Source organism: Oryza sativa, chromosome 3 (assembly GCF_034140825.1).
Source record: "Oryza sativa Japonica Group chromosome 3, ASM3414082v1".
In the NCBI taxonomy this organism is placed as follows: Eukaryota; Viridiplantae; Streptophyta; class Magnoliopsida; order Poales; family Poaceae; genus Oryza; species Oryza sativa.
Genome location: NC_089037.1, coordinates 29818576 through 29889398, shown reverse-complemented (window position 1 = coordinate 29889398; position 70823 = coordinate 29818576). Strand labels below are relative to the sequence as shown.

At 43.0% G+C, this 70823-nt stretch overlaps 6 protein-coding genes and 1 long non-coding RNA gene across 11 annotated transcripts; 4 read left to right on the top strand and 3 right to left on the bottom strand.

The window, feature by feature from the left end:
- Window positions 1-4205: 4205 nt before the first annotated feature.
- Window positions 4206-8369, bottom strand: LOC136355559 (uncharacterized). Of its 2 annotated transcripts, none has more exons than XR_010739828.1 (3): window positions 8225-8369; window positions 8050-8147; window positions 4206-4659 (listed from the first exon to the last, which is right to left on the bottom strand). It is a non-coding gene; the product is annotated as an uncharacterized lncRNA (long non-coding RNA). The 2 variants fall into 2 exon arrangements; XR_010739827.1 differs by lacking the exon at window positions 4206-4659 and adding an exon at window positions 4891-5019.
- A 4560-nt stretch (window positions 8370-12929) lies between these two features.
- On the top strand, window positions 12930-15174 carry LOC107277345 (uncharacterized). Its single transcript, XM_066308985.1, has 4 exons — window positions 12930-13062; window positions 13136-13321; window positions 14511-14663; window positions 14751-15174. Exons 2-3 carry the CDS (start codon window positions 13172-13174, stop codon window positions 14595-14597), a joined length of 237 nt encoding a protein of 78 aa, XP_066165082.1. The 5' UTR covers window positions 12930-13062; window positions 13136-13171; the 3' UTR covers window positions 14598-14663; window positions 14751-15174.
- A 4226-nt stretch (window positions 15175-19400) lies between these two features.
- On the top strand, window positions 19401-22758 carry LOC4333910 (PHD finger protein MALE MEIOCYTE DEATH 1). The gene is given in 4 exon segments (XM_015773643.3): window positions 19401-19893; window positions 20526-20772; window positions 21053-22424; window positions 22426-22758. Coding segments are annotated over 4 exon segments (2178 nt in total). The 5' UTR covers window positions 19401-19427; the 3' UTR covers window positions 22519-22758.
- An 8160-nt stretch (window positions 22759-30918) lies between these two features.
- LOC9270836 (uncharacterized) lies at window positions 30919-33743 on the bottom strand. The gene is made up of 5 exons (XM_015774790.3): window positions 33538-33743; window positions 33127-33253; window positions 32610-33040; window positions 31939-32099; window positions 30919-31304 (listed from the first exon to the last, which is right to left on the bottom strand). Exons 1-5 carry the CDS (start codon window positions 33596-33598, stop codon window positions 31236-31238), a joined length of 849 nt encoding a protein of 282 aa, XP_015630276.1. The 5' UTR covers window positions 33599-33743; the 3' UTR covers window positions 30919-31235.
- Window positions 33744-36006: 2263 nt separating this feature from the next.
- LOC4333909 (vacuolar sorting protein 39) lies at window positions 36007-46658 on the top strand. 4 transcript variants are annotated; one of them, XR_010740046.1, is made up of 14 exons: window positions 36007-36572; window positions 37653-37864; window positions 38096-38227; window positions 38299-38442; window positions 39262-39374; window positions 39866-40286; window positions 41948-42274; window positions 42739-42960; window positions 43165-43407; window positions 43668-44093; window positions 44424-44522; window positions 45252-45468; window positions 45763-45859; window positions 46188-46658. XR_010740046.1 is itself a non-coding variant. In XM_026023817.2 (13 exons), exons 1-12 carry the CDS (start codon window positions 36161-36163, stop codon window positions 45450-45452), a joined length of 2952 nt encoding a protein of 983 aa, XP_025879602.1. In that variant the 5' UTR covers window positions 36007-36160; the 3' UTR covers window positions 45453-45468; window positions 46188-46658. The 4 variants fall into 4 exon arrangements, 2 of the variants coding, with proteins under 2 accessions (XP_025879602.1, XP_015631423.1); XR_010740045.1 differs by having other exon boundaries at window positions 41945-42274; XM_026023817.2 differs by lacking the exon at window positions 45763-45859.
- A 211-nt stretch (window positions 46659-46869) lies between these two features.
- On the bottom strand, window positions 46870-52234 carry LOC4333908 (protein POLLEN DEFECTIVE IN GUIDANCE 1). Its single transcript, XM_015775938.3, has 11 exons — window positions 51527-52234; window positions 50820-50971; window positions 49976-50079; window positions 49545-49633; window positions 49381-49454; window positions 49156-49306; window positions 48841-49008; window positions 48375-48472; window positions 48164-48286; window positions 47553-47621; window positions 46870-47460 (listed from the first exon to the last, which is right to left on the bottom strand). Exons 1-11 carry the CDS (start codon window positions 52080-52082, stop codon window positions 47260-47262), a joined length of 1785 nt encoding a protein of 594 aa, XP_015631424.1. The 5' UTR covers window positions 52083-52234; the 3' UTR covers window positions 46870-47259.
- Window positions 52235-66592: 14358 nt separating this feature from the next.
- Window positions 66593-67777, top strand: LOC107280335 (uncharacterized). Its single transcript, XM_015774149.1, has one exon. It carries the CDS (start codon window positions 66593-66595, stop codon window positions 67775-67777), a length of 1185 nt encoding a protein of 394 aa, XP_015629635.1.
- The last annotated feature ends 3046 nt before the right edge of the window (window positions 67778-70823 follow it).

Below are 70823 nucleotides of genomic sequence, written 5' to 3'. Positions count from 1 at the left end.
CTGCTCCCGCGGCGTGCGTGTGGTGTGGTGCGGTGGAGCGTGAGGACGGAAAGGGACCAAGCAAACCGATCAGCGTCCAGGCCTGGCCGGAGTCGCGACTCTCGTCCGCCGTCCGAACGCTAGCTGTTTGCTCGCTGTCACACAGCCGGGCAAAAACATCGCGTGCCGCTGCCACGGTGTCGCCTTGCTCCTTTCCACATGATATATACTAAAAGTATGGCAACTATTTCCACTTTGTATTATGTTGAAATCTGCTCATGGTTGGATGCAAAGGTTTGACTCGATCTGATCCATGTACTGATTTCTACCGCGGGGATTAGTAGCCATAGTAATTAAGAACTGTGTAGGATTATGTCGATAAGGGCTGGACCGAACCGGTTTGTGCTTGGCTAATTGGCTTGGCGATAATTGCGCCGGCCGGAAAAGTGGGTTATCTTGCTAGCTAAAGTAGGAGTACTCCAGCTCGCATTGCATGCGTGACCACTGCGTAGAATGGATGCCCATAGCTGGTCCGGGACTAGCTAGAAGAGAGGCCTCGATCCAGTAGGGCCCCTATGCCTCCAAGTGGATCGAAATATGGTATGGAATGTTCCTCACCTTCTTGGGACTAGTTGACCTGCTAGCTGTTTCTAATTCTAGGTACGTTCTTATCCATTGATGATTTTTCAGGGAAGTAATTAACTTGTCTTACGAAATTAAGGATGGAAAATAGGATGGCCGATGGAGCTAGCTACTAATATAGCACATGATGTTTGTTGTTCAGGGTTTGCGTGGTAATTTGTTTTCTTGTACCTTAGACATGATGAACACATACGTCATAACGTCACTCTGTTTCGTCAGTATCACTATAAGCCGTAATACTTATTAGCGTAAAAGAACAATATACATGGTGAAAAATAAACCACAATAAACAAGTTCTTAAAATAGTTTTAAAATTTAAATTTTAGCTACGGAGCATAAGCTAGAGTAATCTCCTCCTAACAGCTCGATAAATGGAACAGGAAGGTCCAGGTTTCAGTGGACGCCATGGGGATAACTTCAGGGCTTCAGGCCCAATGCTACGTACGTTCGCCAGGGAAATTCTTCACATCCAAACAATGTTGCCATGGCACTGGCACCACTCTGCATCTGAAAAGGAAAAAGTTCACTGCAGGTCCCTCATCTTGTCGTCGAGTTTCAAAATAGTCTCAAAACCGGAATACCAAATATATCGCATCCCTAATCCTTCAAAACCATGTCACATTGAATCCTAAGACAAAATTGAGAGCGGTTTTCACGGCCGTGGCGACTGATCAGCGTGGGACCCACATCTCATAAGAAAATCATCACCGCCCCTCTCTTCCCTCCGCTCCCGACGCGGCGCCCGTGTCCGCGCCCACCTCCACGGTGCTCGCCTCCGCCTCCGTCTCTGCGCCCGCCGCCACAGCGTCTACCTCCAACTCTGTGCGGGCATGCCTACTGCCGGGAAGCTCGCCTCCCCCTTTGTGTGGGCACGCCCATTGCCGCGGCGCTAGTCCCCGTCTCTGAGTCCATCGCTGTGACACCCGCCTCCGTCTCTACATCCACCACCTCGATGTGCGCATCCGCCTCTGCGCCCACCGCCGCGGTGGTAGAGCGGTCCAGATGCGGTGCCGCGGCGATCGATCGACTTTCCTCCGGTGATGTTGCCATATAGGTAATAGATGCTGGGGCCAGCGACCACCACGGCGATGATGTCGGGGGCGAGGGATGCCGAGGCCAGAGAGGAAGGCGAGGACGGCATCAGGATTCTAGAGCGGACCTAAGGTGGGAGAGCTTCTCCAAAATCTTGGCTGCTTGGGCTCAAGTAAGGCCGTAGGTGATGACGAGGTACTCCTCGAAAATGAAGGGTTTGGAGGAGACAAGCACGGTGGCGTAGGGGAGGCGGCAAAGAGAGAAGGACCTAGAAATTTCCACCAAGGAAGGATGCGCCGTTGGAGGTGAATCATGGCGACGGCGATGTAAGGATAGTGATCAAGTGAAATTGCTGGCCGCCGCGGTCGTTGGCAGTATGGAGGCCAGGAGAGGCACCGGCCGTGTAGCCACGTGTCAGACGGCCTCCATGTAGCCGGTGCCTCTCATGTTCAGCCGCTGCTCGTCACCGGCTACATGGAGGCCAGGAGAGACATGTAGAAAGAGGGGGAGAGAGGTAGAATAAGATATAGCCACTGACACGTGGGTCTCATGCTGACTTAGCCGTCATGTCAGCCAAAACTGCTCTCAATACTGTCCTGGGACTTAATGTGGTCCGGTTTTAAAAGATTAGGATTGCATTATATCTGGTATTCTGGTTCAAGGATAATTTCGAAACTCGACGTCAAGATGAGGGACTTTATGTGAACTTTTTCCCATCAGAAAAAGTTACGTGTACATGGGCTGGGCTCATGAGATAACTGGGCCTAATCCTCTTAGTCAGGACGGTTATCTTGTCTAGGAATTCCTCTTGTCTACGGGCTGGGTTCTATGCATCGAAGCGATGTCAATGCAGCGTGTCGGCCCTGAACGTTTTCAGCGGCAGCCCAGGTTTCACCGTGCTAGGCGGTTGAGCCGTTTTCCCTCTTGTCGGAATAAGTTCACTTGGTGATCCTCAAAAGTGATCGAAATCTAATATATGACTTTCAATTATAAAACTGGATATCTGGACCTTCAAACTTTTAAAACTGGTGCAATTTGACTCCTTGATGGTTTTGGAGGGCGGTTTCGCTGACGTGGCGGTATTGACCGGGTCTCCTTTACACGTGACATTGACGTGGCGTTTAGGTGGCATTTAGAATAAAAAATATGTGTGGGATCCATTTGTCATTGACACAGAAAACAAATTATGGGACCCATGTGTCCCTTGTCTCTCTCCCCTCCCTCTAGTTCCTTCTCCCTCCTCGCCACTCCCGCTTTCTCTCTCCCGTGGCAGGCAGCGAGGGCCGGAGCGGCGGCAGGCGGAGACGGCGGCGAGCGGCGGAGACGTGGGAGTGGCGGCGGCAGGCATTGGATCGGCGACGGCGGCCTCGGGAACCGCATCCTTGCTGCCGCGTCGGCCTTCCTCTACGCTGTGCTCACCGCCCGTGTCCTCCTCGTCGACACGAGCAATGAGATGGACGAGCTCTTCAGCGAGCCATTTCCCGGCACGGCGTGGCTGCTCCTGCGCGACTTCCCACTGGTGTTGATGCGAAAAACACACACTGGTCTGGAAGGTCTGCTTAACTTCAGTGCATGTCCAAAATCTTGTTTTTAGGTTCATGAGCGTGCCAGTTGATTTGATCCTGCAATCAACAAGAATAAAGACAAGAAAAACCGCGGTTAAATCCATAAACGATAGCCGATCGGCTAGTCGCCGATGATATATTATTTATCTTCAAGCCGATGTCATATTGAAATCGATCGGCAGTCATAAGTAAATAAGATAAGACTAAATCTACTCGATCGGCTGTAGATATTAACGACATATAATCTCTTCGTCGATGTATATTTAAACTAAGTAATTGGGATAGATCGGTCGCCATGCCGAGACGGTATAAATCACTTAAGTAGAAATATACAATAACATAAGTATTATAAACATTTATAGCATAGCCGATCAGATAGATCTAGCATGTATCGGCTAATACTCCGATACCACTCTATACCAGGATACTAAAACAAGCAGAATATATCAAACAAGAAGCCTAATATACCTTAATGCAGTAAGATCTTAATATAAAGGACAGATTTAGCATATCAATCAAGCATATGAAATACAAAATAGCTAAATCAGGTAGGATCGGCTGAAACCCCGATGCTATCTCCCTGATGATCATAAAACAAGCTGGATATCATAATTATAGATATTACTTAATAGATCGAACTCAACCGATGCAGCATTAGGCATAAAGATAAGTATAAGATCTAAGCAAGATGATGAAAATTTCTAAGAGATGGTAGATATACAATATAATCTAACTAATAACAAGATATAACTCTACCGATTGCTTCCTAACAGTAAGAATCAGCCGATGATAAGTTATATAGAGCAACTAACAAAGGTTACAAAGTGTATATGATAACAAGACGAATTACATAAACAAAATTAGAGTGTCATAAAGATAGAAGCACTAATCCTGAGAACGCAAGCCACCATGACAAGTTTACCTTTAGTTGAAGATCGAATCGATGCAGCTCAACCTAAAAGCAAGAACTCGTCGAAATAGAACGAAAGTAAAAAGGATGGCGATGCGTCAAAAGTGTATCGAACTGATGTTAGTTGATTACATGGATTCGGATCATATTTATACCCGAGATACAAAATATGTCCTTGCCGGACACGACTCTTATCTCTAACAAACTCCAAGATAACATAAGTCTTTGCGGTAGACTTTTGCCTAAACATATCTCTAAGGAAATTACATAATATCCTGATTAATAGATACAATTGTCTTATTCAGAGCTTTATCTCTATCGTGGCAATCCCTGTGAAGCACGTCAATCGATTTTAGAAACAGCCCCGAAGCCATCTTTGTTAGAATCGGCTATACCAACTCCATCGGCTGTATCGGCTGTCCTCTGTCCGATTCATCTTAGCCGATGCAACTGATGCCACCACCGCCGATGCATACTCTGTTCTTCGAATTCAGCCTGAGATGTGCCCGTCAATCCACTCGATGGCGGCGACTAGATATGTTACACATTCAGAAGACTTGACAAAAATAGCTAAAGATCTACAATATCTCAAATATTCTTAACTTAACTCATACTCATTCTCAAGGAAGTGCACTAGATTCACACTTTCATCTTAAGCATGAATATACATAGCAAGATACATTTAAAGCAAATAAAATTTAGATTACAACTACTAAATAGATACATGGGCCGACCGGCCAAATATAACTATATTAGAGAACAACGAAAGCTTAACTACCCAATCCTCAAGCACACCGACTAGAGGTTTACCCCATAAAATTCAAATCCTAGAAGAAATAGACGAAACCCACATCACTCAAATCTAACTAAGCCTATTCCTGCAAAACAAAACTAGACAACATATGACAAGACTCAGTACATTAATCAAATTAATATACTGGCAAGAAGCACTATCAAACCTACATATATGAAAACCTACATACATGAAAGCTCTAATTCAACGGAAGGCTATTTGTGGTCTCAATTTTCTTTCAGCATAAAGCAAGTTTTAGTTCACAATCCATTTGCAACATAATTTAAGCAAATCATTTAAGCAATATGTAAAGCATAATAATCATGGCATGATATCAACATAAATAGATAGACATCATTCCCTTACAACACAACGGTAAATAAGGCAATCATATAACATATACCAATCTCAACATCATCTCAAAACATTTAGTTTCAAAAGCATTTAGAAATCACACGATTATACCCATAGCACATCATCATGTCGCTCATGACCGTGAGCACGGCTAAACGATTAATTTAAAGAACTCTGCAGAGTTTGTACAGCTTTACCCACATGATATGAACACTCTAGTTTGTTTTGTGCTCACGACGCACCACGACACTCTACACGTTGAGTGCGGTCTAGAGGTCATAACGAAGCCTTTGTACTACTTAGAATCTAGCCTTGCACCAGCGCGATATGTGTTCCTCCATCCTAGGCATACTTGGAGATATGTCTAGAACCGTTAAGTGGCGGGCCCACGCCTTAAATTTAACGTCGTGGTGGCGGACACGATGGGAACCCACCACGTGGCACAATACCGTTGTATTGGACAGACTTAGTCACCTAAACTACCACGTCGAGGTAAATAGGAAGTTCCTGTAAATCATCGACTAATCCCTCAGGATTATCGACTAACTCATACACACCGGCCTACCAGAATGGCTAGTCCTAAATAGATTAATCAGCTTAGGCCATCCCATACTAGCACATGTGGATGTACGGTAAACATAATGGGTGGTATGATGTTCGGTCCTTAATCGACTCAGGCGAACACTCCCCCTATCGGTATGCAACTACTACCATATGCATACCACTTGCCGCCCAAGTATAAAATCACATTTTATTTCACAGATAATCATAGAATTACCCCTGAACATAATGTTTAAAAAGAGTTCCAAATAGTATATCAAGTGACTCATTGCCATGTTTTATTTATCACTAAGCAAGGCTAAGCATTTGCACTTTATAAAAGCATAGTATAGTCATATGAGCACAATCAAAGTACTCTTATTAATCCTAAGGTTCAAAACAGGAAGTGATTTTCAAAAGGGGAGTTATGCATCTTTTTAAGGGACATCTACAATTTATAGTTTGGAAGTACCGATAGTTATAAATACGCATGCAAATTTACAATCAAAACATTTAGCCCGAAAATATGGGATTCAATGTGTTCAAAGGAAGGGCAACACTTGCCTTGGTTGATATAACACCTTCTTGAGATCAGCTATAAGACCAATCACCTCACCGATAACGAATTCACCGTCTAAATGCCAAAATATGTAAAAAATCTAAAATGCTCTGAAATGCATGATTTTACTGGTGTGGTTAGGTGCTGGTCTAAGATGAATTTAGGTGAAAGAATTTATATTTTATCACTTTGCATTAGAGAGTTATAAATTTTCAAGGTTTAATTCTAGCACTAGATTAATTAAGCTCTAATAGCCCTTAGGTGCATTTTAGGTCCATGATTTATGAATTGTTGGCTTGCTGAAGTGAAGGGGATGTTCTCAGGTGTTCAACAAAATTGGTTTCACAATTTTTAGAATTGGGATGATTTTACTATGAATTTTACAAGCTAAGTGATTTATTATAGTAGTTGTTAACTATTTCAAATTTTAGACAAGTTTTGGGTACTGTGTCATATTTTATTTGATAAAAACTAAGTTCATGGTTCTTAGAATCTAGCAAACCTGAGATCACTTCATTTAGACTTGTATTAAATTTTATATGAATTCTAGAAGTTTCTATACCGTTCTTTAATATTAACTCATTATTCAAATTTTAGTGATGTTTCTAGATATGGTTTCTTCTACAGATTTATCTACAGAACAAATGCACATGATTTTATCAAACTAAAAATTTTTTAGTTTGCCTCATTTGGAGTTAAAATGAATTACTTATGGATTTTATAGTTTCTAGTTTACACTATACTAGTTATTTTACTAATTAAATAATTGGTGATGATTTTAATACAGAAAGTATCAAGTTTTAGTTCATTTAAATCAAGAGTATGGTTTTGTGAGAACACTGAAACTTTGTTCACTCCAAAATGAGTTAAAATGAAGTTTATATGAATTTTCTAAGTTGGAGATTGCTCTATGTTGATCATTTATTATGTGAATTATTAGAGCTATTTCTTCTACTATAAGTGCCAATTTTTATGTTTCTAAATTAAATTTCATAAGTTGGTGAGTTCACAGATATTTTATTCATATCAAATGAGCTAAAATGGATTTTACATGTATTTTACAAGTTTGATCATTTTTCTGTTGAACACATATTGGTTTGAGTATTTTTCTTATTATTTTCCAGATTTTAAAAGGATTGGGTCCACAGGTCAGTGAGAGAACTTTTGCAGAAAAGTCTCTGGAAATTCTAGGAATAAGTCCCGTAGTCCTTAGCACATGTTTAAATGAAATTTTATTAAGAGGGCTCCATGTTTTAGGTATTTATAATTAGATCCAGGTCCCACATGTCATTCTAAGTATTTTTACAGGATAAACCGTACAAGATTTTAAACTCATACTAATCAAATCCTTAGCATCTAATGAAGTGGGGCCCTTATGTCAGTGGGACAGTGGCAAGGAGAGGCAGAGCAGCGGCTGGCGCGGCAACCCGGCGAACTTGTCGCCGTCGCCGGCGGCGATTGGTGCTAGATCTCGCGAGGCGGTCAAAAGATAAAGTGTATAGTGGGAGATGATGAAGCTAAGGATGGTGTTCTCACGGGCTGCGGTGGTCGGTGTCAGAGATGGCGGCAGCGCGAGCGGCGGTGAGCTTCGGCATGCATGTGCATGTCGAGCTCCGGCTTGTTTCGGTGTGAAAGAGTGTATGCATGTGCTTCTACGGAGTGCCTGGGTGCTCACTTGAGGTCGTGTGTGCGCCGGCGGAGCTTGAACGACGACGGCAAGCCGAGGAACTCTCCGGCGGCGATGGATGGCGTCGGCTCGCTCCGGTCTTCGGGCTGCCAAGGAAAGGAGGGAGACAACTCAAAACCTATCTGAGGATGCCACACGTGCGAATAATTGCGCCGAAGCTCACCCGAGAGCGAGGAATCGAAGGAATAAGCCGGCAGCCGGAGATGAGGAAGGCGAGCTCGATCTTTAAGACGGCAGTGCATAGGCCTCGATCTTCTTGAGCGTCTTTCTCCCTGGACCTAGGCGACGTCGCTGGCGCAGTGGCTCGGCCAGAGATCCACCGGATGGATGGGAACGGCGATGCGACGCAAGGCGGCGCTCTGGACGCCGGGAGCGACGACGAGCTCGACGCAGGGTGTTCGACCTGTGCCATATTGAAACACAAGAACATGAATAGATCAGGCATAGGAAGATGATCGCAATCCAATCCTTGAGATGCGGCGAAGCCCACCAGAGAAGACATGCAATGGATCAAACACTGGCCACTGAGAAAGATGGGGTTTTCTAGGTTTCTCCGAGAGAGTTCTTAGTGTTTTGCTTAGTGGAACACGATGAGGGATGAGAGAAAATTACTATGGCGAAGTGATTCTTTTAATGGTGAAAGTTGAGGTGGCATGGTGAGAGCTAGGTGTCCATATGTGGTGTTGACACTATTTTGGAGAGAGGATTGAGTTTAGGGCTGAGATTCAGCTTGTACTTCAGCTAATCTAGTATGAGTGGCTGTCTAGTGGCCCCATATAGTGATTTCCTAGGAGAAGATGTGAGGTATGGTGAGGTTTTGGGTGAAAATTGTTTTTTAATTCTCCCTCTCTCTTTCTTTGTCTTTGACTAAAAGAAGGATAGATCAAAGGAGTATTTTAACTAAGGTGTTTAGCTGATGTGTAAATGATAAGTGAGTCCATGTAGATACATTCTAGGTCCATGTGAGAGGTAGAGTAGTAGTTTAGGTAGGAATTGATTTTCATCTTATCCTCTTACTTTTGAATTAACAAAAGATTAATTTGATGAGAGGTGATGAAAAGGGGTGTTGCTGTGGTGAGGATGACACATGGGTCCCACCATGGCTAGGTCCCATTTGTAAGAGAGATGTAGAAGAAGAGGCCTAAAAGCTCTAAATTTTTTAAGTGTTGAATTTATTCTAACATGTAGTTTTAATCCCTCTCCTTTCTACCATTTAATTTAGAATTTTGGGATACAAGGTTGCTGTAAGGTAGACAAGGATTTGATGGTTCAATGTGCCAAGTTCCAAGATTTAATTACTTTTTGAGTTACCATGGTAATTTAGTAAAGAGGCCTAAGTTACTATGTTGGCTGCAGTCTAAATATTGTTTAAGCAATTTGTGGCTCTCATTTTCTGTGGTTACATTTCGAATTTAATTAATCAATTACAGCAGGTGGTAGAGTACACTATAGTTAACATTTTGACCAAGTGGTTTAGCTAGATAAATGATGGTTAAATTTTGATAAAGGTGCAAAGTAGGCTAAATGATATGTTGTTTTTCAGATTTCTAGATGTGTTGTTGGAATTATTTGAGATACCATTTGATGTGATAAATTAAAAATAAAATTACTACAAACTCAGGATGTTATGTAATATTTATGAGAATTTTGGTGTAATTTATTGTTGCATTATTTTCTTTTAGGAGTTTCCTTTAGACATGACATGCATATGAAACCTATTATGAGATGCACCAAGAATATCCAAAAACAAACCTAAAATAATAAAATGCACATACAACCAAGTATATTTATTTCCATTTAGGTTTTGCTTATTTTAAATCTTATGTTTTCATTTGTTTTTCTTTTAGTTCAAATATTTTGCTTAGTGAAATGCAAAACCAAAAGAATTAAATTCCTATTTTATGGTTAAACCAACTTATTTGAATTGAGATTTGTTAACTCAAGATTTTATAAAATCTAATTTTAGATTAGCTCTAATCTTGTTTCAGCAAAACTTTGTGTTTTATCTTATTTACAGGATTTTAACTCTAAGCTCAACTATTATGCTCTCAAATGTCTTAGCTTTCAAAAAGTTTTAAATTTTTCTGGTATGTTACACACTCCTGCGTCTCCGCCGCTCGCCGCGCCACGCCCGCGCCTCCGCCGTTCGCCGCCGTCTCCGCGCGCCACCGATCCGACCCTCGCCGCCCGCCATAGGAGAGAAAGAGGGAGCGGTGAGGAGGGAGAAGGAACTGGAAGGAGGGAGAGAGAGAGAAGGGACACATGGGTCCCACAATTTGTTTTCTGTGTCAATGACAAATAGGTCCCACACTTATTTTTTAATTCTAAATGCCACCTAAACGTCACGTCAATGCCACGTGTAAAGGAGACCCGGTCAATACCGTCACGTCAGCGAAACCGCCCTCCAAAATCGTCAGTCAAATTACACCGGTTTTAAAAGTTTAGGGATCGAGATATCCGGTTTTGTGGTTTAAAGGTTATGGATTAGATTTCGATCACTTTTAAGGATCATCAAGTGAACTTATTCCCCCTCTTGTTCCCTTTGCCGGCCCAGCCAGCAAGGCCAGCGGCCCATCAAGCTAGGACAAGTGGGTTCGCGAGCGTTCGCTTGTCGCGAACGGGCTCCGAGCCTCCGACATTTCTCGCTTCTCGGCTGCATATGCATGCACGTGATTAGCATCTAGCAGCAATTAGCATTGCTTGTTTCAGCGCCCAGCAGGACAATTGCTCTTCGCGTTCTGGCCCAACATACTCTAACAAACACAAACCAGAGAGTGCTCTTGCATGCATGCGTGATTACAGTTTAAGGGTGTAAAAATTGGATATTCCGCTTGATTACTAGTAAATATTAAAAAAAATTATATTGAAATACATATAGAGAGAAAATATAATTATCTAGTATTTGGTATCAAAATTTTAATTATTCTCACACATTTTTTCTTAAATTATTAACACTTCTCTTTTCAAATAAAACCCTACTTAAAGTATTTATGTATGAATATAAATTGGTATTCAGAAAATTTATGCATAAATAAAAAATTCTATTGATAAACTTTATACATAACATATATCCATTCATAAAGTTTATGCATAATAAAAAAAATTTCATTCATAGACTTTATACATAAAATATTTCCATTCATAAATTTTATACATAAATAAAAATTTACATTCATAAACTTTGCACATAAAAAATTTTCATTCATAAACTTTATACAAAATTTAAAAATTTCCATTCATAAACTTTGTACATAAAAAAATTATATTTAGAAAGTTTCATAATACTACCAACTTTGTACAAGAATAAGAAATTTAAACCCTAAAATTATAAAAGGTTATCTTGACAATTTATGTACTCCCTCGATAAAAAAATCAATTCTAGCTATAAATCTGAACACACACGTGTCCAGATTTATAGTTAGAATTGTTTTTTTATAGAAGAGAGGATGTAGTTGAAAAAAATTTGGGAATAAAATTTGCAATCTACTACTGTTTGATGTAATTAACGATATAAAAAATAAATATACATCCTATCAATTTGGGATTAATATTTAAAGTTTCATAAATAAATGAGCTAATCAAGGGCACTGCCGCTAATGACACATGGTCACATGCACAGGAAAATCGCTACTACTTCGTTAGTGACATGGGCTAATCAAGGGCACTGCCACTAATCACGCATGCACAGGGGAGTTGGAACTGGACGTGTTCGTGGCTCGAAAGCAATAAGCCCGGCCCAGTGAAAAAAAAAAGGCCTCCGCCCACACAAAAACGGAAAGGGAACGGATCAGAAAAGGAAAGAAATCTGTCCCGCGACACGTTCGCCGTATCGAAAATCAACGAACGTTCGCTAACTAGCTATTTCGGTCGCGATGTCGTACGTGCCGTGCCCGTGCCACCCTGGTCGCGCTGGCTGACCCGCACGACGTTGCCGCGCGCACTGCCCGCCTCGCCGACCGGCCACCAATGCCAGGCTAGTGTGCCGCGCGCCTCCCGTGCGCCCCGCGCATCGTCCAGGCGGATCGGAACCCCTGCACTGCGACCAGCAGCACCGCGCCTCCGCTTGCGCCGCGAATCCCGTCCGGCTCGGTCCTGCACCGCACCAGCGCCCAACCTCATGCCACGCACCAGCGCCCAACCTCGCGCGGTCCGCAACGCTATATAAATCTCCAGCCCAGCTGCCTTCCTCTCCCTCTCCGTCTTGCCTCCCTCGTCCCGCAGAAACCTCTCGCGCGAAGGAGATGGCCGATACTACCTTGCGGCCATCCGGTGATGCGGCGAAGAAGATCGCTGACGCGCTGAGGAAAACGCGTGGGTGAGTTGCTGCTTAATCTCTCGCTTTCTCGCCTTCTCGATCGGTTTCTTCGCTTTCTCGACTTCTCTCGCCGCGGCGCTGTGTGTTCGTTCGTTCTTCTTCCAATCAGTTCATCCCCAAATCTAAGCGTGGTTTTCCCACTTCACAGGGTCTTCTCCAATGCGTATCGTACTGTCAGAATAAGAGTGAAAGGGACAAAGGTCGAGGAGATCCTCGATAAACTCGAGAAGCTGTTAAATCTCTACAAAATCGTTCACTCTGACACATCTGATAGTACTAGGACTCAGAATCGCGCTGGTCACCCCCGCCTTCCTGCCCGTCACCCAAGCGTCAGGCCCAAACTCGTCTTCGTCTTCAATGGACGAGCTCTGAAGCTTTGGATCGAGCGGTTGCGCCTGAAGTTAGCATCATACGCTACACCGTCCAAGAGGATGTTCCTGATCGTATCTGCAGGGGTCGCGGTTTCGGTATTTGCTCTGTATGCGGTGCATTGCAACTACAGGGGCAGGTTGGGTGGAGGTGGAGGTGGAGGGGGAGGGGGAGGAGGAGGCGATGTTGGTGGAGATGGAGGAGGGGGAGGAGATGGTAATGTCGGTGGAGGTGGAGGAGGTGGAGGGGGAGGAGGAGGCGGCGGAGGTGGAGGAGGAGGAGGCGATGGCGTCGCAAGGGACGATGACGCCCCAAAGGTTAGTTAACTTGGTGTCTGCTTTGCACGGTGAAATTGGATGTGTTGTTTAACATTTTGTTTGCACGGTGCAGGGTCTTAGGTTAATTCTTGTCGCCGCACCTTCTTCCATGCCGTGGCCGCGTTACCTCGCCGTGAAAAACTCTGGGGAAAAGCTCGTGCCTCGACAAGACGGAGGCGGCGGAGGGGGAGGCGACCAAGTCAAGATCGACAAGCTCCGCACCGCCGCCGGCGAGTTCGTCTCACAGAAGAGCAGCTCGGTAACGTCCCCCTTTCCCCCCGAGCGCACCCGTCTCCTCTGATCCTCCCCTCCATCCTCTGCAAACTTTGCTTGGTTGTAACCTGTGATGGTGTTTCGCTTCTGAGTTTCTCAGCCGCGCGTGTAGTCGTAGTGCTTCCTGTAAGTGATTCGCTTCTGGGTTGAGTTTCTTCTTTTTTTGCCCCCCGTGCGTACTACTAGTTCTTCTTCTAGCAGTTTAATTTATCTTGGTGGTTGGTTACAGTGTTGGATCGGTTGGGATGCAGCGTGGTCGTCGTTTTGTAATGGATCATGTCGAAGACGCGATTAGCATGCGAGTTCATGCTGTTTTGCATCGAGCCTTGTGTGTGTTTAGGGGGGAAAGGTTTTGTTTGCGAATAGGTTCTTGTTTCACCATTTTAATCATTGGTGGGTTCAATGTTGTATTGCGGAGTCTCTGTTTCTGTACAAACTCTACTAGTGCTTTGAGGTTTAACAAGCGTTGTGAGTTCGATTCTTGGCTTTCATTGTGTTTAAGGGAAAACCTGTGAGTAGGTTCTTGTGTTTTCGATTTGAATCGTCATTTGTGGTCAGGTTCAATGTTACTCGATTTGTGCCGTAGAGAAGCAGAGGCGTTCGGTTTTTTCCTTGTGGATTTGTGACGCTATTTTTGTTGTGTAATGATTTTTGTTGCTAGCAATCATGTTAGAAGTAGTGGCAAATAAAAGATTATGTTGAAGATGATTTGCAAATGACATGGAACCTGTCCTGCTTTCAGTTACTACTAAATCTGCTTATCAAGTCTCTATTTCTGCATATACTTCTACCAGCGATGACATTTCTGCACTGTTTTGTCTTGGTGCTGAAATATTTGCAAATGATTCATGGTTCTCTATCTTGGTATGCAAGGTTTAGCTGTATCTGCTTGTGTGATCTCTCCTAAACATTTGCCATGGACAATTACTTACCTGCAGCAGCGTATCCTAGGCTCCTAGCATTTGCATTTCAAATTAGCAACGCACTCTAAATTGCAATCGGGTTCTACAGTTGCAACGAATGGCATTTGTCATGTTCTCTGTTCTTGGCAGACTTGGCAGACTGAAGTTAACTGGACTTCTTATTATGCTGTTATTTTGATAGCTAATTACAAGATGCTGTTGCCTCTGATGGTTCTCGAGGGCTAATCTGTGGTTTCCTGTCATGTAATTCAGGTGTTTGGCAAGAAGAAGGTCGAGCCCGTGGTCAAGGATGCTGCAGTTCCAGGGGAGACGAGTTCGGTGACAGTCGAGTCTCTGTGAGGGGGGCCTCGCTTCTGATCGGTACCAACTTTGATGAGACAAGTGTAAATCCTCTTAGGAGTTCAGGTCTTTATCTCTTACCGACAACGACATGCTGTTCTTTTTATGCTGTTAATTGACAGCTAATTAACAACATGCTGTTGCCTCTGATAGATCTCGACTCTGTTTGCAAAGAAGAATGTCGGGGCCGTCTTGATGGATAAAGAAGCTCCATGGAAGGCGAGTCCGGTGGCAATCGAGTCTCAGTACAGCCGTACAGGGGATCCTGATTGTTTCTAACTTTGATGAGACAAGTCTGCAGAGAACTTGGTGTTGTGAGGTCTTATCGATCGTAGAGTAGTTTTTTACCATGTCATCTTTTCCGTAGTTCTAGTGGGAAGAGTAGTTTGGACATGGTTGGCTAAGTGATACTACTACTATGACCTCGACATGTTTCTAGTTTCTACCTGAAAAATATGTGTGCCTCAAATCTTCTTGGTAGGAGTAGCATATATGATTTGATATCTTCAGTGGAGCTGGTTAAATTTGCGCCGCTACTATTCTGTGCGTTCTTGTGTTGAGCATGGGTGATATTCTCACTGGATTCCTCTTGTTTTTCTGAATGCAAAGATCAATTAGCAGTTTAGCACTAGTTCATGGTGATACTGTAATATCATTGAGTCCCGGAGTCTACCGCTTTCTCCGCTTTCTGTTTCATTATACTCCTATTTGCATTGGTTCTTTGAGCATGCGGATGATAAGCAGTCACACGAGATCAGAATACTGGCCTTGTTTTAATTGGATCTGTACCATTGTAAATTGTTATTACTATTTATCTATTTGGATCTATACTATTATAATCTGGCACATATTTAAAATATATGACACTACTCACCTCTTCAATGTGTTTATTAATTTTTTTTTATCAAATTGCCCTCTTTTGTTTTTCTTTTTTTCTTTTTGACCAAGCTGTTGCTGGCCTGCTGCTTTGCCTCCGCCGTCGCTAGCAGGCCGCGCTCCAGCCCAGTGGCGCGAGCCACCAGGCCGTAGCCCGCCTCGCTGCCCTGCATGCGCGGGGCTCGCTCGCTCGCGGTTCCGGCGCGACGTCGTGGCCGACCGGCTAGGACGCCGGCGTCACCCACCCAGCCTGCAACGGCGACCGCCGTGTCCCCGCTAGCCGCCAATTTCGTGTAGGCAGAGGCGCCCGCTCCGCTGGCCCACTCCGATCCCCACCAAAGCAGATTTCTTATTTTGTTACTAAAATTTGACAGGAAACAATATAGCTATTTTTTTATAACTTTATCAAAATTTAGTAAGGTTGAAAATGATATTAAAGTGAACATGGCTTAAGGAGCCCGTGATTGTAAAAGAAAAGCGGTTGGGATGAGTCCGGTCCAAATTGGGACTAGAAAAAAAGAAGTGCTACTCAGATGACGGGCCTGATCCAAACTCATCGAAGAAGCTTGGTTTCCGACACGGATTAAAATTAGAAATAGGATTCATTACTTACCCCGGCTCGTGATGAGATATCCACCGCGTATGCCGCCTCTCCACGTCGACTTCGCGATACAGCCTCATTGGATTACCGCTACTTCTCCCTCTTTTTTACGCCAAGGGCACCGGCCGGTAAGCACGTATTACTCAATTATTTTATTTCTTTCTTTCCTTTTTAGATACTCACAGCGTTCAGAGGGATTAGACGGATCGAGTACTATGTTCTATCACCGGCTAACCGCTTCCTCTCAATCAACAATTTTTTTTTCGAAATAAAAACAATACGTAGATCCTATCAGTTTTGAAGAAAAGAATTTGGCACCATATTATTTTTATTTTTATTTTAGTCACTTTTTCATATGGAGTAGTAGTTGATACATCACCTTAATTTAACCTCTTATTCACAAGAATAATATTTATTTTAGTAATTTTCTCCTATGTAGCTGATATATCTATTTTAACCTCTTATTCGGAAAAAGAAATACCTCCCTCTTGATATAAGTATATATATTTCTATCCTCTTGTCTCCTCTTTCAAGTCTAGTACCTAATGGACTATTTTGCAAATATGTGATACAACAAATCAACAATTATATGCCTTTAATTTAGTGGGCTCTAAATACAGGACTTGTGTAAACACGAGCGATAATACCAGATCAAAGTGGCAAGCACGGCTAGTGGGCTGGGCCACTAGCCCGATTGCCCAAAAGCACAAGTTTTGGTATGAAAACTTGATCCATAAAAATAACTAGCCTAAAGTGTAATTTACACAATTTTGAGTAAACTTATTTTGTTGGTTTCACTCCATTGTTTCGCTTATATATATACTTATGTGAATTGTTTATTAGTAAATAAAAGATTATTTGTGAGTAAAACTTTTATATATGTGTCCTTAGCGACTCAAAAGCAAACTTTATAAAATAAACTATGATGAAAAAACCAAAAATAATAAATTCAAAATCAAAATTTTAAAGCTTAAATTTTAGTTTATAAGTATAAGCATAAGCTAAATAATAAGATCCTTCAACTTTACGATTGGTTCCTTTTTCAGCTTGGAGAGTTGGAGATGCCTCGAGCCGGGGATCGGACAGCTAATTCGATGCCAAAAGTAAAATACGAGCTCCTATACGTGTCTTGCATCATTGGGACATGCTACATGCAACGGAATTATGTCAGACAAGGAATAAACTGTGTCCTTCCTAATCTGATAGCATGCGGAGCGTGGTTTACAGGAGTGGTCGGTATGGTGCAGACGGTTAAGTTTTTCATTCTGGATGCAATCGACTCACCTTATGCACGGGAAGATTCAAGGGATGAGAGGCTCTAAAGACCAACTTAGTGCTGGATAAAACATTTATTTGTACAATAAATTTGAACAAGCTTGTATCCTTGTGGTGCTATAAAATGTCCCATCTAAATCTATATTTGCTTTTTGCGTGACGGAGGGAGTACCTACATACATCGGTCAACACTGGGCACACCCAAAGATGCGACTTTTTACTGTGATATTATCATTTGGATTAACTGTTAATGACTTTACTCTAGCATTTGTGCATTTTATGATATATAACTATATTGAAATGACAACCAAAGCCAAAACTACGACGTACTCCCTCCGTCCAAAAAAAAAATCTAATCCTAAAGATATATATTTAGACATACACTGTCTAGATATATCTCTAGCATTGTTTTTTGTTTTTTTGCTTGTTTTTTTTACAGAGGAGTAGACACTGAAGCTTATATAACAATTGAAAGCTGGCCAAAATGCGACAAATTAGTGGGGGCAGAACATGCAGGCTGATCTTCAAAGCAAAAGCATGAAGTTCACACTCCACAGCAGCCAAAACAATTTGAGTAGCCTATATTTAGCTTCATGGACGAATCAACGAAACACAAGTAAGTTTATTTTTTTCCAAACCAACAACACATTCATGATACCAAGTAACTAGTCAGCTGGTAAAACACACTGTTAACATATGAGAAGTGCTTCTATGCTCCTCAATAAAAAATCCTTTACAAAAATTAAAGCACATCAATGGTCTGGATTAAAAAGCGATTAACAAGGTAAACCTCATTAGCGAGGGGCAATTTTGTCCAGGAAGCAAAAGTTCATATTGAGAAATATAAAATTCCCACCATCAAGATCTTGCGGCCACCACTATGTAAGGCTGTGTTTAGATCCAAAATTTGGATCCAAACTTTAGTCCTTTTCCATCACATCAACCTGTCATACATACACAATTTTTCAGTCACATCATCTCCAATTTCAATCAAAATTCAAACTTTGCGCTGAACTAAACACAGCCTAAATCATGCATAAAACTACACATCTTACGTACTGGTCAGTATTCAAATAGTTTTATGACAACGTTTCACATCGGTCGACCGATTGAAAAAAATATATCAGGCGCTCTAAGCCTTCCACTAAGGCCATGTTTAGTTTCCAAATAAAAATTTTTCACCCTTTCACATCGAATGTTTGGACACATGCATAAAAAAACTAATTACCTAGATTGTGTGTAAATTGCGAGACGAATATTTTAAGCCTAATTGTGTCATGATTTGACAATATGTTGCTACGGTAAATAAATACTAATGACGGTAAACTGTACAATTAGTTTTATTTTCAACTATATTTAATGCTACATACATCTATTCAAAGGTTTAATGGGATGGTTTTAGAAACTAATCAGGGCCTAATACTAGGAGCACGCGATACCCAGTGATAGCATCAGAGCGCGAAGAAGGCATACTCCGGCGTCATGCAACGGTGAAGCACGAGAACATGTTGGTTTGACCGGCACAGCTGAAATCTTTAGACAAAATTATTTAGCTTGACCGCACCAAACGAAACAGGAAACAGACAAACCGGTCAGGTTCAACGTATCTGAACCCTGGGCCCAAGAACCCAACCGCCAATGATCACACGCCACGTCGCCCCCTTCCCCTTCCTCTCGCCAACGTCTCCTCTCCTCTCCGCCCCTATCCCTTTCTCCGCCACCTTTGTCATCGCACAGTCCACATAACTTATCCCCACGCAACGCCCACCTACCACACTCCCACCGACACCCATGGCCCACCGGAGTGGGCCCCACATGTCATCGCGAGGCATCCTCCGTGGGTAGGATACCGTCGGTGCACTAGGCATGCGCGAAGTGTAGGCCCCACCGGTCAGTGCTGTGCGCGCGGGCCACGGTGTGTTTTGTTTTCGGGGAGCTCGGCGACGCGCACCGCACCGCGCAAGCACACGACACCTCGCGGCGGTGCAAAATTACGGAAACGCCCCTGCCGCCGCGGCCCAAAACCCAGAACCCCCCCACGCGGCCACGCCACGCCTCGCCAAGGAGAGCCCAGGGCAATGCCGTCCATGCGCGCGCTCGAGCGGCTCGCCTCGTGGCCGACGCCCCCGCCGCCACCTCCGCCGCCGCCGCCGCCGGCGAAGGCGGCGGCGGCGGAGGCGGAGAGGCCGTGTCCGCCGTCGTCCGCCGCCACCACCTCGTCGTCGTCTTCTTCCTCGGCCTCGGCCGCGCCCGCGGCGGCGGGGGCGCCGCGCGTCTACCCGCTGCGGGACTTCCCGGGGAGGGAGGCGGCGGGGCTGGGCGGCGCGTTCCGGGACAACGTGCGGTGGCTGCTGAGGCAGTGGGGCGGCGCCTCCCCCGCCTCCCCCGCCGCCGGGGGTCCTGGGTCGGCGTCGGCGGCGGTGGCGGTGGCGTGGCGGGTGCTCCTCTCCGACGACCGCACCGGCGTCGTCGTCCCCATCTTCGCCGTCGAGGAGCCCGTCGCGTCCTCGCCCAAGCCGCTCTGCGATTACTGCCGCTGGGCGGGTGAGTTTCCCTCCTCCTCCATATGGCTCCTCGCGTGCTTGGCCGTGCGCGCCGCGCCTTCCCCTTTCGAAATGGGTGGGAGTTGACGGGTGCGGAGATTAGGTTTTCCCCCCAATCCTTTTCTTGTTGATTAGAGTTGATTTGGGCGAATTGATGAGTAGTACTCCGTATTGTTCTTGCAAATGATATTTTCATCGTGGTTTGAGGAAATGCGCGGGTTTGTGATCCTAGAGATTTCTTTGGACGACTTTGAGACGGTCATCTTCTTCCAAATTGCAAATTTCTTGGTGAATAACGTTCCAGAATCGCGCCCTCGATTGAGCACTTACTAGTTAGCAACTTTTGATTCCGTTGATGAAATGGATCGTAATAACTGAATTCTGTTACTGTACTTGAATCGATGATCATTGGAACTTTTTTTTTCTGTACTCCTTTACCTGGATTTGGTGTGTCTATTTCAATTATTTTTTGAATCCGTTTCCTAAAACAGCAATGCTAGTTGTAATGATGGCCTCTGGCCTCTTAAAGTTTATTGCTTCTATTGGAAAATTGGTAGTTTGGGCATTGATTTGGGTTGGTTCCTGGTTCTTTGAACCAGTACTAACAAATACGTGCTATACTAATGGTGTCAGGTTGGAGCCACCATTGGGTGTCAAAGCGGAAGTACCATTTCATTATTCCGGCGCCCGCTGACTGGGACCGCCAGCTTGCTGCTGATGTGATCCTTGGACGCACCGACCACCTCCTCCATGGCCTGATCCACAGCAATGGTTTTGGTCACCTTGTCATGCTCCGTGGTCGCGATGGCGGCTCCACTGCACTATCTGGCCGTGACATCATGGACATCTGGGATTGCCTCTGCTCCGCTCTTCGTGCCAGGTAGCTTCAGATTGTTTTCTGCCTGATCGTTAGTTCTCTGCACATGCTTCTGTTATCATGACTGAAGAATTAGTTAGCTCATGTTATGTAAACGCCTGTACGGAAAGGGGCTTAGTGTAAAACTTCCATGGCACAACTTAGGAGGTAAGGAGGATAAGTTATAGAAGTTCATAACTTTTGCATGTATTCTTGGTGATCCTAAATTATGATAAGCACGCAAAGGTTATTATATCATGATGATTACTACTTCATCTATTGAGCTTGAGAACCTTCTGTGCAGGGCTGTGTCTGTGGTGGACTTTTCCCAGAAACGCTCTCTGGATCTTCGTCTCCTGCTCAGCGTGGCACATGGTGACACATGGTTCACCCGATGGGGATACTGCCTTGCAAGGGGTTGCTTCTGTGTGTCTACCTCGACCTATGCAGCTTCCGTGGAAGCGTTGGCTGCCCTGCCTGTGGACTATCTTCGCAGCCGTCACGTCCGCCGTGTGGTAACCATTTACCGCCGCCTATCCAACAAACCTCTGGTTACAGTCCGTGAGTTCCTCCGCTGCCTCCTTGATTGGAAGCACCTTGAGCCACCCCTTCAATTACCTCCTGTGAAGACATGCACACGGCTGCAATTCATGCTGCCAAAGCCATCTGTGATGAAGAGACACAGGCAGCAGCCATGCCAGCGCTTTGAGGATGTGATTGACCTGCTCCAGTGTCGCTGGTCCAAGAAGCGGCTTCTTGATGCTGCAGAGGTTGTTGTTGACAGGCTGCTAGAGCATGGCAGCGGGGCAGAGATGACACGGCAGGCGGTGCGAGATGCTGCAAGGGGCGCCATTGGTGATACTGGTCTCCTTGACTTTGTCATCAAGTCCCTTGGTGATACCATTGTTGGCAACTATATTGTGCGACGTGTGCCTGATGCTGAAACACGTGTGCTTCACTTTAGCCTTGAGGAATATGAAGAGCCAACACCAGCACTGTTGGATGTTGAGGTAGAGTGCACACCATTGCCACCTGTGGTACGGTGGCCTAGCACAGTGGAAGTAGAGCGAGATCTGCGTGCTGTCTACCGAGCAATGGTCGAGGTGCGCAGTGAGGCAGCACAGGCTGTGCTGGACTGCAAGCACTGGGTGAAGTGGTGGGGCCTTGGGGATGAGTCCGATGACCAGCTGAGGTTTTTCGTTGAGTGGCAACCCCAGCCATGGGAAGCTGCTGAGCTTATACGGCCAATGCCACTGGGGGAGATTGTGGTGGTACCACTCCATGCATCCATGGGTGAGCTTCTTGTCGAGTCAGAGCATGCGCTGCGGGACACTTACTACTTCTTTGAGGAATTCCAGGCTGAAGGGCTGCATGGCATTGCTGGGGAGAAATGGGATCCAGTGATGCTTGGTGGGGCAGAGAATGGTGACACAATCAGCGTGTATGGCAATGGGGCAGACATGGAAACTGAGCTGCGGTGCCATGGTGGACTTGACTTGTGGGAGGTGCGGTGCGTGTGTGGTGCGCAGGATGATGATGGTGAGCGCATGATAGCATGCGATGCTTGCGATGTATGGCACCACACACGTTGCGTGGGCATTGCAGACAGCGAGCCTGTGCCACCATTATTTCTTTGTGTGCTCTGCGGTGGTGCGCTCATGGCGGCTGGACCGATCAATTCTTGAAGAGGCACTAACGCTACCTGAAAGCCAAGTGACTATTCTATTCTTTTCCCCTTTCTTACTTCCCTTCGGTTCATATTTCCAGTGACGATAGTCTGACGAGGTAAACTTAGTTCTGAAACTGCAACTTATGGTGTAAAGTGCGTTGTTTTGGCAGTATGTAGTAACTTCTAATGCTGTGTAGTAAGTAGTAGATGGGAAGCGGGTTTAGACAGTAGACTTGGGGAAGCCCTATCCATGTCGTTAGCAATTCGACTGGAAATTTTGTACCTGATACACTACAGAAGATGATATAGCTAGATGTAAATACATGTTCTGTGATTGTATCTTTTACGGCCTCCCAGTCCCAATTGGTGAAGCTATACAGTGTAATTTTTTGTGCTAGGTATACAATGTAATTTAGCATCAGCAATGACAAAACTGTATCTTTCTTCTGTGCTGGTGTTTGCTTTCTTGTTAGCCATTTTTCTAACTGTCCTTTTTGTTAGCCACTGGCATCGCTTGGAGTTCTTCTACAGTCGTCAGGATGTTTTCTTCCAATTGGGTGTTGATGCTTGTCTTAGTATTAATGAACAAGTATCGAGGTACCCAGATCAAGATTAGAAAGTAATTCTGCAACTGCGAAAGTTATTGTCATTCGTTCCGTTGCTCATGAATTACCACTGATTAGCATCACGGGTTCTATGTTAAAACATAAAAGCTATATTCTGATGTAAAAATGTTACTACATACATTTATTCATATCAGCTACACAACATATACACTCAATAAAAAAAATGTAATACCTGGTTTTGGTGAAATAAAGTATTGACGTAAATATGTGTACGAGAATTATACGTAAGATACACCATATTTTAATACATGATATTGTTAACTTTATTTGGTTAAGCTTTTAAATTTTTTTCCCATCAATAGCTTTTAAAATATTTAATTTAAAAACATAAAAACCATACGGTAGATTTTTTAATAAGTACTTGTACAATACTATAGTCTTGTTAAATATCATTGTTATATTTTAATAGGAAAATGGTGGTCGAAATTTAAGAGCCTTAATATTTTTTAGGTAAGAAAGAAAGCATGTTAGCATTTGTTTAAGAGTCTTAATCTCCAAAAAAAAACATGGAGTCTCCCTCTTCTTTCTTTATTATTAGGGCACGCATAGGGGCTCTTAACTTTACATATTAGGAATACTTACTGACATCAAGTAAAAAAAATTACGGACAGGAAGAGAGAGAAAGTGAAGAATGGAACATTAGAGCATGTAGAAAGGTGAGTCTAATAAAAGCTCTCTATATATTAGTTAATGTCACTAGAGACTATCTTGCTTTTATGTTTTAACTTTCTTATTTTTCATTAGCATGTAAATTTTATATAGAAGTTTCTTTATGAAATGAAATATGATTTTTTTTTTCTAAAAGCAACTTTTCTATAGATAACTTTTGCAAAAAAAAAATATTTAGCAGTTTAAGAAGCGCACATGCGCACATGAAAGAAAAGTGGAAAGTGAGTTGAGAAAATAAAGAGGGAAGAACACAGTTTACATGTTACTCCTAAATTTGCCATAGAGAAATGATGAGGTGGAGGAGAGGAATTAGAAAGCGAGAATGAGTCACCGGATGCAAGGGACAAACCTTCATACAACTTCTCAAGAAAAAGTAAGATGGTTGAGACTTGAGAGTGAACTGATGTGATATGTTGTATTTGTTACCTCGTAATTAATGAGTAGATGACATGATTTAAATTATAGGTGGCATTCACCTGTTTTATCTTTAATAGATACTCCATACATTCCAAAATACAAGATGCAACTAGCACTAACACAGGTACCAAGAAAAATTTTTTTTATCATCTCCTCGTTTGGATCGCTTCAATAAATACAATACACGCACCCAATATGATTTGAGATCTTGAGGGCAGAGGATTTTTAAAAAAAGAAATTATGGAGAGAAAGAAATGCTAGTTAATTGCATGTGCACGCACGCCTTATATTATGAAATATGGGGAAAATAAATATAGTTGTCCCTTATATTTGGGATACGGTGAGTTATCTGAGTGCATTTATCATGTATGTGGTCTTAATACGAATTTGTTAACACTAGTATATATATAAATGACTGGACTACTGGAGGGAGTAATTTTTCCCAAACTCAGTCAAAAACTCACAATGCCAAAGTAGTTAACAGATAAATCAACCACAATGCCACAGTACAGTCATTAAGGGGAAAAACAAAATCAGAATGCAAGAGTATAATCACTAATGTTGTGCATGTAAATCTTATCTAGAACTACAATCAGCCGGTCATCAACCACGCCGTGCATTCGATCGTCTCGAATATCGCCGTGCATTGGGTGAATTGGTTGCATCAAGGAAAAAGAATCTAGCAGTCTCCACCATGCCTACCAGTCCTGCCACGTACAATCCGAATTCCACTAAATTAAGAAGAATGCCATCTCCGTTTCCCCGTCTCACGTACTCTCGTTCTATGTAACATGTCGCCATGATGCAAGAGAGATAGAGGAGCTCATTTGCCACTTTAGGTAGCGAGCATGCTGTCCGGTCGCCGACTCGAGGCATTATATGGTCAAATTAATCAATGCCAACTCGATACGACTGGCTTGAATGGAAGATATATAGAGACTAAAAAAGAAAAAAGCGAGTGAATTAGCACGGTGAAGAAGAAAAATTAACAAAATGAAACTCGGAATTGACCGAAAAGCGATTATTTAAACATATATGAGGGAGCTACATATAAGAGATAAATAGCCTTGTATGAGTTGAAACTAATTTCTTTTAGAACTTGTTCGATTAATCCTTATGATAGAAAGAAATTAATTAAGAGGGATTAATTCTATAACTCAATAGCCATTGCCAATCCCTCCTATGAGAGAGTAGATTTTAAACTCTCGAGTGGACCTTCCCTCGTTATTTGCATGTCATATAAATAGTTACAAAAAAAATTAAAAAATTGAATATATTTATTAACATGTGATATATCACCCATGTAAACATGCAAGTTAAAATTCAGCCTCTAATATCACAACAAATTAAACTAAATGTAGTTAATGTATATTCACCGTTAATTTTGTTTTTTTTCTATTGCAATGTGCAGAAGTGCATGTGGGTGGAGTGATTTATCACATATTAAAATGTCTTATTGATTTTTTTTTCATAACTATTTGAGAGTTTAGAATAGTTTCTTCTCCTACGAGCGGGTTAATCACAGAGCCTTACCGATCGGTAGATTATCCGATCCCGTGTAAACTCTATATTGGGACATCGGATATATATACGATGGGTGTTAAAAGGCGTAAGGAGAGAGAAGGGGGAAAAACGAATGAAAGGGACTTAATAATACCTTCTGGGCTAGCTTGGCGCTAAATCAACCACGCGTAAGATCTCGAAGAGGAGCCCGGACGAAAGCACGGTGTGGGCATCAAATACGTGCGGCAAGTCGTAGACTCGTAGTGGAGAGGCGGCGCAACGCAAGGGGCGCAGAAAAAATATACATCGATCTATATTTGATTTGTGGTGCTACAGTACCACGGTAACGGATCCTGTCTCTAATTAATAATAGTCTAATTAGTACTAACCGAAATAGTTGTCCGACAAGATTCTGTATTAGTTTCCGTCTCTAATATAGAAAGGCGAAACTTGACCGATTCTGTCTCTTGAATACTAACTTCATCCCAAAATAAATACAGCCATGAGTTTTCACACCTAACTTTAACCATCCGTTTTATTTGAATTTTTTTATAATTAACATTTTTGTTGTTATGAAATGATAAAATATAAATAGTACTTTGCTCGTGACTTATGTTTTAAATTTTTTTAAGAAAAATTTAAATAAGACGAACGATCAAAATTGAACGTGAAAAATTATGGCTGTATTTATTTTGAGACGGAGAGAGTACTGTATAGCTCAGGTTGAACCGTAACCGTGCCGAGCGTTGTTATTGGTTGGCACGTACTTTGGCAATGCGGGTTGCACTTGCAACGATCAATCGATCATGCCTCATGCATGTGACGTTCGCCGGCAGCGACGTGTCTTCACTTTGCCGTCGTCCCTGTCGGGCGGTTGCAGCGACGAGAGCGCACTGAAAATATATTTTTACAGGGGGTGAAAATAAATTTCTCAAGATGAACATTCATCTCATCTGTACTTCTTCAAGGCGCCTGCAAAAATATATCATTTTCACATGCGAATTTCGGTCCCGCCTACGTCTACACTACATCTTCACAGGTGTTAGATCTATGAAATATTTTCAGCGAACAAAATAAAAATCCGTCGCCATCAACCCTACCCACCACCCCCTTCTCCCCTCCTGCCAGATCTGGGAGGGAGGGGAGGGGATCGCCGCTATCGATTGGATCTCAGAAGGACGAAGAGAGCTAGGGGAGGAGAGTGACACCACCGTCACTCCCTCCTCGTCGCCTCCATTGCTGCTGTCGCTCCCCCTCCTCCGACCGAATCTAGGAGCGGGGAGGGAGGGAGGGGAGCGGAGCGCCACCACTATTGCCGTGCTGCCTCTGTCGCCACATGCGGTGGCCGCCGCCGCCGCCGTCACTCCCCCTATCTCCAGCCAGATCTAGGAGGAGGGAGGGAGGGAGAGGAGGGGAGTGCCACCTCCGCACCGTCTTCATGCCACCGGCCTCCCTTCTTCCGCTCGGACTTGGGAGGGAGGGAGGGGAAGGGAGGGGGTCGCGCTAAGAAGGGTGGAGGGTGAGGTGAGGGAGAGGGAAGGGGAGGTGGGACTGTGGGAGGGGAGACCAGGAGAGGACTCGGTGGAAATGGGGCTGGGTAGATGGTGATTTTTATAAGGTATAATGAGATTAATATCTTTAACTATTTTTATAAAGAGAAAATTCGATACATAGCTCAGGAAAAAAACTCGGTACCAAAAAATAGCACAACACATTTTTCACTTCGACCAAAGGCACAGGGCACCAATTTTCTTGCGATTCATAGCACTCCTGTCACATTTGCCATCCAAACATGTGAGTTGACATGAAAAAAGACTCATTTGCCCTTCTTCCCCGAGCCTGCCGTGCAATTAGGAGGATGGCCTCGCATTGTGATTAATCTGGGGAGTACTGCACTTGCAAAAAGCTAATTAGGATTTAATTAATTAGTTGATTAATTAGGTAATTAATGACCATCTCGGCGAGGCTATGGCTATCGGTGGCTTGTCCCATCCTCGCCCTCACATGGATGTAGTCTTTGGCTGGCTCTGGCTTCTCCTCAGCCGCCGCCGCGTCGCCATCGCCATCATCTCCAACGCCAGCGACCTTGGACCGCTTCGGGCTCGCGTTTGCGGCATGCTATAGCACGAGTTGTTGGCGCTAGTGCCACCATGGTTTGCAGATGCTCCCGAGCCGGCCGATAAGGCGCCGATGGCCGCCATCTCATCAGTCATCACCACCGCCCTACGGAGACGACACGAGCGAGCTGAGCGCGGAGTCGAAGTGCGCCACGGACTCCGCCGCCGCCGGCGTCATCATCATCATCATCTGTTCAACTGCCACCGCCCACGATGGCATCATAGTTATCGTCCCGTACGCCGCCGCCCCGCGGGCAGCAACGCGCCCGCACTCGTGTCGGCGTCGGACGAGGAGATGGAGGAGGAGAAGTAGTCGGCCATCATCGTCGTCGTCAGCGGCGGCGGCGGCGTACAGCGGCCACATCCATCCACGCCGACGCTAGGGCCGCCCGCGTCATCGTCGTCGTCCTCGTCGTCAAGCGGCCGCCAGCGCTGGAGGCTCGCCCTGGATCAGCAGTGCCAAGCGCTAGACGGGGTCCACCTCTCCGACGGCGAGCCACGCGTCCACGTCGTTGAAGAGCGCGCGCCGCAGCTCGCTCGGCGGTGACGGAGAGACAAGGCAGTCGCCCGGCACGCCGATGGCCGCCGCGCCGCCGACCATGAGAGAGCGGAAGAGGAGACCTGGTGGGGAATGTGGGGAACGAAGGGCAAATGTGTCCGATGAAAATTTTCTCCACACCGATCTAACGCCGTTACTTCAAAATGCGACAGAAGTGCTACGGGGCGAAGAAAAATCGGTGGCCTATGCTATAGATCAAAAGTGGAAACTTTTTGTGCTATTTTTTGGTGCCGCTTTCTTTCCTGTGCAATGGATCGAATTATCTCTTTTATAAACGGTGATTTTATAATTTGTCAGGAAAAATAAATCATAATGTTGAAAAAAAATCATTTTTCTAGTAATTGACGGTGGAGTGAAGTACCTCCTTTCGAATTTTATATAACTCTGGTTGTTTTGAATGAAGACATGGTATTTAAAAGAACAATTTTGATCATTATTTTATTATATATATATATATATATATATTAATAAGCATATGATTTTATTAAAAATTTAAGTACTAATATATGAATATCTCTACTATTATAAAAATTGAAGATGTTTTTGCCAGTATTTTGGTGTCATCCGTGTTTGAGTTTTTAATTTCATTCGCTTTTGAAAATACAGATCCATATTTGAGTAGGTTTTTAAGTTGTTTGTTTTTAAAAATACAGGAGTCGTATAAGAAATTTCTTTATTAAAAAAATACACATGCTAACTTGAGACGATCGCACTCCTAACTGAACCTCATGGTTTTCTAATAATATATTATCCAAGCAAATTCCCATATTGAATTTTATCTTAACTAAATCATATAACAATAATAATAATAAGATTAAATAACCTTCATCAGTTGCAACGCACGGGCATTTTTTTCTAGTAGTCTTTATTAAATATTTTAGATGTTATTTATAAGTTAAAGTTTTAAATATTTTATTAATTTTAAGGGACTTTCGATCGTGGAGCGCGTCGATGACCTGCTCAGACGGATGAGGCTGGCGTAGAGGTGGAGGAGATCGGCCAGTTGTCTGGCAGATAGAGCGTGCCAACGGGACGCATATCCTCTGCCTTTGGCCACGTGACTTTACTTAACGGTTTTGCCTCGTATTTTCTCACCCAACCCACACCCCCTCGTCGGTGAGCTCGGCAACAAGGAGCACCGGGAGATTGCAGGTATAGTTGCTCGTGATCTTGCTCAAGAACGGCAAGGCCAGGCAGGCAGGAGCCGCGGTGCTGCCGCTGTCCTAGAAGGCCAGCAAGATCCCCGATCGTCGCCGGCAGCCACGCGCACAGCCTCGGCTTCCTATGCGTCGGGCTGGACCAAGCGGTGGCAGGGCGAGGGCGTCACCAACGTCACCGCCTGTAAGTGCACGTCCGATCTCAAGAACGTCACGACGCGTCTCGTCGGTGTTTACAGTGGCGTATCTAGAAATCTTTTAGAGCTTGTGCAAACACATATCCCTAAGACCCAAAGCTGCCTCCTCGATTTGCCCCATCATCAACATTATATCAGCCGTTCGATCAATATGTACATCAGATATACACCATTGGATCCCTCATCCTCTTGCCCAGCATGCATAGTAATCACCTTGCTCCTTCCCATTCCCCTCCCTTAATCACGTGCATTTCCAGTGGAAACCGCCAAATCAATTGAGGCATGAGGTGCGATGGTTTGATTGGGTCGGATGACAGGTAGGTCCCACGTGAAGAATTGCAAGATTGTTGATGAACTCGCACTTTTTATATTAATATAGATATTTGAACAGCGCCTTTTCAATGGGGGTATTTTAACAAATTCCAGGATAGATAATTAGAGCTGTCAATAGAATGCATAGTGCAAGAGTGGAAGTGCCATTTGTTGACAGATTTCAAAATTCTGTACTCATAATTTTTAGGTGTCAATACAACAACACTGAAAGCTTAAGCAGGCAACCCGTTGTCAACCTACAAATAGAGGACTGCACATGCAAAGGCAACCATGAATTTGATATATCTCGGCTATTAAAATCCACATAGCTGACCAATCGCATCAAATTCCGTATGTAACAGTGCCAAGCAGCAGATTGTAAAACTACAAAACAGTAGTATCAATGATGGAGCCATGCTATCGACAAAATCAAGGCCACCTTAATCGAGGTTCGATCGGTTCCCGAACACCGATTATTACGATAGGGAAATGGTGCCGCCGCCGTAGCCGGTGGCCTGGCAGAAGCGGCGGTAGAGCGGGACGGCGCGTAGGAGGCGCCGACCATCGCCGCCGCAACGCCTAGCAGGTACGCTACGCCAACGTCCTCCTCGAGCTCTTCTCCCGGCCCGCCGTGGCGGCGGCGGAAGAGGAGGACGACGAGGAAGACGTCGGCCGCCGCGGGAGGCCACGGGTGGCGCGGGGAGCGGCCGCGTAAGAGCAAGAGGGAGAGGCGGTGGTGGAGCCTGGCCAACGGAGGCAGCGATGTGTGATTCCGCCGCCGCGATTCGCTGTATATGAGCCGTCCGATCCACATCAGGCAACTCCCAGCAACCCTTCACTAGCCTAGTAGCATACTACTAGTCAGATTTGCAATTCCCCGTTTCTGAATTGAGAACAGAGAGGATCAGAACACAACACACATCAACAGGAAGCAACTAAAAATCTCAGCCGAAGTAATGATGTCCCATTTATGCTAATAACCATATATCTTCCTCAGTAACCAAAACTGTTAATTCATCATTCGTGGGTGAAGAGCGACCGGAGAGTTACAGGATATGCAGTTAGCATCAGCAAACACGCCAATGTGTCTAAACAAGCTAACTAAACAAAGAGCAAGAACACAAGTTACCAGTGTGATCCTAAGAATTTCCTCGTACTCGCCATCCAAAACTTGTCTCTCGAATATCTTGTCGCGAAGAGCCAAAAAAAAAAAGATAAGTCCTAGACATGATCTATGCTTCACTAATCAAAAGTCGAGGCATCAGTATATCAATTCCCTGTCAAATAGCTGGAAAGCTTCTATCGATTCTTCCTCTGCATCATGGTAGTCCTTCAAGTGTACAAATCAGACTAATTAGATTTTACAACAAGTATAATGCTGTACATGATTAAAAACGAACAGAGGTAGTATGTGAGTGATGACTTATGCTAATGTTCGTGACTTATGCTAATATTAAAGGAAATCGAGATCATGTCAAATGCCACCATGATACTGAAAGCAATCAGTGTATACTTCAAGCAGTGCACATGTTTGAATGACTCACTGCTCATCACTAAAGTATTGTTGCATGGACTAAAGAACATTCAATCTGAAACATGCAAATTACATAAATACAATAGTGGTATTAGTTCTCTTTAGATCTAGTCTCAATCAAAACTCTAGTTATACAATGTAACTAACATCAAATGTCAATCACGTTGTACTCAAAGCACACAAACACAAAGAAACATTGCGAAGGAATGAGTGTAGGGTATGACTAATCAATGGCAGCTTGTCTGGTCAACTAATGCAAAGAACTTTAAATTGTTGAATTGCAATTGACTAGATGTACTTAGAAGTTACACATTATTCATAATCAAAGGAAAGCACTACATGTTATGCAAATTACAGAACACAAAGCGTTTTTTAAAATAAGAAGGGATTATGCCAAGGAGGAATAAATAAAAAGGAGAGCAAGCCATACCCTAATAACCCAATTATGTGCAATCGTCAAGAACTCATGAAAATCAATTGCCCCATTTCCATCGGGAGCAGCCTCTTCAATCATGGCCTGTAGTTCAGCTTCAGTGTGGTTTAGCCCTAAGCAGCTCAACAGTTCTCCAAGCTCTTCACTGGTAATGAAGCCTGTATAGACAAAAAGTTAAGCACATTATACCCTCTTGCATGTGTGAAGCAGGTACCATGAGAACTAATTCTTGCAAATGAAAAAAAAACACATAGAGAGAAGAATACAACAGTACTACTCTAGTTGCGGCGGATGGGTCATTTTGACAATATCACAATATCAGATTAAACAGAGTGCTAGCGGAGCCTGTACAAAAAAAAGTCGGTAGATATTCTCACTTCCACGATTCCATCCTTATCTAGGGAAGAATGAAACGGAAGAAATTGTGCAAACTAATCCAAGCAAGGAAGAAGCCGCAACAATCATCATCACCCAGAACAATTGCGGCCAATGGAGGGTCACCGAGATGCTAGATACCGCAGCTACACAGAACAGGCGCACACTCCAACAACGAGGCAACGAGTGCAAACACAAATGCTCCATAAAGAGCTCAAGAATTCCCAATACCAACTCAAAACCGACGCCATGATAGAGTGTGTTGTTGAGAAGGACATGGCAGGGGCACATACCATCGTCGTTGCGGTCGAACCTGTCGAACTCTCCCTTGAGATAGGCAGTGGTGTAAAGATCAGCGACGAGTCTTCTCTTTGCCTCTTCCCCGTAGTACCTCACGAGCAAAGTAGCACCTACTACAGCCGCGGCCAATCCCAATCCGATGGCGAGCTCCTTCCAGGATGGAGACGCCCGCCTCACCTGACAGAGAACTCGGTAGAGGCTGCAATTCTGAAAGAGCGGCCTTCTGGGGATGAAGTAGCGCGGACGGAGCAGGCAATCGAGGGTATCTCCCGTAGGGAAGGCGCCGTGGCCGGCGATGGCGGGGCGGCGGCTGCTCCCTGTCAGGCGGTGGTACAGATTCCAGGCGTCGTTCGAGCGGTTGATGACCTGCTCATCGGAGGTGTCCCTGAGGCGGTTCAGGAGGAAGCGCAGGTAGGAGATGATCCTGTGACGAAGTGGAAACACTTTCTCGTTGATCAGTAGGCATTGAGAACCAATGAGCCCGCGAGATTTAGAGGCAAGCGAACTTACGGCCTTGTGCTTCTCCTCGCCGCGGCCACCACCGCCGCCGCCACCGCCCTCGGTCCCGTCTCGGGCGCCTCCATGATGATGACCTTCGTCACCGTCGCCGTCGCCGACGCCGCCGCCGTCCGACGATCTACAAGAAAGCAACGTTACATGTAGGTATTCTCCACTTTCACGAATCCAGTGCAAACTGATCTAGCAAGCGCAGCAATCATGATCACCCAGAACAAATTGCAGCAAAATGCAGCCTCGTCTTGACCGATCAAGCATGATCACCGCGCAGCATACACAGAAACAGCCGCAGCACGATCCAACGAAGCAACGGGTTACTAGAGAAGTAGCGGAAGGAAGAACTCGCAACCGATTCGACGCCGTGATGGTGCTCGCTCTCGAGAACGACGACGACACAGCACGTACCGTTCCGGCCGAAGAGCGCGAGCACGTCCTCGATCTGCTCATCGGTGAGACGATCCGCCATCTCCAGCACCAAACCACCTCCCTCCCGAGCCGGGTACTCGCCTGCGGGCGGTGGAGCTGTGCGGCAATGGCGGTGCGCTCTCCGCTCTCGCTCTGGAAATGGGTTCGCGGCTGCGCGTGACGAGTCGATGACTACTAGTAGTACTACTTGTACTCGAAGAGGAAATGCGAAGCGGAGGAGGAGGACGATGAGGTGGAGGCGGTGGGGCCCGGGACGTGGGCCCCAAAAGCTTCTCAAAGTTTTTTTTTTTTTGACACCAAAGCTTCTCAAATTTTTTGGAAGCATTTGCATGCGCCTCGGGAGAGGAGAGAAATGGTTGTTTCTCTCACTGCCTTGTGGGTCCATCAGGTGGTTTCGTTGTGATATTTATCTCCCGATTGTATTGGCTCACACGAACTTGGACAGTTGGACTACGGGTCCACGAGGCCATGGGAGGCTGGAGGCGTCAGCGAGCTACTTGTGCAGCTGTGCTTGTGGAGTTGTGGTCGTGGACCGAGAGAGAGAGAGAGAGAGGGAGAGAGAGAGCGCGCGAGCGAGGAAGAAATGAGAAAGTAACCAGGTCGTGACAGTTCGCTGCAGCAAGTGCACTCAGCCGGTCTGGAGACCAAGTAAGACTCGGGTCGTGCCGGTTCGAACGAAGGCACGACAGCCTATCGTGCTTTTTTTTTAAAAAAAAGGTCTATTTTTCCTATCTAAACTCTCTGGACTGTGTCCATATAGCTGCAAAAGAAGTCTATTTGTATTCCTCTTGTCTTTGAGCATTTGTCTTATATGGTTAACTAAGTCTAATTTACGTCTCTCTACTATTTTTTTCCGATCATGCTGTACCGGGCCGGCACGAGCACAACCCCAGTCGGGCTGTGCCCTGCTTGGGCTGGGCCAAATTGGCGTGCCTTGGGGCGGGCTGCGGGCCTTGTGCCATATGGCCATCTATACCTCTAGCCCGAGACGACATGGAACTCTAGAAAGTCGGCAGCAGTAACCATCTTTAGGGCTTAGGCCGATGACTTCTCATCAAGTTCAGATCTCTAGAGGCCACGACAACTATGTTGAGTGTCAACATCAGCAGCGACCACCTCGTCCCTAACAAACTACGGTGGCTGAAGCTGGCAGCGGGACTTCTTCTAGCTGGGATCCAAAGCCTAGTTGCGACTACCTCGGCAATGGCGGCGCATCTAGCTGGCGGTCATAGTGCGCCTCCGTGTCGTTCGGCCCAAACACCCGACGCAGAATATTCGCCTCCACATCGATCACCCGCGGAGCCAAACGAAGCACATGAAGTCAAAATTGGGCACACGGACTTCGTCTCCATTGAGGGAGTGCGGCGTGGGGAGAAAGGCGGGGCGCCGCGTTGTGGAGGTCATCATCTCATCACTCCGTGGCTTCGTGTATTCCCCTCCCACGCTCTCCTTCTCTCGCACCAACAACTAGTGCCCTAGCGCAAAGGCAACAGAAGGGAGAGAGAAGCGATGACAAGAAGGCGGCGGAAGGGAGAACGAGAGTGGCGGGCAGAAGTGGAGCCTACCAGCGACCTATGAGCATCATCGTTGGGATCCATCGCATCACCACCAAAGCAACTCCACCGTGCCGCCTCCTGATCCGCATCAGCCGGAGCTCGCCGGCCACGGCGTCTCCCAATCCGTGTCAGCCACATCGCCCCTTAATCCACGCCGCCAGGAGCTCGCTGGGCGCACCACCCCTGGGTCCGTGCCGGCCGGAGCTCGACGGCCACGCCGCCCCCCTAAGCGAGACGGGAGAGGTAGTGGTGGCCACTTGCATCAGCCGGCCATGAGTGGAGGGGTAAGGTGGCATCGATGTCGACGTCACTGAAGAGAGGAGGGGAGGGGGAGAGGGGCACCGGCGGTGGGTGGTAAGGAGAACGACGGAGGGGGAGGGGCTCCAATAGCGGGGTATTCGAAGGAGGAGACCGGAACGAGGAGAGTATAATGGAGAGAGGGAGAGGGAAAGGGGTTATATCCCTATTTTTTTTTCTAGACTAGCAAAAATGCATGTGCATTGCAACATGTGAAGATAATTTTTACGATTGATAAAAACTATATTATTTTAAAGTACAAACAAAACAACAGCAAAACAAAGTCAGAAAGCATATATAACATGTGTGCTTCATGCGCCATCACACGATGAATCAAACTCCTATTTACCGACAAGATTATTAGCACGGATTATATCTATTTCATTAACAAAATAAATTAATATTTTAATAAATAAGTTTTACAAATTTAGAACGAACAGGTGATCTAAGTAACGTATCAGAAGAGGTTTTTCTTTAAGAAAATAATTGTTTTTATTGAAGGTCGAGCAATGCCAATAATAATCCAATATGTGTTTGTATCCCGTATACCTATACAGCTATACTATACCCCCCATTCCGTATACCATCATGGCCTAGCCGAGCCAGAGTCCTCGACGCAACGATCTCGCTCTTCCCCCTTTTCGTTCTCGCCTCGCCGCACGCGACGATCGCCGCCGCGGCCGACTCGCCTCGCCGCCGCCGGGGCGGGAGACCGCCGCCCGATCGGGGGGGGGGGGCCCGCGGCAGCCATGGTGCACAGCGCGTACGACGCCGTCGAGCTGGTCTCCGGCGTGCCGGGCGACATCGTGGCCGTGGCCGCCTACGCCGGGAGGCTCCTCGTCGCGGGGAAGGACGGCTCCCTCCGCATCTACGCCTCCCCGGGCCACGCCGGCGGCGGGATCCCGCGGGACGGGCCGTACGCGCTGGAGCGGCAGCAGCCCTCGCTGTGGCGCCGCGGGACGCCCCTGGCGATGGAGGTCAGCGCCGGCCGCGAGCTCCTGCTCTCGCTCGCCGAGTGCGTCAACCTCCACCGCCTCCCCGGGCTCGAGACCGTCGCCGTCATCGGGAAGACCAAGGGCGCCAACCTCTTCGCCTGGGACGACCGCCGGGGCCTCCTCGCGGTCGGCCGCTGGAAGCGCCTGACCATCTTCCGCCTTGACAGTGAGAATTCGGCCGCATTGCCTATTCGTTTTCGTTGTGATTTGAGTGTTTGTGGCTATGATTTGACTGTTACATCATTTGGGTTTCGGTGGAAATGGAGATGGCCTGTTGGTACTGCTCAATTTGGAGAATGGGAAGTCTGGATTGAATTGGGGCCGTGTAGTCTGAATTGATGTTCTTAGCTGGGACTTGGGATCTGTTGGAGAAAGGGAAAAACACTCGAGTTAATTCCAGGCTTTAGTTAATCTATTTAAGTTGGCTAAATGTTTTAGTGGAAAAATACAGTTACTGTTCTAATGATGCGATATATTCTATGAACACCATGGGGGATTAATAAGTGAATTTCTTGTAGTTGGAAGCTATTTGTGTAGGATATTAAACTTTTGAATCATTAATTGGTATATTCACTCTTTGATTATTCTTTTTCTGGCAATAATTACTGATCCTTTTTGTTTTTCCACATGTTGGGCACAATGAAATATTTCAGTTAAAACATGTTCATACATTCCAGAATTATTCTGGTTCTAATGGTGTTAGATGAAGATGATATATAGACATTTTTGCTAAGGCACACGATTTCATTATTCCACTTAAAGAAAATGTGTTATTCTGCTAACTCTACATTGATACAGCATACCAAGGAAATCATGTGTTCATGAATTTTCTTGTCATTTGCTTGATCGTAGATTTTGTTTTTGGCACAAATTGCATGCACATGTAGGCATCATTAGAATTCAGAAGAAGTTTCTGAAGTAATAGAATTTTGTGTGCTGGAACCGGTAACAGGGTTTTCTTTTTGTAATTTATCTGTATCTTGAATTTGGGAAAAAGCTTACGAAACATTAGCCTTTTGTTTGCTGAAACTGGTAAAGGAAAAACGACCTGTAAAATTTTTTTAGTACTGTTGTAAGTGCAAGGTATATCAGAATAAATGTATTTAGCAGCATTTGGCATAACTTAAGACTAGAGTTTGTGTTGTGCCTTTAAAATTTTGATTATGGTAATCTTGAAAGAAATCAAATGGCTGAATGATCTTGTTCTGAATACGCGTTGCATGGTGACTTAATTTCTGTTTATCAGGTGGGAGGGAGTTTGTTGAGGTGAAGGAATTTGGAGTTCCGGATACCGTGAAATCAATGGCCTGGTGTGGCGACAACATTTGTCTTGGGATTAGAAAGGAGTATATGATCATAAATAGTATGACTGGTGCATTAACTGAAGTGTTTTCTTCTGGAAGGAATGCTCCACCTTTAGTTGTGGCTCTTCCTACTGGGGAGCTCCTCCTGGGAAAGGTATAACGTTAATTTTTTTTGTGATATTATATATGTTTTGTTGTCAATTTGCCATTTGATGAAATTGCTTGGTTAGATGAAATCATTTTGTGATATTTGTTTGGTTCAAAGATGAAAGTATTCTGCTTTAGAGGAATGATGGGGCAGTTGGTCTGAATGTAGTAACTTGTTTTCACTTGTAAGTTTCTTTAATCTTAGCTCAATCATGTACTATTTACTTTGTTTACTCAGGATAATATTGGAGTATTTGTTGACCAAAATGGGAAACTTATTCAAGATGGCAGGATAATTTGGTCAGACACGCCTGCCTCTGTTGCTATACATAGGCCATATGCGGTGGCACGCCTGCCACGGCATGTTGAGGTGAGTTTATTCATCTTGTATACTAAAGCTATAGTTACATCGTTCCACCTGACTACTTGGTTTTGTTTCAGATACGGTCCCTTAGAGCCCCCAATGCATTGGTTCAGACGGTTGTACTTCGTGATGTTCAAAAGCTTGTTGAAACTGAGAACTGTATACTTGCTGTGCTAGCCCGCTCTGTTTATGGCTTGTTGCCTGTTCCTATTGGTGCCCAGGTATGCTGTGCTGTGTCTGGTACTTTGGTTTATTAATTTCGATGAGCACATTTCTGTAGACATTATATGATATCTTTTGTTCCGTGTTCCTAAAATGTTACTGTTCACAGCCTTGCTCACCCACATCACCTCCAAATTGTGGCTGCCCGTCCTGACACAGTGCCACACATGCACCATCTAGCCATCCTTCCACTGCCTACGGGCTTCTAGTAGTTTATCTTGATATCACAAATCACAGCACTAAGCTGTTTCATGCTAACTTTTGGTATAGTTTCCCAAAATAACCATTGTTGGTGCCCTTTATAAGATCTTGTACTGTTATGGGCATGGGCTAGGCCCATGCAACAGTTTAGGCATGATAATTTAGGAATAAGTCACATAAATATAGGAGATTACCTAGTTAGGAAAGGGATGAGGTTTATTAGAAAGTTAGAGATAGAGATTGGATTGGTTTATATAATAGTAGAGACTAGTTCCTTATGTGTCTAGTCTATCCTCCCTATATATAAAGGGACACCATGTACTCTATTATCAATCAATCAATGAATCTCTAAAGTTAGCCCTAAGCCTCGGAGCCTCTTTTAGCTCAGCAGGGAGAAGCCCCGCCACTGCTATTAGAGGGTGAGTGCCCTATCCCCCGGTCTTCGGGCCCTTACCCTAGCCAATCCATAGCATGTACCAATTGTTATAAGGCTTCTTCTATGGATTTTATTTCTTTCATGTACATGCTAAATAATCAGCCTTGATCATTTTACAAGTTGTTTCTCAGGATTGATTCTTAGCTCTTACATTTGCATCGTTACATATGTTGGTCTACAGATAGTGCAGTTGACTGCATCTGGTGAATTTGAGGAGGCTCTGGCGTTGTGTAAGCTACTTCCTCCAGAGGATTCAAACCTACGAGCTGCAAAGGAAAGCTCAATACACATAAGGTATGTTTCAAGTTGTCCAATCTAAAGGTCACACCAGCACTCTATTTGCAGTCTGTATAGATTTCCTACTTCTATACGTTTATCATCCTGTAGCACAAATGGGTAGATTCTGCTCCTCTTTACTTAAGCTGTTTGAATCACTTTGCTCTCTGATTATGTTTTGCATCCATGATCTGCTGAGAAACAAATTCAATAAAAGAATATGAATAGCTTATGGGTTTTCCATACTTTTACTATCCTTTTTTTTGTTAGAAAATAAGCAGATTGAACAGTACAGATGATGTTTGCAAAATGAAAATATGGAGTGTAAGCAAAGCAACAATATTACCAGTTTTGAATCCATGCAGTTTCTAGTCTATAATTGAAGTAGGCGAACAGAGCCATCTACTACATTTCTAGTCAGTGAATCTTGTGTTTTCTTATATATTTTTTTTATTTGGTTCCTCACATATAACTAAATTGTGTGTTTCAAATTTGATTTCATGAATTAGATATGGACACTTTTTATTTGATAATGGGAGCTATGAGGAGGCAATGGAGCAGTTCTCTGATTCACATGTGGATATTACTTATGTCCTATCTCTATATCCATCTCTTGTTCTGCCTCAAACGCACATCATAGGTGAACATGACCGGCTGCAAGATCTGCCAGAATTAGCAAGAGAATCATCTGATGTGACAGATGATATGGAACCATACTCTCTACAACTTCATGAATCTGATGATAAATCTCCATTGGAGATAAAGAAAATGAGCCACAATGCTCTAATTGCCCTTGTGAAGTATTTGCACAAGAAAAGAAATGGAATAATTGAGAGAGCAACAGCTGAAGTCACCGAGGAGGTGGTCTCTGGAGCTGTGCACCACAGCTCAATCTTATCTGAGTCATATCGATCAAAGAAGCCAAATAAGGTACTACTGCTTCAAATGCCTAGGTTTCCTTGTTAAAACTCTTGTAAATAGTAGTGACAGGTGTGGAATTTCCTGTACCAAGAACTAATACAAAATAATTACCAATAAGTAATAAAAGTACACTACACAAATAAATGAACCCCTGGTTTTATCCAAACTATCAGTAAGTCAAAGTACAACTTGAATATCCCATATTATATTAGTTCTAGTTTTCGAGAATGATTCAGGTCTTGCTATAATTCTGAATCCTTATTGACTTCAACGCTATTTACATAATGATCATGGTGCATGTGGGATTTTAGACTATTTGCCATCCTATTGAATGGCGTATTCTCAAATGTCATCTTCTTCAATAACCTCGATTATTTACCATCTGGTTCCACCGATTTGTTTCTATTTTGCCACTTTCGTTTGCCAACTCAGCAACCTGAGTAACAGATGACCTTGCTACCCCTCATCTCTTCTCTTCAACTTCTTCCTCCTCTTCCTCTCTGTCGCTTGGAGTTGGCTCGCCACGGGCGAGCGTGCATGTTCTAGCTAACACTAACAACAAAGCTAATCGAGCTTTTCCATCCGTGAGTAGGAGGCAGCATTGATAGGTATTGCTGCTCGACGAGCTTGCCGGCGGCCGCGTGAGCAAGCATCAACGTGCTCGGTGCAGAAGCTGCGTGTTACTTGCTTGTTGCTGTTCATCGAGCTTGCTGGTGACCTCGTCTTCCTCCTTGGCCGCTGCCAGCTGCAGCAGCCGCCGGAGTCTTGCCTCTTGGAACTGCTGGTGCTGACCCTTCCTCATCGCCCCCACCTCGTCCTTGTGTGCTGTCCAATCGCCCCCTATCTCCGTGTCTCGCCTCTCAGAACTGTGGGTCCCGCGCCACCCCCACGGTGACCACGCTGTTGGACCCTTCCCCATCGCCCCAACCTCGTCCAACACCCTCCCGCCCCCCGCCCCCTGGATTGTCTGAATGCGGTGAATGGACCGAACAAGGTTCGTGAGGCGTCCAAGGTGAGACCGTAAGAGATACTCTCTTCTTCGACGGGGAGAAGAAGAAGATAAGGGGCAAGAGAGTCAATTTTTCTTCCGAAATGCTACCATGTAAGTAAAAGTGGTAAAATAGAAACAATTCGGTGGGTCCGAATGGTAAATAATCTAAGTTGCTAAAGAAGATGGTATTTAGGAATACGCCATTGAAGAGGATGGCAAATAGTCCAAAATCCCACCATAGCCTGCCTTTTGTTGAGCCAAATTCATTTTTCACTATGCCTGGACATAGTTAATTGTTTTTGTAAGGTAGTCCTGAAGTTCTATTCATTCAGCAGCTGACAGATTTATAGATTGATTTATTGATACATGGGTCTCGGATGTCAATAAAATATGAGAATTCAGACCTCCTGTCTACGTCCATGCTGTTCTCATTCCTTTAATGACGAAGCACATGTAATTACTTGAAAATTGATCAACATGAACATTCTAGTGCGGGAGTGGACATTGATTCAATTTGTTGCTAGGATAGCTCCTATCCAAAAGTTTTTGGGGTTTCATGTGTTTATGAGATTGTACAGTGCTACGTATATCGTACAGATGATTGCACATCCAATAATATGTCCGATAAGTATAAGTAAAAGATGATTCATAATATTTTTTACTGTCTTAATGTCAGAAGCGAGCTCAGACGCATACAAGCTCTATTGCTAGAGAAATGGCTACTGTACTGGACACATCTCTTCTTCAAGCTCTTATTCTTACTGGACAGTCTTCAGGGGCAATAGAATTGTTGAAGGGACTTAACTATTGTGATCTGAAGATATGCAAAGAATTTTTAGAGGAAAGGAGCGATTATATGGTGTTACTTGAGCTCTACAAAAGCAATGAGATGCACCGTGAAGCTCTCCAACTGCTTAATCAATTAGTTGAAGAATCAAAGGCTGAGATGGGAAAAAATGATTTTAACAAAAAGTTCAATCCACAAATGATCATTGAATATCTAAGGGTATTGTTATTCCTCCTCTCTTGACATTTACATGATACTGTTCTTCACTCACATAAATCAATGAGACCGAACCAGTTGTGTGGGATTTATATATATAATATCATGGTGTTTTAGGCTTTCAGCTGCCCTTAACTGAACTATATATGTAAATTTGATGCTTGCATGTTTAAGTGTCTATTAGAAAACAGTAGCATAACATACTAAAAGTGGAAGTATCAGTGAAATATTAAATATCAAGGTGTTATTCATGATGTTCAGAATGGTACTTTCTAAACCATGTTATGTGTGTTAGATTTTTTAATCTAAGTACCTTGTATTTGTGAGTTTTATTGGCATAATATTTGTTTTATATTTTATTGCCTGGTATGTTGATTAAGTTTCATTTGGACTTTTGCCTCTATTATAAGTCAGTATCACATTGTTCTAGTTTTCTCTGGCTGATTTGGCTCTGTGCTTTGTTGCAGCCCCTCTGTCGGTCTGACCCAATGCTGGTTTTGGAATCATCTTTATATGTCCTTGAACGCAACCCTTCAGACACTATTGAGCTCTTTTTATCAGAAAATGTTCCAGCAGATTTAGTAAATTCATATCTAAAACAGCATGCTCCAAATTTGCAGTCAACTTACTTGGAACTAATGCTTTCAATGAGTGTATCTGGGATCAACCCTAATCTGCAAAATGAGCTGGTGTGTACTCTTACTGCTGTTACTTTGTCAGTATGTTAATTTAATTTCATATCTATTGTCTATTGCTACACTGTAGGTATTGCAATTTCGTATCTAATAAATTTATTTGTGCTGTTTAGATGATCTTATCCCCGTACTGGGATCCAAATTTTGAATAAATGGATCACTTTTAATCTTAAGATGGTCATTTATTCTTGTCTGAAGGTACAACTATACCTTTCTGAGGTTCTTGACTGGCACAAGATTCTGAAGGAAGAGGGAAACTGGACTGAGAAAACATATTCCCCAACACGGAAGAAGCTGATAACTACATTAGAGAACAATTCAGGTTACAACACAGATATACTTCTTAAGCGTCTTCCGCAAGATGCTCTTTTTGAAGAGCGCGCTATATTGTATGGGAAAATAAATCAACATCTCCGTGCACTCTCTCTTTATGTGCATAAGGTATTATTGCTCTGTAACATTGTTTTTTAATATTCTCCATCATATTTGGGTAATGGTTAGTTCAGACTTTTTAAGGTTACCCAAAATAACGAGTGTGAGAAAGGCCTGGGGGTCTCCTGGCTAGCATCACAAGGTGTGGGCTAGCCGACCCGGGTTCGAGCCTCACCCTTCTCTTAATAAATTTTGATATGAGAACATTTCCTCTCATATCCAGCGGTTTTATTTTTCAATAACAAGTGTACGGTGTACCTATATTGCAGCTCCAGATGCCAGAGCGAGCAGTTGCATATTGTGACCGTGTTTACGAGGAAGGAGCACAACAACCTTCCAAATCAAATATCTATTTCAATCTCCTACAAATCTATCTGAACCCAAGAAAAGCTGAAAAGGAATTTGAGCAGAAAATTGTTCCAGTGGCATCACAGTACCCTGGAATTCAGAAGGTTACTAAGGTTAGAGGGGCGCGTATGGGTAAAAAGGTTGTTGAGATTGAAGGGGCTGATGATGTGCGCTTTAGCCCCAGTGGAACTGATAGTGGTCGAAGTGATGGTGATGGTGATGGTGATGATGTTAGTGATGGAGGCCCAATAATGTTGAATGAAGCACTTGAATTGTTAAGCCAACGGTGGGATAGAATAAATGGTGCCCAAGCTCTTCGTTTGTTACCTAGAGACACGAAACTCCAGGTAAATGCCTTTCTTTTTATATTGTGGTAGAGATATTTCCTTCTGGCCTGGATTTATACCAAGCCACACTCGTAATTTTGTTGTGTCATTTTCTCTGGAAAGCAACAAAATGATGTTCCTTTTTGTGTTGATATAATACTTTCCCCATTTTGTGTATAAGCCATTTAGCTGTTATTGGTAGTTTAATTGTTATTTAGGCTCTTGAAAAAAATGTAGTTATGCCCCTACAGAACACAGTTATGCAGCTTTTAGATACTTGTGTTCCAGAGTTGGTTGTTTCGGCTTTCTAGCCATTGAAGGTTCTAATGATATAGATATGTACACTTGCAGGATCTGGTGTTATTTCTTGAACCACTTCTGCGGAACTCTAGTGAACATCGACGCAATTATATGGTTATCAAGAACTTGATTTTTCGGGCAAATTTGCAGGTTAGCTTGGTGCTATGATATTCTGTTAGCCGTTCCCCTTTGTTTTCAATGTCTTTTCCATTTTTCCTAGCTTTACTCAATAAAAGATTATGATCTTTAGGATTCTCCTAGGGAAATATCACTGAGCCTTGAAATTGAATTCATGTACCATTGTAACTATGTTAGTAATCGCCCTGTGCTGTAAATGAAAAGTGTGCATTTTCTATGGTAAACTCTTAACTTGGGAATTGGGATAAGAACGTTGTTGAGATGGTCAAGGAAGGTTGATAATTGTGCTGTGAACATAAGAGAAGACAAAGGCAGATAAAATATGTTTGATTGGGATTTGAGACATACTCCTATGTAGTAGAGATAGAGATGGCGTACTAATTTCTTTATTGCATGAACAAATAAGTTTGGCTATGTTATTTTATATGTAGTCAACAAGGAAATTGACAAAACAGAATCGATTTCATAAAACTAAAAATCTCTTAACCATAAGCAGCCAATCTGCTAACCTCTTCTGTGTCACCATGCTCTCTTGTGTGCCCTGCACCTTCGGTAGCAGCCTGGTGTATCACAACATAAACTGTCACGGTGCACATTTGGCTATCTCATCAAGCATACTGTAGTGGTGTTATGGGCTAGTTATGATGGGCTCATTGACTTTATTAAATTTATATGGCCGCTGTTCTACAGTGTTATTATGACGGTATAGTGTTTATTCTTATAATTCTCACTTTTTATCAGGTAAAGGAGGATCTGTATAAACGGCGTCAAGCTGTTCTGAAGATTGATGGAGATAGCATGTGTTCTCTTTGTCATAAGCGGATTGCAAATAGTGCTTTTGCTATTTATCCAAATGGGCAGACGTTGGTGCATTTTGTCTGCTTTAGAGAATCACAGCAGATTAAAGCTGTTAGAGGAGTAAACTCTGTGAAACGTAGATAGCATGTACATTCACCAGGTATGCACTCAGAACTCCCAAGTTGACAAATTAATTTTTAAGTCTAGCATGCACTGATGTGATGGATGACTGACTTTTGGTGACTACTTGAGCTATGTTTCTGCTAACCATTAAAAAGATCTGAACACTCATTCTGATCCCATATGCTTTCATCCTTTTTCCATTTTCCCTTCCTTTTCCACTCATTCTGATGTGAACACTCATTCTGCTACAGTTATAAATTCACATTTGTCACTCTTCCACTGACCTCAGTACATCTACAAATTTGTAACTAACCGCATCGCTGTTTCACAGACTAATACTAACAGAATAAGAGGGAAGTGGCCTCAACGAGCTCATCCTGTGAGACCCAATTTGTTATATCCATACCCAGATCATGACTGGTTCCTAGGTAGATTGTTTTTCCTAGGATGTCATGTTATGAGCTTTGCTGCCATCATCATCTTTCATAGTATTAGATTACCACTTCACCACGACTTCTATCCGATACACATCAACTTCACTACTGGAGTCTGAATTTCCGTATTGTCTTGTTTTGTATTCTGTTTTTGATATCGCATCTGTTTGCTACTGTAGGTTACATAACTATAGTAGTTATTCAGATCTTGCATAGGCCATTATGTTTTACTCATCGAATAGCCTTTTCCGCCGGTCGAACTTTAGCAGTTAAAGCACTTGTGCGAACTTTGCATCACTCTAATAATATATACGTTTGACAGGTGTGAGTATCATCATAGAAAAAAGGATGCAACGTTCGCATTTTCTGCACATCTTTGGAACAGCAAGCCAACAAGCATGCAAGATTTGGGTCCTCAGCACTTGCTGATTCACGTTGCTTGATGTTTCTGATCGAGAGGCGTTGCTTGATTTCTGATCGAGATTTCTTTTGTTTCTGTTGCCTTTACGCGGCTTGGTTTGCTTCATGTATTTTTACTGGCGTTTTCTTCCGCTCTTCAGAGCGTTGGTGTATTCAGTCTGCGCGTGTCTGCCTATCAGTTCGCTTTCGCTTGTTTTTTATGCCCAGAAAGCGTACAAAAATGTAGATGAAAACGTTGTAAAGTTTAGATTAGGTGTGACCGTGATCAGTGTTGTGTTTAATCACCATGTAAACAGGGAAACATAATAGCTAAGTGCTTATGTTTTAATTGAAATATTAATCATAGTAAAGGAGCACTTCCTTTTTCATCCCAGGAATCGCTTAATACGGCCTAACCGTGGTGGGATTACATTGGACGCAATTACTTCAGAACCGGTAAAACCAGCTAAACTTTGGACGCAATTACTTCAGAACCGGTAAAACCAGCTAAACTACTTGCATAAGCCTGTAAAATACTGTGATCGGAACTTGGCAATCATTCTAAACATCCATGAAAATAATGCACACCACCATAGGCACATGCATTTGCACACATGAGATAAGCATGTCTTTTTTTTTTCTCAAAGGAAATGTACAAACATGTCTTGTGGACAGAAGAGCAGGCTTTGCAAACATCTTCTCTAGGTTGAGAATATACTTATATATGATGAAGCTATGAGCTATATGAACAATAGGTACTAGAAATAAAATAAACCGTGAACACCGCAAAATTGGACTTTACCCAGTTCCTCAGGATCAGAGAACCTCTAAGCTGTACTATACTATCATCAAGAATTTTGCCATATGGGCATATATGTATATCTGAACTCAAGCAGCAGCTGCAGCGGTTGCTGTACTTCACGAACCACAGCAAATGTCTGTCTTCCCGGGGATGTTATCTTTCACACCAAACTTTGGTGCCAAGTGCAAAATGCTCAGTCCACATGTTGTTTGTTTTTGAGACGAAGATTTACATACCAAGTTGCAAGGCAGCGCAATACCAATCCCACTAGTATCTTGAATACGGCGAGCATGAAGTAGGTCAGGACTGACCAAAGCAGGATCCAAAATACTCTCCAGATAAATGGGCCAGCAGGAAGGAGGGTGGCATATACTGGAGTCAATACACGAATCACCTACAGAAACAACGCATTGCTTGAATATAAGCAATCTATAAAATGCAGGGTGGTAGTATAAGAGGATGGGCTTTGATGACTTGTGAACTTACCACACACGCAGGGGCAAGGGGGATGAATGTTAGGTCCTTCTGACGGTCATCAGTTTTGTCATTCAAAATCTGCGAAATAATTTCAGCAAGATAAACAATGATAGCAATATTTGGAAGAATAAAGTTCAAGATCAAAGGCAATTGAAAAAAAGCGGTATATAAAATTCCATTATGCTCCACTATGAAAGCTAAAAAAATTGATGGTCCAGAGGATGAGAGGACAATCACGGTTCACAAGAAAAAGGAGCATGCCAAAGGTAAATTTTCAATGCAGGCCAATCATTTATCATAACGGCAAACTGAATCTGTCACTAACATATAGATGGAATTCTCTAAATGGTACTATCAGGGTAAAGACAGTCAATATACTGTTGAAAGATAAACTGTCCAAGAATAGCTGACAAAAAAAAGTTCTAAAACCAATGTCATTTCATATTTGGATTGTTTTGCAGGCATGTAGGTGTCTCGTAGAGTTGGACAGTTGGAATAACTTCAGAATTACAACTTCAAGTGTCAAAGTTGCATGAGTACTGTAGAATTCAAGTCAACAATTACAATGCTAATTAGAGTAAAAAGGATGTAACGTATGAAATCATTTATCAGCACATCACCTGCTTGCATAGGTCTTCCAAAAACTCTGAATAAGCAACTGGCTTTATCTCATTGAACTTTGCAAGGAAAGAGTGCTTGATAGCATCAATAAGTACTTCACACATAAATACCAAGGAGGCATTCTGCGGTAAAGAAAAAAAAAGGTGATATAGATTTACAAAGAAGAGTCTGTAGCTATGTGAAGTAAACATAGTGAAATATTGAACTTACAATAAGAAAACTGTCAAACCATGGTCCCTCTGCTTCTAAGATATTCTGAGCTAGTACAAACAATAGAAAGGATGTGATGTGAAACCTCTCAATGATGTCTGCAAATCAAATTGTTAAAACCACATGAGACTCATGTGCCACCACAGCAAGAATTATGAAGACTAAACATTGTAAAAAAATGGAAAAAAAAAAGTAACTGGGGCATGTGAAATGCACAATGCTTTCTTAACTAAAACTAGAAAAGTTAGGTATTTTGAAACTAAGGTTCACAATGTAGCACAAGCGGGTCCCTACAACATGAATGGTTATCGATCCAACATCTACGTAGATAACATACGTGCACAAAGTGCAACTCAGCACTATCCATTGATCAACCAAACATTGAAAGAATAGTGTACAATCATATGAAAGCAATACGCATACTGTTCAGAATTATGAAAATTAGAAAAATCATAAACATACTCACCATAGTATACCAAATTGTGAAGGTTCTCTTTGCTAACACGCTTAAATACATTGCTTTTTATCTCAGCAAAATTATTGGACACCAAAAGAGCCAATAGTGCATTGTTGTGGGCAATAATACATGTTGACAGGGTGATCGCCTGAGCTAACAGGACAAATGAATGGACAAGTATAACTTGTTAAGGAATCAAATCTAGAAAATATCAAATAACAACAGCAGCAATAGCACAAGTCAACCTACAGTGTAATTAGAAGATTGAAAAATAGATAAAATGAAACTACTGTAAATTCAATTGGGACTAATAGCCAAGGATATCAAAGGCAAGAACTGCAATAGCCTCATCCAAAATGAACCGCATCAGCTCAAATGTTGCATTATCTGTCGAGCATGTTGACAGTCCCTCAGCAGAGTTGAACAAAACTTGTAAGACATCCTCACCAAATGATTGACAGAGTTTGTCAAAGATCTAGAAAGCAAAATAAAGGTTTGGATGAGCTAAGTAATCGAGCAAATAAATTTCCAACAAACAGCCTTGCTCACCTCTAGCACGTTGTATACAACATATAATTTGATTGTGCCCTGGCCACGAATGACATGGTAAATCAAACTAATATCTGGCACACACAAAACCAACTGTGAGTGGATTATCGTATGCGTGTAGGATATCATTTGTATTTAGTAAAAGCCACACAAAAAAGACAAACCTATCATTTGCAAAGAAGCAACTCCTAAAGCTAGAACTACAAAGCATCCATAATCTGATAAATCAGCAGCATTAGGCCTCAGAAACTGCCTGTCACAAATACAATGGGTAAGTATGCAACTCAATATGGCTATAAATGAAGAACTAAACTGGAAAAAGTGGTTGATCCAACAAAATAGGACGCAAAAGTATATGGCAGAAAAAATGCTTAATGTTATAAGCACCAATAATTGGCTATCATAAAACTATGAGAATCATACATCAGCTTATCAATCTACTATCGAAAAAGAAAGGAACAACATATTAACTAAACTCATATTGGCAATGGATCATACAAAGTAAAAAATTAGCTGCCTAACTAAATTGGAATAGTAGCAAAATAAATAGCATCAGTTGCTGCAGATCCAGTTAACATTAGCAACAGCTACCCACCTGGTTTTAAGCACCCGCCAGACTGTAATGGCAATTCTTGCAGGCATAATGGTGAGTAGAGATAGAAATGAATCCAAGCAGACAAAGAATCCTGCGACAATCAGCTGCAGCATTTTATCACAATCAAACATCTCCTCATCAATTAACCAAATATATGAACTAATGACCTATTATACATATTGAAAGTTAGTGTTTCTAGATGAACCTGTTTCTAATCTCTATAATTGAGTTACTTGTTACTAGCATCATCATGCTTGGACTTTAAAAGATCTGTTTATGCATAACACATTTTGAAACCATTTAGGTAAAATATTGCAATTATGTAAACACAATTCAATTAGCAAATTGTTACTTCCTCCGTTTCACAATGTAAGTCATTCTAGCATTTTCCATATTCATATTAATGTAAATGAATCTAGATAGATATATATGTCTAGATTCATTATCATCAGTATGAATGTGAGAAATGCTAGAATAACTCACATTATGAAACGGAGGGAGTATTCTATTAACTTTGGCTAAATGTTATTTGTCTATGATCTGTACATTTTAAAGTTATTAACTCAAACCTAATCACTACATGGTTCAGAGGCATATATTTGTAAGTTTATTCAAATACTGCCCCAAAAAATATCTACTTGTAAGGTTACACATAGCAATATCCTAACCAGGATCTGAATCGATAAATACATACCTCCTATCAAGATAAGGGCGATTCACATGAATTCAGCAAATTATTTTCATTTCCACCATAAAATAGGATTGCTCTAAAAATTCCAAATACTCTAGTGTATGGGGAGGGTATCAGGGTGCAACTGGCATGATTACAAGTGCAGAAATATACCCGTTCACATCTCCACGGCACATGAAACATAGTGTTGTAGACCCGCTGTCGTTTCTTATCATTGCCCGCTGAAATTGTGCCTCTAAGTGAATTTCCACCATATAGTTCTCCAAGGAAGTATCTGAATGGTGAGTTGTCAAGGCGCTCAACTTCTGCAGCAGTATTTGAAAAGAGCGGTAAATGCATGGTTATAGACTTCTTAACTCAATACACAACAGGCTTATTATAGGGCACCCTAACCAGACTTGAAATATGACGAGGACTGACTGAAATTTGGCACTTGTTCAATTTTTTTTTCTTTTTTAAAGCCCTGCAATTGGAAGAAGAGTACAATATGTTTCTTTGAAGCTTCTCTGGTAACAGTTACAGATTTAACCACAAAAAGGCACGATACCAGCAATCTCTATAAGCCACATTGTTCTGTTTGTGGCCAGCTCTCCAAACTTGAGTTGGTCTAAAAATTTCTAAATAGAACACCTTCATTATACCCCAAAAAAAAGTGATTTGACGCCCCTAGGCTATCCTGAGACGACGTTCACATAAGACTCGTAGTATTTCAGAACAGATACATGTCTCAAGAACATCCCATCAATCTGACTAACCTAAGTTCAGCACTGATTAAATGACGTCACAAAACACAAAAATGGAACATCAACGAGAAGCACAAGAAACTTCGTTTGAATACGAGAAATCAGCGAGATCCATACCTCCAAGAACGTTGCCATTCTCCTTCATGTACCTCTCCCAGTCTAGCGAATCCTCCTTCTCCAGCTTCTTCCCGCCACCGTTCGCCTCAGGCCGCCACGCCGCGGGCGCCGCCTCCGGCACCGCGGCAGCCGCCGCGGCGCTCTCCCGCGCGCTGCTGCCGCAGCTGCTGGTCGCGTCCTCCCGGGACACCACCCTCCCGCTCCCGGAGACGCTCCTCTGCCGCAGCTCCACCCCGACGCCCACGTACGTCACGCAGCTCGCCGCGGACCTCTCCGCGTCGGAGCTCTCGCGCTCCACCACGGACACGGACACCAGATCCGACACCCCGACGACGCCGCCGCGGCGCGGCGTCCCCTCCTTCTCCTCCTCCTCGATCGGGGGGCTCCGGAGCCCGCGCTTGCGCTTGGAGCGCCGCCTCCGGCGCCGCTGCCCATCGGAGGTGGTGTCGGGGAAGGAGCGCGGGGAGAGGTCGTCGTCGGCGTCGTCGGCCGCGGCGAGGCCGCCCTCCCCCAGGAGCTCGAAGGAGAGCTGGCGGGTGGCAGATCGGAGTGGCATACCCGGCGGCGGGCGACCTGCGACGGCGACGAGGGCGGCGCCCTCCCCGGCGAACCCTAGGCGGCGGTGGACGTCGCCGCCGCGCCGCGGCGAGGAGGCGGAGGCGGGGGAAGGAGGGGAGCAACGGACGCGGAGGCGAAGAATATTTTTTCTTTTTTTTTTTCTTCAGATTCGCGTTTATTTGTGCGCTTAATCCGTTTCGTCGCTTAATTTCGGGATTATTTTGGGTTTTTCCGCGATGTGGCAGCTGGGTACTTGCACAGGGGAGAATGTGCGAGTGGAATTTTCAGCCGTTTTTCCTGATTCCTTGGGTACATTCAAGAATCAGAAAATTATAATTGTTTATTTTCTTTGAAAAGGGACCAGCGAATTTGGTAATGACACATTAATTGCCACGTCAACGCCGTGTGGCTACTCACAAGTAATATAGTAGTATTTTTTTTGTTTGATCTATTGTATTCAGGCCATGTTTCTTTCAGCTTGTAATTATTATAATCTAGATTATTGAGTCAGATTACTATAAGCTAGATTATTATAATCTGTAGTAGAATAAACAGTTAGTTGTTTCTTTCCTAGATTATTAGAGCCTAAATTATTGGGTTTGCAAGTTTAAAGAGGGAGTGGGGTGACATGGTGCGTAATTTTTCACCCAATAATTTAGAAAAAGCTCACCTAAGGCCTTGTTTGATTCAGCTTAGGATTATTATAATCTGGATTATTAGGAGTAAGCTGAAACAAACAAGTAGATTATTATGCTAGATTATTATAATCTATAAGCCAGATTACTATAATCCAATAATCTCCTCAAGAGAAGCTTTTTTCAGATTATTGAGTGGCTAAAGACCCACTACCCTTAGATGCCTCTAATAATCCAGAGAAACAAACAACTCGTAGCTTATTTTATGTTAGCTTATTATAATCCAGTTTAGAGTAATCTGATTTAATAATCTAGATTACAATAATCTTAAGCTGAAATAAACATGGCCTAAATGAGCTTACCAGATTATAATAAGCTGGGCTCCAGATTATAATAAGCTACTTCAATAAGTTATTCCAAGCTAAAAGAAACATGGCCTGAGATTAGAGATCACCTTGAAGAAAGAATAATGTGTCTTCTCTTCAATATCATAATTTAGATTAAAATTTATCAGTTTCAAATAATTCTATAGGGAACCGTGTTCTGAATGTGAATATTTTGTAGAAAGACTAATCTCAACCAAATTGAACTTGAAAACATATGTCACAATTTAGGCATGGCGGTACACATAACACAGGTATATGAGGGGAAAAAACGGCTCCTTTCGAGATAGTAACACATGATACATACACAAATTCCTTTGAATTCAAATGCTACACACACTAAAACAGAACACAAAAAAAATGAATGAACAAATGAACCGATGAACCCCCAAAAAAAAAGGGATTGACATACCGTCTGAATGAACGAATTGATGAATGAATGAATCGTCAAAAACCAAACAACTTTTGTACAGACGTACATCGACTACGGACATGTTGAGAGAGAGAGAGAGACGCGTCTTGGAGTGCCACCGCTGCTGCTTGCGTGCGTGCGTGCGTGTGGCTACGGACGCAGCTGCTGCTGCGGGCAACACGACGCGCCCACCGTGTTGCCATCATGCGTGCAGCACGACGCCCTCGACAGCAGCGACCTCGCCGCGCGCGTCACGGCATCACCGTTCGCGCCGGTGCCCGGCGCCGCCCTCGCCGCGTGCGCGGCTGTGGCGACCAAGGCGAGAATCAGCAGCAGCAGCTTGCGCACAGCACCGCCGCCCATCAATCAAGCCAAAAAAAAAACCAGCAGAGCGACTCACAAGCAACGATCGATTTGTTCACGCTTAATTTGGATGAAACAGGGGCGACGGGTACGGCCACGGGAGGGTGGCGTTTATATATACCACAGCTTACTACTACTAGGTGTTTTGTCATTGAAACGCGACGGCATTTTCCTTGGGAATTCTCTCCACTTCTCCTCCGCCAAGTTGTTTTTCACCGAGTTTTCCTGGGGCGTTTTGCCGTTTTGGACGCCGGCGTCCGTCACGTCGCCTCCCACGCTGCGTCCGCCGATTCGCGGAATATGCACCTGCTGGTGGGTGCTGGCTACTGTGTACTTGTGCGGCACTTTCACGGGATCATCTCGGAAAGGAAACCACGAAACGGGCCAATCCGGTGCATATGGTCCAAGGCCGACACGGCCCGGCAGAAGGGGCAAGACGGTGCATACGTGCCAATTCTTTGCCGATGGATATGCCGGGGATGTGATGGTTGGGCCGGTTCCTCCGTTTCACTCGCCGAGCGAATCACTGATGATCATCGGGCCACCGGAACCCGCCGACTGAACTGGGTACTGAAACGCATCGGTGTCGCTGCCATGGTGCTGCCGTGCTGCGCCGTTGAACTGATCACAGGCACACAGCTTTGCGGCGGTGTTGGGTTGAAGAAGGATCTCTGGCGGCGCATTCAGGTCTGCGACCTGCTTGATGAAACGCCGGCCCTGCGTGAGAGTGATCACTAGAGCTACTACCAAGATCCAGCTAGCTAGTGCCTTATTTGCCACCAAACATAGAGCCACCGGAATGTAAATATCTAGGACCTGTTTGGAGGAAAACTATTCTAATTAATCCTCGAAGGGATGTCCTCTCGTTATTTGCATGTCACTTAAATGATTATAAAAAAATATTTAAGAAGATGTATTAACATATGATATATCACTCCACAAACATGTATGTTCAAATTCAACATATACATGTTGCAACGAAAAAAACAAATTAAACTACAGCTAGTTAATATTTTTTCGTTGCGACTTATAGAAGTTGAATTTGAATTGCATGTTTGTGGAGTGATATATTACATCTTGATACATCTTCTCAATTTTTTTTAAAAAAATTCATAACCATTTGAGCGACGTGCAAAAAATGAGAGGACATCCCCTCGAGAGTTAAAATCCACTCCCCTATTTGGATGCATACTTTACATGGTCAATGTAAAGTATCTCCAACAAAATGTAAAGTACTATGCATCCACACTTCTATTAGCTAAAAGTATAGCCAACAAAATATGTATTTGATTACGCAAGCTAAAATTTGATCAACATAGAGAAAAAATGAGTTTCAATAGATTCTCCGTCCAGATGGCTAAGCAAAATGTTTCCAGCCTCCTCTGCTGACCAAAGGTGGGTCCCACCACCTCTTCCATCCCTCCTTTCGGTTCCTCCCCTCACTCTCTCTCTCTCTCTCTCTTTGTCAGCCACCCACTAGCAAGCAGTGACACCGTTAGTGGCAGATTAAGCGGCGACAACAGTGCTGATCGTGGAGTTAGGAGTAGCGACGCTTCAGAGTTAGGTGCTCTTATAACAAGGAGCAGCAAGCGATAGTGATAGAGCAAGCAGCGACCTTGAGCACGCCGGTGGCGCGCTCGGGGATTAGATCGGATGGCACGCCGGCCTCGAGCGCACCGCTCTCCACTACGGTTGACGTCGTCGTCGTCAGATCCGCCCACAACGGGGAAGATGTCGCCAAATGCGCTTGTCACCGCCGCCGTTGGTGGCTTCGGATCCACACACGGTATGGCCACGAGCCCCCTTGCCTCGAGCAACACCAGCCACCGCTGCCGCCTTTACCTCCTCATGATCTGCCGGTTGGGTGGGGGAAGGGAAAGATGTGGAAGGAAAGAGGTATGAAGAATAAGGATAGAGATTGACATGTACAATCCACTGTTAGACCAGAGAAGGTAATATATAGGTTATTAGAGTGAAAGTAAAATTTGACTCTCCAATTGTTTAGCAAACTTAGCTAAATGGGTATTTGGAGAGTTGGATTTGAAGATGTTGGAGACACTCTAAAGCATTTCCAAATCTAGCTATTCAAATGCCCGTCATCATGCAATAGTAGGCATGATGGTACACCAACTATCAGAAGAGTCAATTACTTCCCTTGTTTTAGGTTATAACATGTTTTGATTTTGGTTAAAGTCAAACTGCTTTAAGTTTAACTAACATTATGGACAAAAATAGTAATATTTACCTTACCAAATTAGTTTTATTAAATTAATAATTAAATATATTTTATAATAAACTTATATTGGATAAAAATATTACTATTTTTTTCTATAAACTTGGTCAAACTTGAAGCAGTTTGACTTTGACCAAAGTCAAAACATCTTATAAACTGAAACGGAGAGAATAATCCTTAAAAAAAAGTATCAGAGACAATTTCTCTGTAGGAGGGGAAAAGACTCCTTTTAAACTCGTAACACATTTCACAAAGGATTACACAATTAATTAATCTCTTTCGACTTGAAATCCTATCACATATGAAAAGAAAAGGAGAAAAAAATAAACATATGAATGAACCGATAAACCCAAGAAAAAAAAAGGATTTACCTCTAATGCCTGACCGGCCATATGAATGAAATTATCAAAAGCCAACACTAATGTACATACGGTCAATAGTAATACCGTGTTACATATGGGACTATGCATTCGTTGAGATCAGGGACGAGTCCACGTTTTGGAATGCCGCCTGCTGCCGCCGCCGCTGCGTGTGCGCGCGTGCTACCGATGCCGCTTCCCCGGGCAGCATCCCGTGCCCACCGTGTTGCCGTCGTGCGTGCAGCACGACGGCTGCGGCCTCGACAGCAGCGACCTCGCCCCGGCCCCGCCACCGCCTCGGCCAGCGCTAGCGCTGCCCGTGCCCGGCACCGCCCTCGCGGCGTCCGCGCCGTGCGCGGCCGCAGCAGAGACGACCAAGGCGAGAACCAGCAGCAGCTTCACCAGCTTGCCCACCGTGACGGCCGATCCAGCAGCGCGCGCCGCACCACCACAGGAGCCCATCGTCGTCGAGGAAGCTGCAGTATCAACGCAAGAAAAACCAGAAAAAAAATCAGAAGAAGAGCGATCTGTGTTCACGCTTACAAAAACGGAGGGAAGCACGTACGGGGGAAGGGATATATATAGCGATCGCGAGGAGTTTTTTCATGGAAAAGATACACGATTTTCCGGATTTTTCATGGAAAAGAGAGGCAATTTTCCATGGGTAAATTCGTTCGTTCTTCTCTGTTATCTCCACTCCTACTACCCCGCGGAAGTTTGCATGAAAGTTTTCCTGTGCGGAGACCGTGCCACTCGTGGGCGTGTGGCCTTTCGGCTTCTGCATGAAAAACGTCACCTCGCGCGTCAGCCGAACGCACGCGCTGCGCTGGTCGAAGTGTGTAGTTGGGTGGCAGTTTCACGGTGAAACTTTCACGGAATAATCCCAGTATAGTTTTCCTTTTTTTTTTTTCCCTCCACCTCAAACTGGGCCCGGTCAGATGAGCGGTCCAAAACGACGCGGCCCGGCAGAAAGGGAGAGACGGTGCATGTGCTGGGCCAAGAAACTGGGCTCGATGGCTGTAAGGATTCACCGATGGACTCTGGGCCTGAAATGCATTGGTTGCTGCTGCATCAAAGCCTCTTCGACTTCGAGGAAGCTGGTGTGTTTGGTTTAAGTATGGGATGTGATAAATTAAATGCATATATCTTTATTTTTTTTGAATCGCTAACCTTCCATCGACATAAAATCCATTCCAAATCTTGTAGATTTTGGTTACCAGATGTGTTTCACGATTCGTGCTCTAGATGCTTCTTCTCCAACTCAGGCAACCTCCTCTTTTTTTCTAGCGGGGAGGTGACAACCCAAACTTCAATGAAGAGCCGACGAAGGGGGATGGGGGGTGGGAGGGGGAGGTCACTAGCACCATTGATGCCTTCCAACCAGCTGGCGAGGTGGGGCAGCAGTACCGGAGGTGGCACGGATCGCGCTCGCACTAGTGAGCGGCGGTGGCATGAGGGGAGTCGGGAGAAAGGGGATGAGGAGGAGGTTTTTAGGGTTTGGTTACCCTGAACAAATCTTATTCAGGATACAATATAATCATGAGCCACCTAACTTTATTAAAATCAATCTTGATATATCAAACCAAACCGGAACAATATAATATTGAAGATAATAAATTAGCACCTAAACAATTATATGATCTTTGAATATAGGCCGATGTGACAGGTGAATTGAAATTTATCTTGACTTCTATGAAAGAAATAAATATTATCGGCTACAATAAGTGAAAGTATAATCAACAACAATCTTCAATTATTAACCACAATCCTGATAGATCGGATCTAACCAAGGAAGTATAATAAGATTGAAGATAATAGAAGTAGCAACTAAACGATTATATCAAACCTACAAATTAACCAATATGTAGCAATTTAATCAATGATAAATAGATACTCCATCGGCTTAAGATTCCAACAAAATGGTGAACAAAGCATTTCAGATTGTTTAAGTTCATATAACAAATTACAAACTAGCTAGAAGATCGGACTTAACCGAGACTTAACCGAGACAGTCTAGATTTATAAAAAGTTTGATGAATTTAACCAATCTGATAAACACCGCGCAAAGCGATTGATATATCAAATCCAACTAGACAACAAAGTATTGGATAGGCAACGTGGGTAAAAGCCTAACTAGTATATCGGACTTAACCGATAAAATACCAATTCCGCCGATGCAAGCGAAGTTGACGAAACTTACTTTCTCGCCGGAGATCAAAACCGATGGAGCCAAAACTTGAAAACAATAACTCGTCGAAACTGAACTAGGGTGACGACGCGTCGAAAAAATGATTATTCAACCGTTGTTATATTATAAGGACCTCGAGCGTACATATTTAGATCTGTGGGTTAGAACAAGTCTGACTCAGGTGCGACTAGATCAACTAACTACAAGGAAAAAAGAAACTTAATTCAGTTCAATTCCAATACAACATAACATATCTCTATCTCTACTACTTAAAAAATAAGAGGTGCTTCCATCGTCCGTTAAAAAATCGGGCGAAAAAAACCAAATTTGTCCGATCCAAAAAAACCAGGCGAAAAAAAGAAAAGAAAAACCAAATCCAGAAAAAAGAGGCGAAAAAAAAACCAAAATTGTCCAATAAAAAAAAAACCGGGCGAAAGAAAACGTGCGAAAAAAAGAAAAGAAAAACCAAATCTGCAAATCTGTTCGACCCAGAAAAAAAGGCGAAAAAAGACCGGGCGAAAAAAAACCAAAATTGTCCGATCCAAAAAAAACCGGGCGGAAGAAAACGCGCGAAAAAAAGAAAAGAAAAATCGGGGGAAAAATGAATTTGTCTGGTTCCCCAAAACTAATTGTCCGATAAAAAAAACTGGGCGAAAGAAAAAAAAGCGAAAAAAAAATAGTCCGACTCACATCCGATTCCCTATTAGAAACGGAAAAAAAATTCCGAGTATAGATCCGATTCTACCATTCCTCTCAGTTTCAATCTATACCGTGATATCTCATATATCTTGGTGAAACAAAATGATGTGCCGGATTGAGATTTGATTTACTTTTTATATGATTTTAATTTTTGGTTTGTACTTTTGCATTTAAGTCTCTATAATTTTTATATTTACATTTGAGTCCCTATAATCTTGCAATAAGGTACTTGAGGTCCTTTTTTGTTAAAAATAATAATAAAAGAGAGAGAACAAAAGCAGAAAGGTGCACAAAAATAAAAAGGAAAGCTGAAAAAAAAAGAAAAACAACAACAAAAGTTCTGTTTCCCCTGAGTGGCGAAAAAAAAAATGTACATCTGAACGGAAAAAAATCCGGTTCCTATAAAAGGCAAAAAAAAGTGGTGAAAAAAAATACTAGATTCGATTCCTTTAAAAATGGAAAAAAGTCTGATTCCTATAAAGGCAAAAAAAACCCAAAAAAACATCTAAAAAAGTTCGTCCGATTCCCTAAGAAAGTGACGAAAAAATAGTTCGTAAAAAATAAAAAACTGGTTAGTATAAAATAAATAATGCACACGAGAAAAAAATGGAAAGGGCGAAACAAAGTTTGATTTCTTATCAATATATATCTCTTCTCTATCTCTAATATAATGTAACTATTTAAAAAGAGAAAATACACGAGAAAATAAAAACGATTAAAAAAAAACGTGTGAGAAAAAAGTCAGAAAAAGCGCAAAAAAAACATGCTAAAAAGGCTTTCCATCTTCCATAAAAAAAATAAAAAAACACGTGAGAAAAATTATTTCCATCGTCGGTATTTTGTTTAAAAAAAACATGAGAGGAAAAAACTGTTAGAAAAAACGCGCCATTTAAAAAAATGGTTTTAGAAAACCGTGCAAGAAAAAAACACCTTCTATTAAAAAATCACTCTGAGTCGGATAGGATCCATCGATTTTTTTGCCACCTACTACACGGCTTTTATTTCGTCATATATTCTCTTGTATTGAAAAAAAATTAAAAAAAGAACATTTGAAAAAAAAACTAGCAAAAAAACACGCGAGAAAAGAAAAGAAAAAAAGGGAGAAAATTATGGTTTTCGTTGTAAATAAAAAAGAAAAAAAATACATGCTAGAAAAAAACTTTTAGAAAGAAATATGCCATTTCTTAATGGTTTGAGAAAATCGCGCAAGAAAAAAACACCGTTTATTAAAAATAAGGTGCTCATTAAAATACAAACATTGCCATTGGCATGATTATTCATGAAAAACGTATATTATCATTAGAATTTTTTTCACCCGTTGCAACGCACGGGCATTTTTGCTAGTAATCTAGAAAAAGAAACTAAAACAAATCTTCTCTATTACAAAAAATAATAAAAATAATAATTTTAAATTTGAATAAACTTTTCAACCAAATCAACTATAATCATAACATTAACTAGCATGGTGGCCCGCACAGATTGCGCGGCTAGCATCATTATTTTCTCTTATATAATAGCATATAGTATGTTTTCTCATTATATTATTCAAATATATTAAAATGACAACATAATTTTAAATTTTGCAATAACTTTACAAAACTACTAATGTGTAATATTCATATTGTATTTTATATACGTGTTAGTTATTAATTATTTTTAATATCAAATTTTAGTTATTTGTAAATTATACATATTGACTCTTTTTTAATATTTTTTAATTCTGAATTTTCTGTAAATTGTATTTCTATATAGACTCTGTGCTCTTCTTCCAATATTATTTATTTTTATTTCTGAATTTTTATTATTTCTAATTGTATTTCTATGTGGACTCTAAACTAATTTTTAATTTTGAATTTCAGTTACTTCTAAATTGTATTCCTATATTGACTTTAAACTCTTCTTCCCACGTTTTTCTTAATTTCGAATTTTAGTTATTTGTAAATTGTATTTTTATATGGACTATAAACTCTACTTTTAATTTTATTATGTTTATTCCAAATTTTAGTTAGTTTTAAATTCCTATATGGACTCTATACTCTACTTCTAATATTTCTTATTTTTAATTCCGAATTTCAGTTATTTCCTAATTGTACTTCTATATGGACTCTATACTATACTTCTAATATTCCTTATTTTTAATTCTGAATTTCAGTTATTTCCTAATTGTATTCCTATATGGACTCTATACTCTACTTCTAATATTCCTTATTTTTAATTCCGAATTTCAGTTATTTCCTAATTGTATTCCTATATGGACTCTATACTCTACTTCTAATATTCCTTATTTTTAATTCCGAATTTCAGTTATTTTCTAATTGTATTTCTATATGAACTTTAGTCCCCTCTTCTAATATTCCTTATTTTTTAATTCCGAATTTCAGTTATTTCCTAATTGTATTTCTATATGGACTCTGTTTTTTCTTTTTCTCCGATTAATGTGGGAATTTCTAGGCTATAAGAGCGAACGTGGAGGCTCCTTTTTCTATTCCTTTAATAATATAATAGATAGATTTCTTCTTTTAGGTCGACTAACGATAATTGTTAAATTTTACAATTAACACCATTCAACCAAACATATGTTGGGTTGAGGAAGAATATTGCCACGTTAGTGCCGAAAATAACAAATACCTGCATTGCGTAATCACAGCATTTTTTTAGTCGATCGACTCGATCGTCGGCAAGGCGCCGTCCCAAAATTAACTTGTAAAATAATTCAGACGATTTGTCGTAGCATGCATGCAAGCCCCCCACCGAATTAAAAGAGAGAGCCCTTTATGGAAAAGCTAATCTTCCTACTCTTGACTCTATATCGCGGATACTGATTCTGGGCACGTGCACGGGTATATCGCGGATACTTAGGTGCTAATCAATCTACAGAATAATACTGTAGAGAATACACACCATGCATGATCTCGCCTAGCTCATTACCTAATCAAAATTCGCGAGTTGATCAAAATATACGACAAATTAAATGAGCGGTTCCACCTGCTCTATAACAGCAGCTGGTCGCAGTGACCTTCAGGACTAAAAAAACTACAAAATCACTGTAAAATTCATTGTTTAGGCCATGCTTAGCCGCTACACTACTTCCTCCGTTTCATATTATAAAACCTTCTAGCATTGCACATATGTGTGTCTAGATTCATGAATATATATATATATATATATATATATATATATATATATATATATATATATATATATATATATATATATATATATATATATATATATATATATATATATATATATATATATATATGTGGGCAATATTAAAAAGTCTTATAATCTAAAATAGTGGTAGTAGCTTTCTTCCACTTTTTAACTTCTATTTTCTTATTTTTCACGCGCACGCTTTGCAAACTGTTAAATGTTGTGTCCTATTTAAAAATTATATATATTAATTATTTTTAAAAAGCTTTTAAGTTAATATTTAATTAATTACGTGCTAATGGGTAATATTAATTGTTTTTGATGCGGGGCTCCACCTCCCGACCGCAATCTTTATTAGGGTTGTGACTGTACGTACTGTGAGTACTCTCAGTGCTACAAGATCAAGGAAGTGGATGAACTTAAGAAATTTTGGTGAACTTGAATTATAGATTGAAAGACGGCAATCGAAGCCCCGGAGAACAACGACCCTAATTAACTTGCACCATATTATGATATTAATCAACGAATTATATATACTATCTGCTGTAGCTAGCACACGCCTACCGTATTTTCTGCATCGAAATTCTGTTTAATTTGTTTAGATATGATTGGATGCACATACATACATATACATGTGTAAGCTAGTATACCTACTTATTACTTGAGTCTCTGATCACTATAATCTGAAACTACTTTTAAATTTTATAATTTGATTTTTAGTTAACTTCGGGGATTTTCTTCATTCTCTTTTCACGATTGGTAAAAAGAAAAACTTTAACTTCAAATTTTGTTTATGTACAATCGGAGAACAAATATATAAAACCAAATAAGTATATGATAGCATAGAAAAGTTTTAGATCATGAAGATAAGATGGGGACATATAGTAGTTTTATTGGGAAAGTAATTACACATACTGAGTGCCGATGTTTACACACACACATACCTGAAAAAGGAAAGAGAAATTAAGACACTTGCGTGAATAAGAAAAAAAAAAAGATCGATCAGAAGTGCACCACTTCAGAGTAACTAGTTGCACAAGCCATACATTGCATGTACAATGAACTACTCTATATATAAGTATGCACGCATAGCTAGCTGCTAGTACCATGCATGCATGCGAGGCTGCGAGCTGCTACCTCCGTCCAAAATATAACAACTTTTAACTATGAATCTAGATATTGTGTTTAGATTTATAGCCAAAAATTACTATATTTTAGGACGGAGGGAGTAGCCAGTAGCTTTATTGAAATAACAAAGCAACATTGATCTATGAAATGACAAGCAAGAAGAGAGGAAGCTAGCACGGAGGACAAATGCCGGCGCCGCCGCCTCCGGGGTCATAGTTGGTGCATCCCGACGGCGACGAGCTCCTCTTCAAGCCCCCACCGCCCGTCGCCGCCGCCGCCGCCACCGGTGAGATGAGATGAGATCCGGCGTGGCGTTTGCGTCGTCGTCGTGGCTGCTACTAGGCATGAGATGAGATCCGGGCGTGGCCACCGGGCGCGCGTGGAGAGGGTGGAACTGGGATGCCGCCGACACCAAGAGCAGCATCGCCATAAGCGCTGCTGCTGCTGCAGACATCTCGTTGCCTTTACTCTTGCTTATCCCCTGCCATATATTATACTCCCTTAGTTTCGAAATGTTTGACGCCGTTGACTTTTTATCACATGTTTGACTGTTCGTCTTATTTAAAAAATTTAAGTAATTATTAATTCTTTTTTTATCATTTGATTCATTGTTAAATATATTTTTATGTAGGCATATAATTTTACATATCTCACAAAAGTTTTTAAATAAGACGAACGGTTAAACATGTGCTAAAAAGTTAATGGTGTCAAACATTTATAAATAGAAACGGAGGGAGTATATAGCTTGATGCTTAACTAGCACTTAATTAAGCTACTCTCTAGCTGCTAATCAAGAGATGCTTTTGGCCAATACTATTATTGTAGGTAGCTAGCTAAGTCACTCGACCTCACGTGTATATGTATACAGGGGTGGAGCTAGAATAAAATGGAGGGAGCTGCCACTTGATTAATTTACTCTACTTTATATCGAGTTTAATTAAACTGATGTGGGTATCTAAAAATTTTTATTGAGAGTGGTTATACATAGTGAAGATAGATGAGTTATAGCTATAAAATTTTTTTAACCGGGTTTCTGGGTACCCCTCAATACCCTAGCTCCGCCCGCTTATATATATAGGCATGGCGATTCTACTAGTATTCATAGTGGTATTAATTTACAAATTAATATAATTAAGTACGAAAGCAGATGTCCTAACGCGCGTACGTGTCATGTTTCTTCGAGGAAAAAAAATGAATGAGTGATTCATGGGGCTGCATATAAGTATGCATTTTTTTTGGCGGGACCGCTGATAAGTGTATATGAGGTTTTTTTAATATTGTTGAGAGGTCCCTCAAGTACCTCCTCCTTCAGTAAACATGCACCGTTGATTCATTAAGGATATCTTGGAAATAAAAAAAATGCAAACATGGGTAATATAGTATTAGCTAGTTCTTAGCCCTAACTGTCTATCTACTTTCTAGGCTATGCTGCTTATCTAATTAATTAACCTGCTTTCTAGGCTATATATGTTGCTTATCTATTGTACACACTTGCTAGGCATGCAGCTGGTGGAAGGTCCATGGTCGATCATGCATATACGCTCTAACGTACAATCAGTGGCGAATCTTAATTAGAATGTAAATGGTGGGGCTTATGTACAAATATAGTAGTGAGATTGAAACAAACCCTTTTCGATGACAAGCAACAACCTATTACTTATCTATTTTAGTTTACAGCAATACTAATATATCCACACAAATATGTGAATAAATTGGTATAGACTAGAGCACATTCTGACACTGCAACTCAATTTGGGCACTGGGCCCTTCAGCTAGCTTCTTTGCCTTACTGCTAGATTTATATTAGTCGTTAATTAGAGTCATTAGTATCTAATTGGAGGCCGGGATGGAGCTGGGGCTTGCGCACCAGCAAGGCTCAACAGTGGATTCGCCACTGCGCACAATATGCATGTGGAACGCACATTTCGCGATCTATAAAGGCTTAATGGCACGAAAAGGGAACACAAAATGACAAGAGTCGTAATGCATGCATTGCATTAGCTTGGAAGTACTGCTTAGCTCACAGATTCTGGGATATGATTAACTATATACATCAGAGAACACTTGGAAATTTACAAATTACAATGGCCGGCCGGCACTTCGATGAGTACCGACATTACGTTTTTGTTCTAAAAAATCCGTAGTTAATTTGCACTACTACAAAAACGTCCATAAGGAACGGCATTATAGGTGCCGGTTTTATTAGGCGCTTCCCGCCTTGACCTAGATGAAACATGAGTTTTTGTACCGGTCTTAATTCAAAACCGGCACCTATTCTCCTTCCGCCAACGCCCACCAACCAAAATTAATGACCATCGCTGGGTAAAACCGACACATATACTACAGGTGCCGGTTGTAATCAAGATACGGCACCTTTTCTTTGGTTAAAGGTGCCGGTTTTGGACCTAACCGGCACCTATTACCCTTTCCAGCTCAGCCTATATATACTCCCTGACGTGAGCTCGCCATTTGGGAGGTCTTCTTCTTCTTGCTCATACAAAGGGGGGAGGTTTTGCCCAAAAATTGAGAAGACACCCAGAGATCTATGTGTTTGCATGCCTAAAGGTTAGTTTATCTTGAATCTATATGTAATTTTTCTTCATTTTTGTGATTGTCGATGTAATTTTTCCTCAAAATCATTGATATGTAATGTAGATGGTATAGTGCACGATTTTTTGATAAGTAATTTTTGTAATTTGTCTTGTTGAATTTGACAAATAATTTCAATCTTAATTTGGCTTGAGATGATGATTTGAGACCAATGAGTTATTAATCTTGGAGTAATCTATGAGTAATGTACCTATGTTTGATAATTTGAAATATTGAGTAATGCAAAGAGTATTAAATCATCGAGTATTTTAGATATTAAGATTAGTAATTATGATTTTTGATTGATTTTCGGATTTAATTGATATATGTATGTGAGCGGTTAATTTAAGAATTTTCGTAGGACAGATGGATGAAGGAGGGATGAACGGTGCGAAGCGCGGTACCTTGGAGTATGCAAGGGAAGTAACAAACTTCGTGATCGCTACCACGAGTTCCGGATCGTTGAGCTTGACGGAATACTTGCATTGTCCATGTACTGATTGCAAGAACGAGAGCCGGTTTCCTTCAAAACAAGTTCACAAGCATCTAGTAACAAGGGGTTTTATGCGTAATGACACATGTCAGGACAATCACGGTGAAGATGAGAATGAAAGAGTGGACAATCAGGGTGATGTAATGGACGAAGACAATGTGGAGTTGACTGCTGATGGAGGTGGATATGACAGTGGCGAATCAGATGGTTTGGATCAGATGCTACGTGATGGGGAGACAACCTACGACAATGACAGACAATACGAGAAGTTCGAGACCATGGTGGAGGATTCAAAAACCCCGCTTTATCCAGGATGCAAAGAGCAGCACACCAAGTTGCACGTCATACTCTCGTTGCTGCAGATGAAAGCAAGTAATGGTTGGAGTGACAAGAGCTTCACGGAGCTTCTACAGCTGATTGGAGACCTACTTCCAGCGGGACATATACTACCAGAAACAACATACCAAGCGAAGAAGGTTTGGAATATAAGGTTTGGTCTGAGCACAGACGGGATGAATCCATTCGGTGACATGAGCAGTCGGCATAGCACGTGGCCAGTGGCACTTGTTATCTACAACCTTCCTTCGTGGTTGTGTATGAAGCGCAAGTATATCATGATGCCACTTCTAATCCAAGGGCCTAAGCAACCTGGCAACGATATCGACGTCTACTTCAGGCCATTAGTGGATGATCTTAAGTTACTATGGCATCGGGGTGTGCAGATGTGGGATGCGTACAAAAGAGAGTACTTCACCTTAAGGGCAATGTTGTTCGTTACCATCCAAGATTACCCCTGCGCTGGTAACACATCCGGGCAAATAGTGAAAGGTGGTTGTGCATGTTTGCAATGCATGCGAGACACAGCGAGCAGGTGGCTAAGGTACTCCGGAAAGACGGTGTACATGCGCCATCGGAGGTTTCTTCCAGCCGACCACCAGTATCGTAGCAATACAAGAGATTTTGATGGCACGGTGGAGCTCACTACAGGATGGTACACATTTGGAGGCGAGCTAATCATCCTAAAAATCCCAAAAAATCCGCCTCAGAATATGTATTGAGGCCAACATGCACTGCCTCGGATACTCCTGCCTCAAAATAGTATATTGAGGCAGGCATAAGAGTTGGCCTCTAAAAGGTGTATTTGAGGCTAACCATGTATGCCTCAGAATTTGATTGAGGCAGACCGCATGCCTCAATGCTAGGGTACGCTACCGAGGCTATTATTGCTGCCTCAAAACAAATTGAGGCAACTGTAACCTGCCTCAATGTAGGATGCATCAAATTAATTATATTTCCTAGATTATTGTTGTGGGAAATACACATTTTCATCATCATGAAAACTTGACAATTGAAACAATAAGAAATTAAATAGTATCCAAATCACTTCATTTCATATATTAGCAGTACATCTAATCATACATGTCCAATAAATAATACATAGCATCTCATCCGTCACTGTCACGCCCTGAACTAGCCCCGAGCGGGACTAGCCCGTGACGCTCCAAATTAACCTGTTAATCGATACCAGTCCCAGGAAACAGTGCTGGTATCACAGGAAGACAGAATATCACAGCAACAAAGGTCTCTTTATTATAGAGTAGGAGTACAGTCATGTTGGGCTGCGGACAGATCCCGAGCTCACAACTGCATTACAAAAGGGAAGCGGAAGCCAAGACTTGGACCACACATCACAGGCGCGACTTGGGAACTAGGCCGAAACCCTAAAACTCATCGTAGCCGACTTGCTCCTGGAAGAACTCCTCGTCAGCGGGATCCGCTTCATCTTCTTCAGCAACTGGGGGAGATTATTTATATAGAGCAAGGGTGAGTACAGGAGTACTCAGCAAGCCATGGGAAATAAGTGTTTAATGCAGGCTTCAACGGGAAGGCTGCTGTTTTTGCAATTGATTTTATTTAAACTCTTTTCTGAAACAACTAAGTGAGTGATTCTCAAACGACACGGATGAGACAGTGCGTCTCGTCCGGTCGGAGTATGTGCAATGTATCAGTCTTTTGAATTGATCAAGATTGGCACCCGGCCAACAGCTTTCAAACGGCCTCCCGGGCCTGGCTGATCCCATCAGCCGCAGATTTTCCAAACATCGAACCCAACCACATCAGCAAATTTCACAAGCAGTAGTCAAACAAAACTACGCTAGGAATCACCTCACATCCACCCATGACCGTGGGCACGGCTGTTCGAACAGTTTAATAACCTCTGCAGAGGGGGTACACTTTACCCACACGACATTACTAACCCGGATCATCCAGCCCGTGCAGAACGGCAATGACTAGAGACCTTAAGGCTTTCATGACAAGGCATTTCGAAAGCCGACACAGGTTCACCATATGCCAACGAGAGGGGTCCCAGACCAACACCAGATTAGGTCCCAGACCATACTGTGCCAGGAAACCCGGGGGTTCTCCCCGACACCACCCCGTTGAATCCACATGTCTCTTGGCATCATGGCTCCCCCGATTAGCTAGTTACTCAGCCAGGGGTGTCCCATTCCACCCATGTGGTCGTACTTGTCTTATGTTCGGATGAAATTCCAAGGAAACGGTCCTTAAGTGCAAGAGCGGGAGACCGTACACCCGGTACATTCCCCGGTCCGCGATTTTAGAAATTCATTTAGTTCGCAAGCACCGACCCAGGTGTCGGGTTTTCCAAGTCTTTTGTAAAACCCAAGTTTTACCCAAGATGTTTCTCAGATTTTAAGTTTGAAGGCGACCGTCGATACTCGTGCAGAGTGCACGATTACCGAGGCTCAACTAGGTGGTTACAAGGGAACATGGTATAACAATTACAATGTAAGGGTCAAATGCAACAAGTTAGGTAGGTCTGCCAATCTGCCTTGCAGACGGGACAAGCAGATTAAGTGCAATCCTATCAATGCATAATATTTTGCAAGCAAATTAATTAAGTTCAAATATAGGCTCAATATGTTCAAAGGTGGCTTGCCTTGCTCGAGATCTTGAGCTTGATCCTCGAAATCCTCGCACTGCGGGTCTTCGGGCTCCGAAACTACACGTGAAACGGGACAGCTCAACAACGGAGAAAATAAAGCCCTATTATTGACCTCTAGGCGTGCCATTAGATAGATCTCGAGATTTGAGGAGTTTTGGAAGTTGAACGGAGTCAAACGGACTTACGGTTGGGAAGATATTGAATTTCTAAGATTATTGGATTTTTGGTCTAAAGGAAAAGGATTTATTTAAATCCTTTTTGAAAAGAAAAGGAAAGAAAAGAAGGAGGGATGGCAATTAGACTTCCCTCGGGCGGCTAGGGCGCGGCCCGAGAGAAGGGGCGGCTCGGCCGAGCTTAATGGGCCGGCGGGCCCGAGAAGGCGGCCCAAAGCATGCGCGCGGGCGGGGAGGAGAGAGGAAGTCGGTGGGCCGGGTCCATCCCGCGTGGTCCCGAGTGGGACCCTCTTGTCGGCGGCTCGGCTTACCGTGAGCGAGGTGCACGTGGGGCGTGCTAGGGTTTGGGGAGGGGAGGCGCGGCGCATGCGCGCGGTTCGCGGAGGACGCGGTGCGGCGGGCCCACGCGCAGCCTCACGGCTCGCGGTGGACCGCGCGCGCGAGGGGGCGGAGGGAAGCGGTGGACCGGGGTCTGCTTGACCCGGTCGCGGCCGAGGTGGCGCCGACGCGGCGCCTACGTGGCTGCCACGCGGGCTGGCGAGAGGAAGACGAATGGGAGCAATGGCCATGGCAATGGCGGCAATGGCGCGGTGGAGCGAGGGCGAATGGGAGAGGAAAGGAAGGGGGGGAGCTTGGGTTTATATGGGCGACAATGTCGGTTTGGGAGGGGGGAACCGACATTGGACGGTCAAGCCAGCGAGCTGGCGCTCCGGCTAGCGGCCAAATCGGCGACAGGGAGGAGGGGAATGACGCCGGCGGAGGAAGAGAAAGAAAGAAAAAGGAAGGAAGAAATGGGGCTTGCCCCTTGCCACTTTGGGAAAAGGAGGGAACGGGGGCGACGCGGCAGAGGGAGGAGGAGCTCTGCCTCCGTCCCTTGGAGGCTAGCTAGCGCGCGGAGTGGCGGGGGCCGGGTCGATGACGACGGCGATGACTACGGGGGCGATTTGGAGCGGAGCGACGACA

Coding starts and splice junctions, on each gene's coding strand:
- LOC9270836 (XM_015774790.3), bottom strand. CDS start 33,598: ATGGCGGATCGTCTCACCGATGAGCAGATCGAGGACGTGCTCGCGCTC. Junction 33,254..33,537: donor CGCGCTCTTCGGCCGGAACG/GTACGTGCTGTG, acceptor GCTTTCTTGTAG/ATCGTCGGACGGCGGCGGCG. Junction 31,305..31,938: donor CACATAATTGGGTTATTAGG/GTATGGCTTGCT, acceptor GTACACTTGAAG/GACTACCATGATGCAGAGGA.
- LOC107277345 (XM_066308985.1), top strand. CDS start 13,172: ATGCCGTGGCCGCGTTACCTCGCCGTGAAAAACTCTGGGGAAAAGCTC. Junction 13,322..14,510: donor TCTCACAGAAGAGCAGCTCG/GTAACGTCCCCC, acceptor CATGTAATTCAG/GTGTTTGGCAAGAAGAAGGT.
- LOC4333908 (XM_015775938.3), bottom strand. CDS start 52,082: ATGCCACTCCGATCTGCCACCCGCCAGCTCTCCTTCGAGCTCCTGGGG. Junction 49,455..49,544: donor TGCTTCTTTGCAAATGATAG/GTTTGTCTTTTT, acceptor TGTGTGTGCCAG/ATATTAGTTTGATTTACCAT. Junction 48,287..48,374: donor GGTTTGACAGTTTTCTTATT/GTAAGTTCAATA, acceptor TCTTTACCGCAG/AATGCCTCCTTGGTATTTAT.
- LOC4333909 (XM_015775937.3), top strand. CDS start 36,161: ATGGTGCACAGCGCGTACGACGCCGTCGAGCTGGTCTCCGGCGTGCCG. Junction 36,573..37,652: donor GACCATCTTCCGCCTTGACA/GTGAGAATTCGG, acceptor TCTGTTTATCAG/GTGGGAGGGAGTTTGTTGAG. Junction 39,375..39,865: donor GAAAGCTCAATACACATAAG/GTATGTTTCAAG, acceptor TTCATGAATTAG/ATATGGACACTTTTTATTTG.
- LOC107280335 (XM_015774149.1), top strand. CDS start 66,593: ATGGATGAAGGAGGGATGAACGGTGCGAAGCGCGGTACCTTGGAGTAT.